The 72089-nt window shown below is 45.5% G+C and overlaps 1 protein-coding gene across 8 annotated transcripts; it reads right to left on the reverse strand.

Annotated features, from left to right (window-relative positions):
- Positions 1 to 21566: 21566 nt before the first annotated feature.
- Positions 21567 to 58387, reverse strand: LOC142786763 (uncharacterized). Of its 8 annotated transcripts, none has more exons than XR_012889153.1 (3): positions 57787 to 58387; positions 56735 to 56813; positions 21567 to 22865 (listed from the first exon to the last, which is right to left on the reverse strand). XR_012889153.1 is itself a non-coding variant. In XM_075884393.1 (3 exons), exons 1-3 carry the CDS (start codon positions 57908 to 57910, stop codon positions 22607 to 22609), a joined length of 432 nt encoding a protein of 143 aa, XP_075740508.1. In that variant the 5' UTR covers positions 57911 to 58387; the 3' UTR covers positions 21567 to 22606. The 8 variants fall into 8 exon arrangements, 3 of the variants coding, with proteins under 3 accessions (XP_075740508.1, XP_075740509.1, XP_075740510.1); XM_075884393.1 differs by having other exon boundaries at positions 56735 to 56783; XR_012889151.1 differs by lacking the exon at positions 21567 to 22865 and adding an exon at positions 54829 to 55123.
- Between the last annotated feature and the right edge of the window lie 13702 nt (positions 58388 to 72089).

The following is a 72089-nucleotide window of genomic DNA, read 5'->3' on the forward strand; positions in this document are numbered from 1 at the left end:
AGCAAGCACAATGACGACAGTAACGGCCAAGCACGGGCTCTCAGTGCGAGCGGCGTCCTTGTTGGGTAGCCCCACTAGAAGGTACTCAAGAGTTCGACCCATTTCATAGTTCGGAGGCTTCGCTACAATATATATATATATATATATATATATATATATTTATATACCTTCTAATCCTATCCTTTTAATTCCTCCTTACCCCATCCCTTGTGAGCTACTGTTGAGGTGTCGCACCATATGCAGACAGATACCGGGCTCACCTTTCTCTTCTTTTCCCTTGTATAACCACACAAGTAAAATTCGATCGGCCCAAAGAAAATGAACTTTTCTTTATTGCAGATTTTGTATAAAAATGCCGACATAAACGTAGTTCTCGCTCTCTGTTGCGCTTCCCTCCATGGTATCTTTTCCCAAAGACCACATCAAGAAGTACGGACAGTTGCTATTAGTCTAAGCGGAAGTCGTAGGCTCTTCTTGCTCGACCAATCGCAACGTAATTGTGGCTAGCGTGGACAATCGAACGGCGCGTCACGCGAAGGCCTTGAGAGAAAGAGGGATTGTTTCTTGAAAGAGGGAAAGAGGAATTGTAGCCCTACCACTTGTAGAATAGTTGATCGCTTCGGAATTCTGCGCACGATGCGCGTGTTTGCTTGAAATGTTTTGAAAGATATCGGAGGTGGTTTGCGGGCCCTTTAAGACGTATTTCATGAGTCAAAGCTCATTATTCCGGCAAAAGTGTGTTTTTAAAATCTTTTTTTTCTTCTATAATGAGATTGACAATCATTGTGATTTTCAGCATGTGCCTTTAGTGAACTTCTCATGCGAAATAAAATGGTAAGCAGCCGGGTGTCAGTTCCTAGGGAACTGCAGACAAAAGCTCTTTTAGTTTTAGTAAGAGTGACTTTAACCTAATTTGAGTTTAATTACAATATTCAGTTTCTTGTTGTGTAACTAAATTATACTTCTGAAAGCAAGTAAGCTGCGGCGGCTGCATTTCCGATGGAGGCGGTAATGTTGTAGGCCCGTGTGCTCAGATATGGGCGCACCATAAAGAACCCCAGGTGATGAAAATCTTCAACACCCTTCACTACGGCGTCTCTCATAATCAAATCGTGGTTTTGGGACGTTAAACATCGCAAATCAATCAGTAAAAAACAAAAAAATATGATTTTTCGAAAAACCCTGTTTTTCAACAATGTTACAAGCTGCCACTCTAGCGTCGCCAGCGCGAAGTCGGCGACGGGAATGACAGCAGGTTGGTTCGTTCCGTACGCAAGCAGAGACGTGAGAAAACAAAACAAACTTTACTCTGGTGATATTGCAGCACACGGGATCTAATACAACCCTTCAATACAACTAACAAAATACAAAAACACTTGATACAACTAAAAAGACATATAAAAACAATAAATCAGCTTACGCGAGAGAACTATTACAAACTACACAAACTAACACCAATAGACTACGGGGGAGAAAGTTCGAAGATATAAACAGGTGAACGCATACGTGTGATGACCGGCCGCGTTGCGTCCCCGACGATCGGATGCGAGAAGTCGAAGAGAGTTTTGGCACGACTGCGATGTCGGCGGTGTTGCAACGCTGGTGGCTCCGGGAGTCTAGTGCTTGCAGGTGACTTCGAGCAGGTTGAGCTAACTCGAGGTGAAGTCCCGATGTCTACGTTGCAGACGGTAATATCGCGTCACAACTAGACGAACGGCTAAGTTAAGGTGGCCAGCCGATACAGAGCCACACTAAAAATTTCTAGAAGAGATGCTTGTTGATCTGTTTCTACACCATGTTGGTCAGCGACTAGTCTGCCTAGCAGGGCAAAATCCTGCGCTTAAATCCCCCTCGTGTCTCCTCGCTCTCTTTCTTGGGGACAAGAGACCTCTACATGGGTCCAATCATGCGCGTTTAATTGATGGAAACTCCGCCCCAAAAATATTTTGACCCCTCCCCTTTTTAATTAGGAGAGGGCCCTCAACTATCGAGAGTGACAACCTGTTGGGTTGTTGTCATACGGCTTGGCCACCAGAGGTTTTCCTACGCTTTTCCCCGTGGGAACTGTCAAACCGTTTGGCTCTCAGCCGGTGCGTCTCGTAGTCTAATCCTTGTTCGGGGTACATCGCGGCCTTCTACGACCTTGCAGATGCCGCCGCAGTTACAAAAGGATCAACCGTCGGCGGCGACGTTCTAAGAAGAGCACCCCATTCTGCACTTCTCGGCTCCCTTTCATGCGCCCGCCGTTCTCACGGTCAGTGAGGGAGTACGGCGCCCGTTAATTGCCGTGACGCGGTGTCGCCAAAAAATGGCCGTCCGTGACAGACACATGTTCCCTTGAACCCCAATAGTTTTTATCACATACCATATTGAAAAAAAAAACAGAACAAATGAATGAATGGAAACTTTCTAGCAAGGCAAACAGCAGAACAAATGTTTGTGCTGGAACTTTTTGTTGCACCACACACAAAAAAGAAATTTACACAAAACATTTACAGCACACCACAGTTACGATTCCAGTTTTAGTCGCAGTGGTGGTTTGCATTTGTGGGCCTCAAGCGCAATCAACAGTTACACGTAGAAGTGCATACGTTTTTTTTTTTCAGCAAGATTCCTTTGCGTGAAAAAATACACAGTGTGTCTCTGGCTTCTCTTGGCTGTGATTACTCATGCGTGGTCTTTCTGTTAGCTTATTCTTTTCCATACCCGGAATCTCCTAAGGGTTAAGACAACACGTTCCTACCAGGCGAGTGTCTGCAAAGTGCAGAATAAGGTAAGCTTAATGCTCTTCACTATGTACACTACAATAGCGCAATGAAAAATAAGAAGCACAGAAAAAAGCAGGAAATTTGTTGTCCCTGTCAGAGGTACTACGTCGGAAGCAGCGCAAGGAGGCCATCAGGCATTTTAATTTTTTCCCTACCTTCTATGCAATTCTTTGCGTGTTTACCTGCAGAGAGAGAGAAAGAAATCATGAGCATTATAATAAGTTTTGGTTTCGTCACTTAAGCAGAAGTTGCAGTTCAATACTTTCAAGCAAAAATTCAAGTATACGGATAGGCGAACAGTAAGTTTGAGGTTTGAGGCAAATGTGAACCAAATACACTCAGACCTCATTATAACGAAGTTGCATCGTTCACGAAAATAAGTTTGTTTTATCTGAAAGTTTGTTATAAAGGTATATTCACAACACTATATCTATTGCAAGACTAGTCCTCATTACCTTTGTTATAACCGATATTTCATTATGTCAGGCTTCGTTATATTTTGTTTGACTCTCGCTATAACAAAGTCCACTACAACAAAATTTTTCCCTCAGTCATTACTTTTTAATTAGCTCGGGAGTTCATCGTGACAGACGCCACTGTGCGTGAACCTGTCTGCCGGAATGCTTTCAGCCCGATATCGGCGCTTAATCTGGAGCAGAGAGCACCGCGTTTCCATGCCGGTGTACTGGTGAGCTGCTGTCAGACATTTTTCAGGCGGTTCAGGCAGTTCGCTGTGGATGGGCTACTAGGACCCTTTTCTCTGTTGAGTGGGCTTCAATGGCATGAGACAACGTTACTGTAGTGGTTCTCACGGCGCCAGAACTTGAATGCAGACATTAACTCCGAACGATGTTCATCTCATCGGCCATCTTATCCTCAGAGCCTCAACTTCCCTCTTCTCCGGACTCTATCTTCTCGCCTTGCGTTACAGATCAGAGTCTTCGAGGCGTAGGCAGGGTACACCATCGTGTGGTACGCCCCATAGGACATTTCGCCAATGCCCCTCATCAACGAGTGACCCAATTTCTGCGCCCGCTCATGCGGGCAGGACACTGAGATAGCGAGTCACGTGACTCGCGGGAGCAGTGGTTACCGCCTTCCTCGGATTCTTCATGTTGGGAAACGAGCGGCCGTAAAAGCCCAACATAGAGTCACTGTATAAGCTACCTTATATGCTACTTATAGGTAGCATATACATTAACTCTAGCCGAAGAAATTTGCGCAAATTCCAGCTCTATCAGTCATTCCTCCATTATGTAAATACCCCTCCGTATATAGAAACGCCCCACGATTGAACTTGAATTTCCAGCGCAATAAATGCAATGCATTTAGAAACACGCTCGCGCTGACTTGGAACCACCTAAAGGCACGACCACACGTCTGCGTTTCAGCCAGTAACGTACCAACTCTTTCGCACGTTGGGGGGGCTGACCTACCTCGCTCGTTAGCCGGGATATATATATTATGAGGCCACGTCCGGTACGGCAGCAACCAGGTTATTCTTTAATCCAGACGCACGAGCTAGAGAGCCAGCCCGCGTGACATACTATGATGATGATCACTACAATGGTTTGGTCATACAGATGAAGATGAAGTACATAGTCAGCGCTCACACTATATATATAAATATATATATATATATATATATATATATATATATATATATATATATATATATATATATATATATATATATATATTTATATATATATATATATATATATATATATATATATATATATATATATATATATATATATATAACCCTACACAGAAAATTCACACAGTGGCAATGTTAGCAAACTTTCTCTATCTTGTAACATAGCCTTGTAACAACTTTGTTCTCTCGTAAGGACACATTGAGTGATTACACATGCGATAGGAACCTTCGCCTTACTTGTTGGTTTCTCCATCGTGCAGCCTAGAGTGACCGAGCACTGTAGAAAGTGGGGGGCCAACTTTTCACAGTAGGGGGGGGGGGGGGGGGCTCGCACCCTCTGCCCCTCCCCCCGGCTGATACGCCTATGGTTGCAGAAGCTCGTGGCTTTTTGGCGGGCTGCAACGCGTTCTTTAACACCCAAGGCGTCATGCAGGCTCGTATCCGCACGAGGTGTACATGATTACATATTAATCAATCAATCATGTTTCATCGTTTCCTTAACTCCCCCACAGCATATGCATCGCTCTTCTTCAATTTGTGCCCAATGTTACGTCGTTGAAGACATCATTGGTGTCCTCTGTGAGTGTACTAAATACGCATCAGAAAGACAATCTCTGAAGACGGCCTTAAAAAAATTACGGCATATTCACGGGGTGAATGATGATGAATGGGCGAAGCTCCGGAGGGATTCATCGGTAAACTGTGAATCTTCCGTGTAATTCGCCCAGTCGATCATCATGTAAAGACGTGGGAAGCGCTGTGTGTGTATATACACAAATCAACTTTTATTTGTTCTTAGACGATGGATGGCTTGCGATGTCTGCGAGCGCGCGCTGCTGCCGCCTTGCGCTCTCTCCGCTGTGCAGCCTTATCCATCCGGCAACTCCGAGCGCGCGCCAACAGCGAACGGATTTTATTACAACGCTCCCCCTAGCGTACGTCGCCGCACTGAATCGAACGATTGCCTTCAACCAATGACACGCGCCATATGTGACATCATTCCTATTTTATAAGATCTCGCGTCTTTCATCAACTACAAGTACCGCTTTCTAGTTTATAACATCTTGCATCTTTTCATCATCAGCTACAAGTACCACCATTTAGTAAACACTACAAGAACTAAACGAGAGGTGGCTACATGGATGGATGGATGGATGTGGCTGTACCCCTTAGATCGGGCGGCGGCTAACGCCACCTAGCCGTAATACTTAGTGAACTAACCATTACATTTATCTTTTTTCTCCCTTTAAATAATGAAGTTGAGGATTCGTACTTCGCAATGAAGGGTTTAATTTTCACTCGTGCCTTGACTTTAGCCACCAATCAGATAACCTCCTTCTAGTTAAGTGTACCCGCTTAAAGTCTATTTTGCCCTCGCTGTCCCTAAATCCCAGTGCTTTGAAAAACTCTGCGCCATCATCCTGAACTATAGGGTGAAGCTCTTTACAGAACATTATCAAGTGTTCGGCAGTTTCTTCTTCCTCTCCACACGCACTGCATACTGTGTCGACCCCTTCGTATTTGGCCCGATATGTCTTGGTTCGCAGTACTCCCGTCCTGGCATCAAACAGTAGAGAACTACCCCGAGTATTATCATAGATCCTTTCCTTGGCGATTTCCTGCTTAAAAGTTCGATAGATCTCTAGTGCGGACTTCTTAATCATGCCCATTCTCCACATGTCAGTCTCTGTTTCCTTCACTTTTTTCTTAACCGATAGTTCTTTTTGGTTTGGCCACCTGCTGTTTTCTAAGTATTTACCAGTCAACTTCCTGGTTCGCTTCCTCCATTTTGTATCGACATTCTTCATGTACAAGTAGCTGAAAACCTTCCTAGCCCAACGCTCTTCCCCCATTTCTCTCAATCGCTTCTCAAATTTTATCTTGCTGCTAGCTTCCCTGCCCTCAAATGATGTCCATCCCATATCACCTTGTACTCCCTGATTTGGTGTATTCCCTTGAGCTCCTAAAGCAAGCCTACCTATTCCACGTTGCTTAATTTCTAATCTTGCTTGAACTTCTGATCTCATGCACAAGACCGCATTGCTGAACGTCAGCCCAGGAACCATGACCCCTTTCCATATTCCTCTCACAACATCATACCTATTGTAATTCCACAGTGCCCTATTTTTCATGACTGCTGCATTCCTGTTACCTTTATTCGTCACGTATATTTCGTGTTCCCTCAGATACTCGGCCCCATTGCTTATCCATACGCCCAGATATTTGTATTTATCTGTTATCTCTAGCGTGACCTCCTGTATTCTAAGCTCACTACCTTCGTTGTCATTGAAAATCATGACTGCTGATTTTTCCCTACTGAATCAAAAATCTAACCTATCTCCCTCATTACCGCAGATGTCCATCAATCTCTGCAAATCTTCCTTGTTGTTGGCCATTAGCACTATATCATCTGCGTACATTAATGCTGGTAGTGCCTGATCAATAAGTTTTCGTTGTTTTACTAAAGAGAGGTTGAAGCCCAGTCCACTTCCCTCTAATTTTGCCTCTAATCTTTGTAGGTACATCATGAATAATAAGGGTGACAGGGGGCACCCCTGCCTAAGCCCCCGTTTTACCTCTGCCGGCTTGGATACCTGTTTTTCCCACTTTATAACTACCTTGTTACCTTTATAGACACCCTTTAAAAGATTAGTGACTACATGTTCCACGCCTAGTGTGTCCAGTATTCCCCACAATTCCTCTTGAACCACGCTATCGTACGCTCCCTTGATATCCGAAAATGCTAGCCACAGGGGCCTGTGTTCTTTTTCTGCTATTTCGATGCACTGCGTCAGTGAGAACAGATTGTCTTCCAACCTCCTGTGTTTCCGAAACCCATTCTGCAGTTCCCCCAGCACCCCCTCATCCTCTATCCACGCCTGCAGTCTTTCCTTTATAATCTGCATCGCCAGCCTGTAGACCACTGATGTCACTGTTATAGGACGGTAGTTGTTTATGTCAGCTTTGTCCCCCTTTCCTTTATAGATCATGCTCATCCTGCTAAGTTTCCATCCATCGGGAACTTCACCATCGATTATTATTGTACTCATTGCCTCTCTCAAAGCCTGGTTAGACTTCGGACCTAATGTTTTTATCAGCCTAATTGGAATGCCATCTGGGCCTGTTGATGTACTACTAGGAACCCTTTTCTCAGCCCTTTCCCACTCTTGTTGTGAAAATGGAGCCATTGCACCACTTGATTGGTCTTTGTCTATTGTGGTGCATAAAGTACTTCTTTGTTGAAATTTTTCTGTCACCCTTGTTCTTATATATTCAGCAGCTTCGTCCCCTTCTAGCCTAGCACCTTGGGCTGTAGTTATAAAGTTCTGCTCTAGGCTCGTCTCATTTCTTAGGGAGTTTAGATGGTTCCAAAATTTCGCAGCTGCCTTTCTATCTTTTTTATGTACTTCTGCCAGCCACTGAGCTCCCTTCCTTCTAATCTTTTCATTGATCAGAAGGGATGCATCCCTTCTACAGCTTAGAAAGGTTGCCCATTTTCTTTCCACATCATCTGCGGTTCACCCTGCTGCTTAGCATGTCTGTGTTCCCTAGAGGCTTCCTGACGTTTTGCTATGGCTCTCTTAACTTCCTCATCCCACCAACCTTTTGGTTTGTGTCTTCTTTTCCGGGGTGACTTGTCACGCGTCTTAGCAATCTCTATCTCAAAGAGTCTAATTAGATTCGTGTATGTCCACACTGTCTTATTATCCTCCGTGATTACTTTCTCAATTTGTTTAGTGGCTATTTGCCTTTCTGGATAAAAATTTTCCTGTAGTTGCTCATCTTGTCTCCTTCCCACTTTCACTGCTCTTCCAAACTTAGCTTGATACGTTTGTGATCGCTACCCAGACTTCTGTAGCCACCTTCATCTATGTGCATTTCCCTGAGCTTATCATACATCCTATGTGACATCAGTGCATAATCTATCGTCGACTGAAGCCTTCCTACCTCCCATGTTATTTGCCCTTCACACTTCTCGGTACTGTTGCAAATGATCAAATCAAGCCTTTCACACATATCCATGATCATTTTGCCTGTCGGGTCGGTATACCCATCTATATCTTCTATGTGCGCTTTCATGTCTCCTAGTATAATTATCTCGCACTCTCTTCCTAACTACTGAATGTCCTTTGATATACACTCTACCATTGCCTGGTTTTCCTCTCTGGCCTTTGCTCCCGTCCACAAGTACACGAAACCAAGGAGTGTCATTTGACCTGCCACTTTCCCTTTTAGCCATAAATGTTCCTTGCACTCCTGCTTGACCCTTTGCCAGTCTGTACTTTTATGAATGAATGCCCCAATACCACCCCCCTTTCTGCTGCCTTCTGTTCTATTACAACACTCCCACGCGTAGTCCGGATTGTTCGGAGGTTGTTCCATGTCCCGGAGATGTGTTTCTACAAAACCGTATACCATCGGCCTCTCTTCCCTTAGCTGTTCTTCTATCTCTTCCCACTTCAGCCTGTTCCTACCACCCTGCATGTTAATATACCCTATGTCTGAATTGGCTCGGCACTCGTGGCTACGTCTATTTATGCCCCGGACTCTACGCATCTTAGATATTGGTGCCACTTTGGAATCGTATCTGTCCATACCACCTGTCGAAGAGTCTCCCTGGTTGTTATCCTCGTTACTAGCTATCCTGCACCCCGAAGGGCTCGCTTGCCCCCCAAAAAAGCTACTGCGCGTCCTGCAAGTCGCCAACGCACCTCATGACCTAGCCGCCCATCGAAGTGAATTCTGTCTCGTTGAAAACCCCCCACCTATGCACCTCTCTGTTTATTTCCACCACCTCAAAGCCTTTCTCTCGACTCATCCGCCATATCTCTTGGTTTGCCTTGACCACCGCTCTTTGCAGGTTGCTATCTCGCACCGGTACCTCCGGTATCGTGCATATCACTACCTGCACCTTAGGAGAAGTGGCGCGCACGTCATCGACGCCTTTCGCCAGTGTGGCTGCTAGTCCTGCTGCATCTTCATTTAGGACATCGTTTAAACTGCCTGAAATTATCACGAGGTTGCGTCTATCAGCTGTCGTTTTGAGCTTTGCGCTCGCTTGCTTCATGACTGCTTCCAGCTTGCGTCCTGGGAACGCCCCTACTGCAACCCTCTTGTCACCTCTTACCCTCTCTTTGATGGCTTCTGTGCATCGATTTAAATTTGAGTCCCCGGCGATTATCACATGCTGTGACTTTTCCGCTGGAGCGTTCTGCACCTGGGGGATACTTGCACCTGTGACGCCGGCTCTTTTGTTCCCTTCCTGCCCCACCACTACCTCGCTGAAGCTGGGCCTTGCGACAGTTGAACCGGCTAAACCTGTTTTTTCGAAGCTTGCTTGCTTTTCCTTCTCCACCGTTCTGGTTGCCGGTTCCCTACTGTTCTCTCGGTAGGTCGCTTCTTTGTTCAGCTTCGCTAGCACTTCCTCGGCGGACTTCAGTCTTTCTCCCATTGCCCTTGTTTTTTCTTGCTCTGTCGCCAACGCAGTCTCGAGTTTGGCGATTCTCATCAGCAGTTCACTCTGGGCAACCATCATTTTCTCCATTTTTTCCTCGACCTCACATTGCCTACACTTCGCGTCAGCCTCTTCTCCATCCGCTTCTACGCTTGGGTCCACTTTCAAACCCACTCCACATCCTGAACACTTTACAGACTTTTTAACCATGCCTTTCTGACACCAATTGTCCCTATACTCGATAATTACTAAACTCGAGCCCTGCACTACGAAAAAAAAGAAAGTCCAAGCTCTACTACAAAAATTTGCGTGTTCAATGTACGCGCACCTCCCCAACGGGGTGGCAAAAGAAAAAAAAACAACAACAAAATTCAAACACACACACCCGCACTAACTAATAAATACCTGGTGACTGGTCCCGAAAAAGCCGTACCATAAAATAAGTGCTACGAAGATTTCAACCGCTGCCTTATAATTATAGAGACAAGCTCAAAACATGCAACAACACTTATCTGCGCAGTCGATCCGGAGCGCTAAAAAAACACGTCCATCCACCTTGACAGCCTGAACTGAACTACATACAGGAGACGGTACCGCCATCTAGTGAACACTGCAAGAACTAAACTAGAGGTGGCTACATACAGGCTACAGGGGACGCACAGCCCACGCCCTAAGGAGCTTCGCCCCTAAAATGCAACAGGACACAAACTTGGGAGTTAAAAAATATTCTATTCCCATTGGAGAACACCTCCAATGCGCTAGACTCTACAAAAGCTCTATTGACATTCTTACGGGCAACAGGCTTGAACGAAACGTTGTAAATAGCGCAATGTGTGTGAGTGAGTGTATGTGTTATGTGATTGTTATTGCGTGTATGTAACTGTACGTGTTGTGTGTTTATCAGTGTATATATCAATGTCATCACCTGGCAACTGGGCCCCACAGCGGTGGTGTAGTGGCTAAGGTACTCGGCTGCTGACCCGCAGGTCGCGGGCTTGAATCCCGGCTGCGGCGGCTGCATTTCCGATGGAGGCTGAAATGCTGTAGGCCCATGTGCTCAGATTAGGGTACACGTTAAAGAACCCCAGGTGGTCGAAATTGCCGGAGCCCTCCACTACGGCGTCTCTCATAATCATATGGTTGTTTTGGGACGTTAAACCCCACATATCAATCAATCACCCGGCAACTGGAGTAGCCTGTCAGGTGAAAAACCAGGCAAACCTCTCCAGCTTCCCATTGAATGATTATCTCTCTTTGAAGAACCTCGCTTTATAACTACGCGTCAAATACAACCTGGCCAAGCTGCTACCCGAAATTAAGTGTTCTCTTTCTCCATGGGGAGCGCGCGTGGCGCCGAGTCTTCCAATTCACTCGCTGGAACGCGTACGTGTGCTCGGACCTTTTAGTCCCCGTTCGAGTTGCACCATGACCCTTTCCGCGGGTGCTTACCAAGTGTCGGTCACGAGTCGCGGTTTAGGCGCCGTCAGCTAGCGCAACGATCTTTCGGTTATCTCGCAAGCGATCCTACAGGAAACGAACCGTCTCCGGCGAGGCGCGTTTCTTGCGACGGATCTCTGAATTCGATCGGCGGGTAGAAAAGAAAAAAGGTGCCGCCGCCGCCTGTTTAGGGGTATCAGGCAGCTTACATCCGGTTGTGCCAAACTCGGAGACAAGCTGTCCTCGACAACGAGGAGAATAATTTTCAGCTGAAGCAATCGCTAAAAAAAAAAAACAAAAACGCGTTAGCCACAAATGAGTTTTTTTTTTTTTCAAGCGAAGTTTGTACTGATTGACCTGCGTAGCTGGTGATGATCAAAAAAAAAAAAAAAACCTCCTCAACCACAGCTACCAAAGAAATAATGAATACAACTAAACAAATTTTCTTTTTAGGCATGGGGTCACCATGCCTGAAACCGGGTACCTCTCCCATTCGAAAACAGGTGTCGTGAACATAACCCCGAGCATCCATGCCCACCCTATGAGAACTAAACGGAAGCATACATAAGAATGTGATCTGTTGACGGTGCAGGAAAAGAAAAATGGGGACCCCAAGTTTTCGCCGTTGAACGCGATAGCGACATCGTGTTCATAGTGCGTATACTTCTGAACTTGCTATGCTCCCGCTACTGGGTCTTAGGAGAATAGGCGCAGTGACGTGTGCGCATTTCGTAGTGGGCGACTGGCTTTGAACGATGGAGCCACGAAAATCCTGACTTCTGACGCCCCATGGCCACGTGCGCTCGTGCCACGCGTTATTACTGCAACATTTCGCGTTGCATTGCGAAGCAAGTATTCAGTACACGTGTCTTTGGTATAGCAAGCGTGAAAGTTACTTTCACTGCGTTTCAAAGCGGAGGATGTTGGCACCGGCATGTATAACTGTAATCACAAGCAGATCCGTATAAATACCACGAAAAAAAAAAAGAGGCATGGCTTTGTGGTGAAACGCTCGGTTGAGAAGCAAACGACCCGAGTTCGACCCCTCCTTGCACTCTGGTTTTTTAAAATTTATGATTTTGCATCCTTCTCGATTTTTCGGTCGCGCTCAAGACGACCATTTTTCTGAAGCGTGGAAATTTGGGCAAGTTGGTAGGACATAACTGAATGTAGGAACAGCGCAACCTAGAGGTAGTTACTTCGTAACTACGGAAGCGAAAAAACATGGTTGAAATTCAGCGGTCTTTTCTGTCCTTTCACTTCCGTAGTTACGAAGTAACTACTTCTAGGTTGCGCTGTTCCTACATTCAGTTATGACCATTTTTCGCTCACAACCAACGACGCCGGAGCCGGAATTTCTGTGAAACAAGCCCCTTATTATCGGAAACGCGTTAAAAAGAAAGCAGCAGTGATGCGATTGCCTGGAACCATTCCAGAGAAGGGAGAAAATTGTGTGTGTGTGGGGGGGGGGGGGGCTGTTGGAGGAACCAAAATTATATTTTAGAGCAGGCAGGAATAAAGTATCTCGCATCCGCTGAATGCACATTTACGAGTGGAACAACTGACTTTTGACAATTAAAGCGGCTGAACAATGCAGAGCTATAATTCGCTAATATTATATATACGAGTACGTACAGCTTGGAATACTAATAGCGCAACCGCTTGCAATGCAGAACCAACTGTATAGTGCAGTGTTTGCTCGTTTTCTGTAACTTGTACGAGCCGCACTTCTATTTCATGCTTGCATTTCGTAATATTTGTAAATCATGTGTATATTCAAATATTGTATACTTGTCTGTTCTATACTGATTTGAACATTTCTTTGTGACTTCTGTATGCACATTTCGACCCTGATTGACAGTTATTTTTAACACCTTACATTGTGCACCTTTGTGTTCACAGTGTGCTGGATTCCTGCTAAATTTGTTCTGCTTTGTTTTTTTGTTTGGTGTTGTACCTGCTTGCCAAAACTTCTATGCCCACCTGTTAAGGTCTCGGAAAGAAAGTTGAAGTATTAGAAATAAATAAATTGTGAGGAGGTTTAGTAGCCTTTAAAGACAGCGACGAGACAGCGTGAAGAACCGTCCAGCGATCGGCACAGCAACGAACCGAAGCACGAGCCGAGAGAGCCGGGCGTTGGCGATGCTGCTCGCTCCAGGCACATCTTCTTCTTCACAATCGCCCCCGCTGAAAAAGGAGCCATCCTGGCGGCTTAAGAAGTTTCAGGCAAAGGCTCATGGTACGGTTTCAGTCGGGAAACCTGGACGATGTCACGTGCACGCCAGCGCATGTCGTCCGATCGGGAAACTGGTTCAATTAGGAAATTAACCGGAGAGGTTTTCTCCAAAACGGTGTAAGGCCCCTTGTACCGGAGGACAAGTTTCGAGGAGAGTCCCGGTGTTTGGTATGGGATGGCAAGCCACACAAGAGACCCTGGGGCATAGCTGGGATCCGGAAGAGAGGTGCTACGGGTTTCTTTCTGGCGTTGTTGCTCTTGCGAGGTGAACGCACGGGCGAGCTGGCGGCACTCTTCGGCTTGTCTAGCAGCATCGGAGATAGGTGGACACTCGGAGGCATCAGGACGGTAAGGAAGTAGGGTATCAATTGTATGGAAAGGCTCACGTCCGTAAAGAAGAAAGAAAGGTGAGAATCCCGTGGTGGTTTGTATTGCGGTGTTATATGCGAACGTGATGTATGGGAGAACACGGTCCCAGTTGCTATGATCAGATGCCACGTACATTGAGAGCATATCACCTAGCGTGCGGTTGAACCGTTCCGTTAGTCCGTTAGTCTGCGGGTGGTATGCTGTCGTTTTCCGATGAATGACGTGGCATTCCGAAAGCAGAGTTTCGACGACCTCGGAAAGGAAAGCGCGGCCTCTGTCACTAAGGAGCTCTCGAAGTGCACCATGTCGAAGGATAAAGCGTTGCAAAATGAAAGAGGCGACATCCTGAGCTGTAGCGCTCGGCAAAGCGGCTGTTTCGGCGTAGCATGTCAGGTGGTCAACCGCCACTATAACCCACCGATTACCATCTGGTGTCAATGGAAGGGGACCGTAGAGGTCAACGCCGACGCGATCAAATGGCTTGGCAGGGCATGGAAGTGGCTGCAATGCGCCAGTCGCACGTGGCAGTGTTGATTTACGTCGCTGGCAGTCAGGACAGCACTGCACGAATTTACGTGCAAAATTGTACATGCCGCGCCAGTAATAGCGATGGCGAAGGCGTTCATATGTTTTGAACACTCCGGCGTGGCCACATTGCGGATCGTCATGAAGGGAGGCGCATACTTGCGATCGTAAAGTGCGTGGAATGACCAGCAACCACCGGCGGCCATCGGGAGCGTAGTTGCGTCGATGAAGAAGTTGATCGCGGATGGCGAAATGGAAAGCTTGACGTCGGAGGGATCGAGATACTGGAAGTTTGAGCGTACCAGATAAATATTCGATAAGAGAGGCGATCCACGGGTCACGACGTTGTTCGGTGGCAATCGAGTCGAGATCTAGCGATGACAAGGTCTGGAGGCAAGTGTTTCCGCACGTCTGATCTGGTGGTAAAGGTGAGCGGGACAGAGCATCAGCGTCAGAGTGTTTGCGTCCGCAGCGGTATACGACGCGAATGTCGTACTCCTGGATGCGGAGTGCCCATCGCGCAAGGCGGCCTGAAGGGTCTTTCAACGTGGAGAGCCAGCAAAGCGCGTGGTGATCAGTTACTAGATCGAACGGGCGGCCGTATAAGTACGGCCGGAACTTTCCAAGTGCCCACACCAGGGCCAAACACTTTTTTTCTGTCACGCTGTAAATAGTTTCGGCTTTCGTCAGAGTTCGGCTAGCGTAGGCTACAACGTATTCTGAATAGCCGGGCTTTCGTTGAGCGAGGACCGCGCCTAGCGCGACGCCGCTGGCGTCGGTGTGCACTTCGGTAGGAGCCGTCGGGTCGAAGTGGCGAAGAATAGGTGGGGAAGTGAGCAGACGACGCAGAGTAGTGAAGGCAACGTCACATGCAGGGGACCAGGAGGTGAGGTTCACGTCACCGCGAAGAAGCTTGGTTAACGGTGACATGATAGATGCAAAATTGCGAACAAAGCGCCGGAAATAGGAGCATAGGCCTACAAAACTGCGAAGTTCTTTCATGGTCGTCGGCTTGGGAAATTCTGCGACTGCTCGAAGTTTTGCTGGGTCTGGTAATACGCCGTGCTTGGACACGATGTGGCCTAGGATGACGAGCTCGCGTGCAGTGAAGCGGCATTTTTGCAGGTTAAGCTGCAGGCCAGCGTTGGTCAGACAACTCAAAACGTGTTTGAGGCGAAGGAGGTGCGTAGGAAAGTCATGGGAGAAAACCACGACATCGTCGAGGTAACAGAGGCACTAGGGAAAGTTGGCGGGCGACTTCCTCACGGACGAAGGCTCGGGCTTGCTGAAGCAATGGTGAATTGTCGGGCATGGAGTCGAAACTGGACAGCGACTCACCACCAGGCTGAGGCTGCCTAGTCAGAGTGCGTTGCTTCTTCAACTCGTCGTAGCTCTGACACAAGCTGACGACTTCAGAAACTGTGCTTGGATTTCTTGCCAAGAGCATTTGAAATGCGCCGTCGTCGATGCCCTTCAGGATGTTTTTGACCTTGTCAGATTCGGGCATCGACGACGGAATAAATAAATAAATAAATAAATAAATAAATAAATAAATAAAAATACTGCGGTCTTCTCTTACTACCATTTGCCCTGCCACGAAACCGAACGTGTACAAGTATACCGCTTACTGCGCAGCACTCGAGGTGAAAGACCGGACATAATGCGACTCATCACGGGCGAGGTCTTGGCTGGCATATATCCCCCCGTTCAGGAGATATGCTAGCCGATGAGAGACGGCGACGAAGTCGTTACGAAGGAGGCGTAGCGAACTGACGAGGAACAGAGCGCGAAGAAACGCATCTTCGGTGGGGGCGACTTGCCAGAGTACAAGAACCGATTGGTGGTCGACATTTACGAAGCTCTCCATTACGGCGTCCCTCTTAACTAAATATATCGTGGGTTTTTGGACGTAAAACCACGACTAATATTAGAACATACCTCCGTCACACTCTTAAGCAAATCGGAGGGAGAAGGGAGGGGGCCATTACAAGGCGTGTCTATAACGGCTCGTCTGCGGTAGACTCTAAAGCCTGTTTCACATGCGAGCGACGGAGCGGCGGCGATAAGCGGCGGGAGGACGCGCGTTAGTTTCACATGCGCCGATGCTGTTGCGCGAAGCCCGCCGCTCTAGCGGGCAGTGTTGTCCGCGGAAGGCGCTGGTTAACCGCTGTTTTCAGTGGTATCTAAAAGCCGTGCTCTCCTCCAAGTGTTCATCCTTTCGCACCCGTGTGCTGCGAGGTTCATCATTAATAGCCGCTCGACGTTTACGCGTCTGTACACTGACTGAACTAAGTGTAACATGAATCTTATAACAAACAAGCAACATTTGCAGTTGCTTTTCTGCTTTGTCCTGGCTCTTTAACGTATGGTTTTCGTTGCGCGCTCATATGGAGAAGCAAATAAAAGAGTTTGCTGGCATGATTTTATTAGACAACTGTTCCAGCAAGGTGAATGCTTAAGAACTGCGAGCGTGATCTGCGCAGCACTTCCAATATTTCTCCGATTCATTGCTCTTGCTTTCAGCGATTCAACTTTGGGACACCGAACGAGGTTTCTGTCAGCCCAGTACCTGTCTGCTTGAGTCAAAATAAAATTTTATATAAAAACTCTCAGTGGTAAGCTTCGGTCTTGTTTGTGGTCACCCTGTGGCATATGCGAACACACTCTTCCTCGGTGTTTTTCGAATGGTCTACATTTATTCTGGCAACCGAATTCGCATGCTTCCACCATAAATAGTAAGCCTCTTAGGTTTTTAAGTGATTCAGTAAAGCACCCCAGGAAGAGTTTCACCAACGGCAGGTAGCATGGTATACGTGATACGCTCGTTGTCCTGGTTCTTTGGCGGCTGTATATACACTTGTGCGCGGCCCAGGTCAGGGACTACGCAGCGAGTTTTGCTTAAGCGGAAATTCGCGTCCACAAATGCTGCGGTGGTGAGCAGGAAAGCCGAGGTATCACATCATTTCACGCAACACACTTTTGCTTCGCGCCCTTTCTTTATTGAGTTACGCCACAAAATTCCTTTTCAGTTACCTGTGTGGAATGCTACTTCTCAAGTCGACTGCCATAGCACCCGCCTTTGCTCTCTCGTGCGTGTGAACCCTTTCATCTATGCACCGTCAACAAAATTCATCATTTGTTAAACCAGCAATATTTGCTGCGACACAGAAGCACGGCGTGTCATGCGGCTCCTATACGTGGGAGTAACATTCGATGAAACTGCAAAAAAGAAAGTAGTAATAATATTATTATAAAAAAAGTACCGCACACGATTGTCACTCCGCTGGAAGCATCTTCCAGAGCAATAAAAGGAAAACAGTTGCAGTTCGACTTCACCAGTGAACATGGCCAGTTCAAGCGACGACTTTTACTTCACAAAAGTATGCGACTTCTTGAGGAGCTCGGCTAATTTTCCCCAAAGAATTCTCGTGCTTCTTGCAGAAATCCTCCATCTTGACGTCCTAAAAAGAGGTCGTTTCGCAACTTCTGCAATGAGCAACTCATTGAAAGCAGCGCGAGACATTTGTGAGCCGGGGAGAGGACGGATGTCGTCTGCTACTCAGTCGGAGCGAGTTCTGCGAAGCGAGTTCCCCGCAGCGCGCGCGCTCACTCCTCGACTCGGCCCCTAGTGTCGCGAGAGCAAGGTTTCGCGGAGAATCCTGTTCTTTTACGGCTTACAAACGGAGCAGTCAAGGTCGCCCCCGTTCGGGATTAGAAGGGGAAAGCTTACTCGGAAAAACGTCTAGCAAGAGGCAGGTCCGGCGCCACCGTCTGAGTCTAAGCCATTGTTAACAGGCACGCGTGTCATTGAGAATGACATGGGGACGCGACCACTTAGCCTGACCGAGACGTAGTGGCGGCAGGTAACCGACCATATTCTCCCGCGCTGTTGTTAGGATGTCGGGGCGCCTCGCTGTCGCATGTACACCTGGTAAGCAATGGTGTACCCATCGCTCTTAAGGACGCTTCTAGGAAGCAACAGTTAATGAAAGAACTGATGGGGCCCGAGCGTGGGAACGGCCGCCGACAGTAGTCGGCCGAAGGAGGCAGCACGAGTAATGTTGGGCAGCACGGCCTGGTATGGGAGAGAGTGTCCCGTGCGGAGAACCTATCCCTTTGCGTGTTTCATTTGGTAAGGAGGTTTTTACAAATGTAGTGCCTTTTATGAAAGTGTTTCTGTGATTGGTTGTGATGCTGCGAGTCCCAACATGTGATTGGTTTTTGTGAAGACTCTTTGTTCGACCAAGGGTTAAAAAGAGGATGTTTGAACTTGAAAAGTGAGCGGAGTCGGGGTCAACAGCGGATCTCACCACCGGAGACCAGCTATGCAGGACGAGGGGTATGCCACCATTTTCTATGTTTTGTCTTTGTGACCCAGTGCATTTTGTGAATTGAAGTTGTGTTAGCTAAATAAACCCCCAATGAGTGCTCCCCGAAATCATCGTGTTGACGTCTCTTCGATTGCCTCCGCGGAGTTTCACCCACACTTATTCGTCTCCCTGGTCGTCCGATGCGCCTAACTTGAACAACCCCGACGTTTCGCTACACTAGCATCACGTGTCAAACGACGTCACTATTCGCTCTGCCGTTTCTGCCGCGAGTGAATTTTTCCAACTCTGGCGAATTTCACTAGAGCGAACAGTAGTCGTGGTAGAAACCTGTTTTGGCCTCGCGCGGTGGCTGCCGCTCCGCTCTTGGAGCAAAATCGCTCGCATGTGAAACAGGCTTAAGTTAACCAATGGCATTGGTTAACGGTGTAAAGTCCGATAAAGAGCCTACGCTACAACTGCCTTCCCGTCACCCCGCGATTTCCCCGAGAAGTTCGCTCCTGAATCGCATGATGACGCTGCCCGGAATTCAACGCGATAAAAAGGTCAGCCACACTACATGCTAACCACAGTCTCAGGCCCGTATTCACAAACCAACCTTATTTCGCGATTTTCATATCTCGTTTGAGCCTCTAGCGCGTTTGATAAGCAAAGCAGACCACGGTATCACAAACCAATCTTAGGCATAACTCTTACGATGTTCACGTTTTCATACCCTCATAACACATGTAGATTATTCAGAAGCTTAAAGGGACCCTGCGATACTTCCTCTGCGTGGTAAGAAAACTTCTCCTATCGCCGTGGAAGTGGGTTTCATCGCTGCCACAGCGGTAGCATTTCGATAGATGCGAATTTGCTAGAGGCCCAAGGATAGATGGCAGTGCACGTCAAAGCACATCAGATGGTTTAAATTTTGCGAGCTCTTCCATTCGGCGTTTCTCACAAATAAAGTGTGGCTTCAACTAATCATTTCGCCATTGGACATAACGGCCACGCCAATATACAGCCGCACTCTTTTCGCCGCAAACGCGACTCTTCTGTGGCCTCGACGCCTTTGCAACGTGCGGATCGCGGATTGTTGTAGCGCGGCTTAAGCCAGCATACGTGTAAACGTAGGATTTCAAGCTATATCGGTCAATATCACATTTCTCGGTTCCACATTCCGCTATATAGGAAAAAACTTGACAAGCGCAAACGAAGACGAAACACGCATAACAGGACCAGTGGTTCACTTGCAACTGGCGTCTATTTGAAACATAAATCACGACATACCTGCGCATCAAGCTCATACCTACGCACACATCGTATCGCAACAAACGGCGTATGGATAAGTGTCACAAACGACTCCAATTTTCGGAGCATCCGCGGGCCCCATCTTCCAAGGAAGGGCGTTTTTGTGTTGGGGGACGACATCCGGCGACTATAACGACCCAACGTGGCGCCGGCTCGTCTTCCCTGCACCGGTACCGGAAGGGGCACCGGCGATCTAAACAAGGAAAATTACTCCCAGATGAGACGGGAGCACGTGTACGCCCCTGAGGAGGTTTGAACTGCATCGGAAGAACAGTTGACGTACAGCCAGCAACAAGTGCGGTCGTTGGTGTCGCGAGTCTCGCGTAGGCGGCGAGCATGAAGTGACCCGTGCAACGTATTGAGACGGCTGCAATTCCGGGCACCCTCGTCGTCTACCAAGCCGGCGAGACCTTCAGCGGCACCCGTCAACTCCCCTACGTGCACCAAGAGCTGGCCTGGTCCGTATGGAACTTTTTATTGTGACCTTTTTTAAACTGTTAAATTATTTTAACCAGCTTTTTGTTTTAAATATTTGTAGTGTGCGCTGTGTCGCACGTTTAAATTCAAAAGCGCCACCATGATCATTGTGTAATTATTCCCTTGTATCGCTCTTTTCTGATTTCCATTTTGTTATTTTATTAATGTTCCGCATATTTGTCTTTAGCCTGTATCTTAGCCCATTTTGTTATGTAGCTGTTGTTTCTATCGCGCGTATCAGTTTTCCTCCTTTGCTATTTTTGTAATCTCCTGCCTTTGCCAGTGTTTCAATTAAATGCTTGTTTGTGTGTAATCAAACTCCGTGTCTGCTCTATGAGTGCGTCGGTCAGGCCCACACATCACCACACGTGCAACCCCGCACGGGTCGACCAACCCGCAAATAAATTCGAAATGTGCCACTTCGAGGCCTTTCAGGCGTCGTAGGCCGAAGCGTAAAGTGGAAGCCTGCGAGTCTGCCGCACGTCGATGTTGGATCGGCGGGGCCTCACCCGAAGTGTGTGACAATAAGTCTTCGACAAGGACGAGCGGGGCTACAAGAGGGAGGGGACCCCAAAATTTTCGTCTGCAACCACACCCCTCACCCCCGCCTAAAGCAAACATATTCCAACGAAAATGCATAAATTACCGATCTGCATGTGCCCCCCTGGACGAATGGATTGGTATTTGGGGTTTAACGTCCCAAAACCCCCATATGATTATGACAGACGCCGTAGTGGAGGGCTCCGGAAATTTCGACCACCTGGGGTTCTTTAACCTGCACCCAAATCTGAGCACACAGGCCTACAACATTTCCGCCTCTATCGGAAATGCAGCCGCCGCAGCCGGGATTCGAACCCGCGGCCTGCGGGTCAGCAGCCGAGTACCTTAGCCCCTAGACCACCGCGGCGGGGCGCCCCCCTAGACGAACTCACTTGCCATGCGTGATGCTCCCCCGCCCCCCCCCCCACCCCGTGAAAAAATCCTGGCCCCTATTCCTGGCCCCCATTCCTGGCCTTCGAACACCACATTTGAAAACAAATAATCGAGTATCAAAATGCGTCGAAAGATAAAGCCACTTCCTTTTATTTCAACACAAAAGATGGCCAGCTTACACACTTATCACATGCTTTCATTATCAGGTAAGCATCGACGATTTCAAGTTCTGTTTGTTGCTCTGCTCTTCTTTTTTTTTTCTTCAACTGGTTTTCTGAAATAAAGTGAAACACCAGTCTTGCTCGATGTGTCTTGTCTTCATCGTACACACTTTTCAAGTGTCCTCTGACGATGTACCACCTCGCCCAAAACCAAGGTATTGTTATTGTGTTACGCAATTTCGGCAGAAAATGTGATGGTATTAAACGCACAAAAATGCATTTCAGCCAGGGGATTTTGGCCAAGAACGTAAAGGAAAACGTATTAGGCCACCGAGCGCGTTACGCCAAGTCGCATCAACGTGATTTCACTGTGTAAGGGCGTACTTGGATTCTGGCTCCATGGCAAATGTGGTGACCGGGATCCGAACCCGAGCGCTCGAGCTGCAGCACAACTTCGGCGCCCAGCTCGCGCGGCAGGTGACAAAATAAAATGAAAGTACGGAATGATGGCGGACACGAAGATTCCATTCTTGAACGAAAACACGAATGAGAAAAGACAGCAAGGAGCAGAATTATTCTGGGTGCTTTGGCACAGACGATCGTCAGTCTATTGTCTCATTATTTCTCTGTGTGCGCGGACATGCGTCTATGTGCGTGTGTGCATATGTTGAACATGAAGCAAGCGCAATTACCGCGCCCGAGTGACGAGGTTTACCCAAGTCGAGGCATGGCAGTGCACATTTACCACTGCGACCCACTGTATACTTTACCTACAATAGATACAATTTAGCCAGGTTCTCAAGCATGGGCACAGCCGAGAGCGGCCGAGTCAATAATGAATACGGAGAGCGCAGGTGAGGGTGCTCGCTGGGCGTAAATTAGGTATAGCAAAACACACAAAAATTCTCTTATTCACTCTCTCTAGCACACGCACGCATATCACACGCACGCACACGCTATATGTTCATAGGGCAACACGCAACGTGAGCTGTGTCGAATGTAACAGGTGTATATGTCGCGTGGGAACCACATAGCAGTGCAGCGAGCTGTATGACTTTTCACATTTCACAGTTGGGACATTCAACCAACTGATGCCTTCATGGTTAGAGCGGCCAGAGAGAGAGAGCATGAACTTCGATCCTGTCCCGAATGTCGGCCTTCTATTGTGGGTACTGTCCAGGCTTCTCAACAGTGCAGGAGGAACGCAAGGGACGCGGCTGAACCTGTCAGAGAAAAAAAAAAACAAATTAGGAAGGACCCCCGTACCTTGGGAATCAATGTTATGCGAAGGATGTGCATGGGAAGTAACTGTGCTGTAGTTCTCTTTTTTTTTTTTTTTGAGCGATACGTTACGGCGTGAAGTTAAAGATCTGTACAATTGCACGTCGCAGACAAATGTTTGACAGCCGAATATGCGTTATATAACCAGTTGTTTACAGGTGTGCAACGATGACAACTAAAACAAGGATATTACAGCAACACCAGAAGGGGTAAGCTGATACGAAGCTCTGGTGATCACGAGGATGGTAGTCCCGGATACTGCGGCATAAATCAAGTTCAGCGGATGACGTTTAACTGCAATTGACGTTAACCTGGCGTGATGACAGCTGTACCGTAGCGGTGCATACGTATATAAAATAAAATAGCCAGCACTGCAGGTCTTCCCGCTCACTTTAATCCAAGTGCCAGCCTAAATAATCCACACGCCATTGAAATAATCTGAGCGTCACGCTATTCAATTCATGTGGTAAACATTTAGTCGAAGCGCCAACATATTTATTCCAAGCGCCAACTGAGTTAGGCCGCGTGCCAGTGAGTTTAATCCAAGTGTCACCATGTTTAATCCATTTGCGAACGGCTTTAATTCAGGTGCCAGCCAGTTTAACCCATGTACCTGAAACACATACTTTGTAACTTTACAAAGTCTAAATGTCTGAATAATGTAAACATGGAGCAACAGGAAGAACTTTTCGCTCGCCTATACATGCTATAGCGTTTATGAAACGAGCTGTACTGTTATTTCTACCTAACGTTTTGGTGTCATAGCTTCAAACTAAAAAAAAAGTGCGTATTGATTGCATTTAAGGGCAGTAAATGTATTTGCTCATAGAGTCCATATTAGTCTATGCTTCATCGCTAATGCCTTATTACGGCTAATCTTTTACACCTTCGGATAAGCAGAGATTCATTCCGCCTGCTCGGCATTTGGCGGCTTATTCGCCGAGGCGTTCCCAGTCGTCTGCTCAGCCCGGTGAGAATGATATAGTGACCTAGAGATAATACTTATCCGTTATTGATATCAGAAATAACCGCTTGAAAAACCTAATGTGCATTTATTTGAGTTCGTGTGGAATTAAGTTTTTTTTTTGTAAAAGCCTCAAAGGAGATACTCCTGTTTTTGTGTAACAAACCACGCTACAGTGTTGCTGAAGCGTGTTTGCTTGAAGCGCGCGTGCTTCCTCGGATACACACAATTTTGTTTGAATAAAAAGATAACAACTAGTATGAATGACAAATATGACTTCCGTGCTCCACATCAGGATTCTAAGTTAAAGTCTGATGTGCAAATGCCGCAATAAAACCACTTCGAATTATCTCTCACTCGCTCTGTCCTGTGAGGGCCTTCTAATTTTTTCGCTGCCCACGAGCAAGTTTTTTATATCTTGGTATGCACTCCGGCACTCCAATAACCGTATTCTGTCCTTCGCATTAGATGACCCGTCTCGGTCATGTAATGCTTTACAAATCCAATTATGTGTTTTGGCGACGAAGACAAAATATTTGTTAACATGTTTCTGCCTTTTCTTTCGTTGCAGTTAAAGTTACTTCACCCGGGCCAAGCACTCATCTACAAACTTGTACATAGAAAACTACAAACACGGCTCAAGAGAACAACGCCAGTAGTTTTTTTTTCCTTTCACAAATACTATCAGCGAATACCAATAATAATGATTTATTCTACCTTCCCACTATTTTTTTTTATACTGTAGGAACTGCATTTCAATAGCACTGCCGTTTTTTACGCTCCGTATTCTGCTTTTGTGCATGGATTAGTTAGTCGCATCGCCCCCCCCCCCCCCTCCCTATCATGTAAAGTATGGGGCTGACTTCGCGCCTCACTCCTGGGTTAGTGGGAGGGCACGGGGGGGGGGGGGGAAGCTGCTCCTTCCTTTACGCACACACCTATGCTTACGTGCAAAAAATCACGCATGATTGTGCGACACCCCGTAGCGTACGGGAATCTCAAAAATTGCGACCACCTGTTCTTTAACGTGCACTAACGTCACGCAGAGGACGGGCCCCTGTAAAATTTCGGCTGCATCGAAATGGGACTGCCGCGGCCGCTTAAAAGAGCCGCGACCTTCGGTTTGACAGCTGAGCTCTGCAATCGTCGAACCTCCGCGGCGCACATCACAGAGTACAAGCGATAATTATACTACAAGGAGTTAGCCGCGCCCTCTCTCACTACTCCACCCCGGTGGTTCCCGGCATTCTGATAACGAAACAGCAGTAGGTGAAAAATGTTTTGCCGGTGGTGGTGAAACATTTAATAACCATTATTCAGTTACAGAGAGGTGATTGGGTCGGGGCCTTGTCGGCCTCGCGTAGCTCTTTCAGGTGATCAAACCGGTGTCGCACGGCCACTTTTAATCGCGATCAGATCCGATCTGAATCAAATCTCTCGATCATGATTCGTTTCGCTCACGCAAGCTTAAAAAGGAAGTTCAACGCTGTTTATATAACCCCCACCCCCAATCGGCCTTCGTCGCGATCAGCAAAGCACAGTGGAGCAGCGCTGTTATGTAGCCTGCGTGTGCAATTCAGTTTTGCTTCTAACGCAATCGGTATAGCTGATTTAAGATGCCGTACAACCATCTTCCATCGGCCAAGCGTTGCTCGTAGGCGTAGTTCTTTGTAATAATTGTGTACGACTGCAACTAGAATAATGACGTTCGAACTCTCATTAGGTTCGCTCCACATAAGCCAATATGCATTCAAACTCGGAAGTATGTAGATAGGCGTACTCCTCCCATCCCTTCACACAGCTTCGTTTATCATATAGCCGCATGTTGTACAACCAACAGTTAGCCGTATCGAATACACCTAATTTGAGTAAACACGCATTCTTGTAAATGTGGTATTGCGCATTTCCAATTTCTACGAGCCTGGGCATCAGACAGCCGGCCACGTTCACAGTGCATCGATACTTGTCGAATCGTCCCTGAAGAGAACCAAAACTATTCCAATTTCCAATAAGGCGCGAACCGCCCGAAAGCAAACGAGAAATTCAACGCGCTCGACCAGCAAGCAGCCCGCAAAGCTGAGCGCGATCAAGGTCCAAACATGCCCAATTTCCCCAACCGCAAGATCATACGTACCGCTCGCGCCCCTGCAAGAAAAGCTCACTAGATCAGCTCAAAAGCTTTCTTAGCCCATCGCACAGTTCGATTTTTACTTTCCTTCCATCCCACGACTCAATTCGCATGCTATAGAGGTGGGAAAACGCACGAAAAGACGCCCCGTTGGTGAGCAAAGCTGACCATGTATCATGAGGACAACAGGGCGTCATAACGGTCGAACGAACAGCCAGCGAAGATTCAAATTTGAGTTGCAACGTACAAATTCCGGGAAATCGCGGACTCGACTCTTCCCTGCGTCTCATCTTATCCGTTTGAAATTTGTACCTAGGGAGTCGCTAGCTTGTCGGAAGGAGGCGGTTTGAACTGGTTGGAAGCGTTCAGCCAGCCGAAGAGCCTTGCCCGGGAGATACTTGTGAATCCGCGCGCGTGAGAGAGAGTCGGCCTTGGAGCGAAGGGTTGCGTTCGCTTTGCTCGAAGTCGAAGCGGTTCAACGGTAGACGTTGAGGCGACGAGTAATTTTGCAGCGATCACAGCTGGTTTGTCGTAGGATTTCGCTGGGATTAAACTTCGATTATTTTGACACCGCGCGGTCAATGGTGATCGAGAATGGAGCTCTCGTGAGGTCAACCGTGTCGCATGAAAGTTACACCGGAGATCGAGAAATGAAAAAAGAGAGTCGAACTCAACCTGTATACGCGTGGTGTGGTGTGCGGGAAGCTGAAGCGTTGGCGTTTTCTGACGTCCTCGGAATGAGAGACTGTCAAGCCAAGATTTTCTTTCTGGGAGAGAAATAAACATATGCCACTTGTATCTGAGATCGCGATCGTTAATTTTTTGTTTCCTTTTTTTAGTTGTTTTACTGCCTGCCGCATTCGCTGACTCTTTGAATAACACATTAAGGTACTGGTGTGCTTTACAAAGTACACTTCCTTATTCGGGAATAAAAAAAAAAAACACAGCCCAATATTTTGGTTTCGTTAGCTGGAATTTTAAATGCCAAGCTTATTGATTCTGTCACATATTTTTTTTTTCTGTTCTACGAGTTGTTAAACTTTAGAAAAACCAGAGCACGTCAAACACACCTGGTGAACTGGGGCGTAGCCAGGGGGTGGCACTTTGGGCCCCTGCCCCCCCCCCCCTCACGAATTTTTTTTCACCGTGGCATAGGGAACGAAAAAAGACCATTTCAATCCCCCCCCCCCCCCCTTCCTGAAAAAAAAACTGGGTACGGGCCTGCTGGTCAATACTGCGTTTTCTACGTTTGTTTCGTGTTTCACAATTTATACGTTTATAAGAGAAAAAAAAACGGATTTATTGTGCTTCAGCAAGAACATAATAATCTCTGCACTGCGTGAGGAGCGTGTAGAGTGCATAGTTTCGTAGTTTTTTCTCGTACGTGAAATGAAATCTGAATTTACTTCGTGGCAGCATACACGTACTTAATATGTTTTGTGGGGCCTCAGAAATAGAGCCAGTTATTTTCTTTTAAAAATATAGCCTTTTTTTTTTCTTTTTTCTGTTATTCGAGAGCCACGAGGCTGCGACATGTGCCGATGTGAACATGCGAGAGCCCATTGAGATTTTCATTGTCGCTTCTGACCCTAACATCCACACTTAGGAGAAGAAAGGAATGACGACGGTACGAAGCGCGCTCTCTGCCAACAATAAAATTATTTAGGAAAGAAAGGAACGTCGGGAGCACGATTTCTGTTTTGATACCGAAAACAACTGCGTTTCGTAGAGGCCAAAACATAGGCATAGTTGCTATGCTGCCAAACGAAAACACGGCAGTTTTTATGTTGTGTAACCAGGTGCCTATCCACTGAAAATAAAATTAAAAAAAAAAACGTAGTGCATTTGCCAACTCTTCTCAGCAGCTGTAACAATGGAATAGAACGGGCTGAGCTGTACTACAGTGCTGAGAATTACAGAGATTTGATATCCGAGACGAAGTGCTGCAGGCCCAGATGACATAAATAGCCGCAGACAACGAATGCGGGTTCTGCAACTGCACTGTATGTTTCGGCAGACCCCCTACGTGTTGACTATTGTCCTTCAGTCGCACAATGGCAAGACACTCACTAGGCACTGTTGTACCGAACAGAAGTGTCAGGAAGTCTCTAGCGACAACTGAGATTGCTATTATACTCTATCCATACCGAAGCTTTCACAAAATGCTTAGTAAAAAAAATGCAGGTATGCCACAATACAATAAAATAGTGTTGCAAGAAGCGTGGCGTTACGCTTTACATAAAGAGATGGTGCTTCAATAAGCTACATTGGGTCAAGATGACTTTGCTACTCGTTTGGCAAGGGCCTAGCGTACTCTTCATTCCTGCATGAAGCTTTCCTATCGCTATCTCGAGGGCCCATGGCACACTCTAAAGTACGGGGCCATAACTTGTGCAAAACCTCACGATAGTCTATGAAAATTTGCACATGTTCTTGTCTATTGCATTTATTTAAATGTGAAAAATCTCAATAGAATATATCCAGTACTTCTCTCGTAGTTTTTAATAAGTTGAACATGTACTCGACACACTGACGTGAAGTCGAGAGCACAAACGGCGACTTACTAACTTGCGCGTAAAAAAAAAAAGAAACGAGTGTTGCAATTTATTCTAGAACCAGAATCGACTTCAGTGACGCATTTACGAATTGTCCGAACAAACCCAAGGCCCCATAGCACGAGTCAGAACACCGGGAGCGATAGGAGGCTGCTCTGCGCAGCTCGCAACCGGGGTTACAGCTCCTGATAGTGAGCCGGGCCAGAGGGGTCGCCGAAGCGAAGCAGTGTCCGGCCATATAGAGTGGCCCGAGGGCCGGCCGTCATCATCCCGCTTAACAAGCAGCGTTGCCTAACATGCCTTAACGCTGCCGAACTAGCCGCGTTGATTCAGAGAGTTCACGCTGGCCGTAGTTATTAAATGAGCAGGTCGAGGTCGCCCTGTTTCTCTTCCAACGCTGTTTCTTGAACACGCGAGGACAATTTGAACGTATCTACGCGTGCTTCCCAGTTCTCAGCGTTCGCATCCGACACACAACACGAACTATGGGACTTAACGGTCCACGTACAGGTCGTCTATCGAGCTTTCTCCCCGATTACAACGCGTAGTTTTTGTTTGTTTTTTTATTTGCAGTCTGCTACGTCTGTTCGTAGCACCTGTGCATGTTACACCGTTCCCTAGCGTAAAAAAGCGCGTAATTTTTCCAAATGTGCGCGGAAAGAGTTCACCTACGATCACGGCACTGTCGAACGACGCTTATTGAAGACCGGAGACGATTTTTATACGCCTCCGGTTTTGAATTGAACGCTAACTTCAATGTCTCAGCGGCGAGGTAGCCGACAGGGAACCCCTCAAATTATTGCGATTTTCACGTCGAAGACCCTCCGTAACACAATCACTGGACGTCCGAGGGTATCCTAGTGCCTTTAAGTCGGTCAGAAATCGGCTTCATCGCTTTGTTGTGTCGAGAAATTGAGATTATGCAAGCCGTTCGGCCGTCTGGCGAACTCCCGCCGCCATTATCTCGGCGGCGAAAGCCCGCACCGAGACAAATGGGGAAAATTCAAAGAAATTCTTTCCCCTACTTTTTCGTCCCCGCGCCTCCACAGTGCTAAAGCTCGGGTAGCTATCAGTATTTCCATAGGGACAAATAGTGACGTCACACAGAAGGTATAAAAAAGGCGGGACGGGCGGGAAAACTTCTTTTCCCTGGAGACTCGGGAAATGAAGGACGTATAGTCGGTGAGTTCAGATTGCGCTGACCGTTATCCTTGGATCTCTTTGTTCTGAGGTTTGGGGTTACGGGTACTTGCGCAGGTTGTGGTTCTGACCTTGGAGGTCGCAGCGGCTAAAGGACGTTCTCTAGGTGAGTCCGCTTTTTGCCAAAATGCTGCGCTTCGATTGATTTCTTTGTTCCGAGATCTCGTCTGGAACTCCGCGCAGGGCTTGGTCGCGTTCGTCTGTTGGGAGGTCGTGGTCTTAAGAGGCCGTACGGGCTGGTCTTACGTCAACGTTATCGACGTTCTTCAAAAGGAAGCATCACGTCGATTTGCAACCAATGCAAGGTTTTTCATGCGCGATTTTTTTTTTTTTGCTTCCAGTGACGGGACACTTTTTGACGTTTTGCGCGTTTTGTGAATCTTTTCTCGCGGGTGTGTGCTTGTGAGTAGACATGACTCGTGTATCCTACGCCGCGGACGGGAGCTCTGCGATCATCCACGCATCGAAGGTGAGCAAGAGACATTTTCTCATTTACATAGCTGACTTAATTGCTAGTTGCACCTGTGTCGCGTGTTCATGAGTGCTTACTGTGTAGGCAATTTTTACTACTTAGCAGAGACGTCCACTAGTCGTTTTTTTTTTTTTTGCAGATTTTCTGGTTAGGTTTGGGAATGCGTTCAGGAGTAATGTGGGTGTGCTTCCGACGCCAATTCATGACCCTAGAGCTAAGCGCCGTTTCTAAGAGTTAGGACTAAAAAAATTCATTTTGACGGAGTGTATGACGAAGCGTCCGTCAATCCGTCTGCTCGTCTGTCTTTTCGTCTGTCTGTTGGGTGAGTCATATAGCTATAGGTGGTAACGTACCACGAGACATATACAAGGGACGGGCAAACCAACGGTTTTGGGAGCTTCACCCCCAAATAACTTTCTACTTTAAATGTAGTGTTGCTTCTTCGTGACTGCAGTTGGCCTTTTCATCGTTGTATTTTAATGTAACGAAAAAAATATGCATAAGCGAATATTTGAGCGTTTTGAAATTTTCGATAAACTATTACTGTATTAGAAATTAACGCTTCTGCACTATTGTAATGTTTGTTCCCGAAACTTCGGTAGTATTCGAAACCAACAAATAAGCAAATTTCAGCGCGTAACGTAGCTACGAAAAAGTGGCTTCGCTGCTGCAACGTTACGGTGCGTGCTGTAAGCCATTCTTTCAGAAAAAGAAATCTCGCTGTGGCGCAGCCACATTTTGCAGGTAATCTGCGCGTGAATTGATTAGTTTTTCAAAGCTGCTACTGTGTCGGAGGTGCCAGACGTGGCGCGCCTGAACGGTCACGGAACAGACGATTGTGTCCGACGCGGGTTGCGCGCTTCTGAGCAGACGACCAGGCTCTGCGGCATTTTTTTGTTTTTTGAATATAGCGATAAAAAAGGAAACATCAATTTGTGGAAAGAAATGCAGGGGTACAAGTTGCTTTTGCTCGTGTTTGCCATAATTCGAAAATTCTCTCGTGTTTTGCCATAATGCGAAAAACTGAAAGCAGACGTTGTACAATTGGCGTCCGCCATCTTGAATGCCGCGGTGACTCGCGCTAGCAGTTCTCGTGCTTCTAAATGTGAACCATTCGTAGATGTGCCTTGCGAAGGCTGTTCTGATCTTGCCTCCATTTTGCGTGTCCGAATGTAAGTCGAGTACTAAACTCCGCGAACCCCGAGTTAAGGCGAATGTTAGGGTTAACTCTGACCTCGAACTTGCTGCTCGGCTGTTTATCTTCACACTTACTAACTGCATTTGTTGCGCGTTGTCTTGACTCCTTACTGTGTAATTTTTACGAACTAGTAGTCATCTACTTGTGATGGGGTGGAGGAAGGATTTTTTTTTCTGGTTAGCTGGCTAGGTTGATAACCATATTTAACAGTATTTATTCCATGTGCTGTAGTCACTTTTTATGAATCCAGGCGGTTATAAATAGCGGCTAAGTTTTGTTATAGACTTTGATTTTATAGTTGAAATCGAGGCTCGTACAAACCTAAAATTTTAATTAATTACACGCAACTTTTTTGTCCCAAAGAGCATTGAGTCCAAAGAGCATTAAACCTCTACTATAGACTCGCAGCCAGCAATCTTTTTCAGGGAACGGGGTTGCTTGCTGAAGGCCTAGAATGTTGCAGAAAAATAGCTTTCTATAAATTTATTTTTTGGTAAAAAACATCAACCTTCATCGGGACTTGAAGGGAGGAGGGGAACTAAAACCCTCCTCCCACACTTCAGGCTGCGGGCCGGCTTTGATAGCTATAGTAGTCACTTTCCGCGTGCCCCGTTCGCAAAGAGTTTCGGAAAGACTTAAGTACCATTTGCAGTCTTTGCACTGTGTCATTCTGGTAGACTGTCTGTATGTGACTTTTCTGTGGGTAGGGCAGTTGGCATTCAAAGCATTTGCTGGCTGCGCATATATAGTTAGCATAAACTCGTCCTTTTGTTCTAAATAAGTGCACGTGCGTATGGCTTTGACGTGATATTTTAGCCTCATGGAGGAGCAGCGGCTGCTCGCGGCGACGTGATTACCATTTTTTAACGCATTTCTTTATTCAAAATCGTCCGTCTAAAAAAAAAATTATGAAAGGCGCCCACCCTTCAAGGGTGAGCAAAAAAAAAAAAAACGTTTCGGTCTTGTCGGGAGCCTTGTTCAGCGATGGTTCCAAATCTTCGCAGTGAACTCTGAACAGTGCTCCGGTCAGGATATAGCCGAAACGCTAAAATTGTTTTACTTGTTGCGTTGTCTGGGGTGACAATTTAGTTCTTGCTATATTATTGAGGAAGGTGGCTTCCATTAGGAAAACCTCGAGTTAACTCGTGTGTAACTCGTGCGTAGCTTGTGGTTGAGCGTAAAACTTCAAAATTTAGAACAAAAATGTCGTTTTACTTGAATAATAATAATAATAATAATAATAATAATAATAATAATAATAATAATAATAATAATAATAATAATAACAATAATAATGGTGATGATGATGACGATGATGATGATGATAATAATAATAAACGAAGAAAGAAAACTTTGCGGACTGATAGGAATGCGTTCACGAGTAATGTGTGTGTGCCACCACCAACAATTCGTGACTCCAGTTAAGCGAAGTTTCGATTAAGAAAATTACTACTTTTCATTTTGTGTTGCTTCTTGATTACAGCTGGCCTTTCAGCCTCTCATTGTAAGGAAAAAGGTAAAAAAAAGGCACGAGCGAGTATTGGAGCATTCCGAAATTTTCCATTGAAATACTACTGCATTCGAAGTTACTCTTCACTAATGCAATTCCCGTTCCCGAAACGTTGGGAGTATTCGAAACCAATGACTGTTGACGCATAACTTCAACGCGCGCAACGCCGCTTTTTGTAAAAGTGGCTTCGCTGCGGTATGAATCTACGTGCTGTGAAGCCATTCTTTCAGAAGAAAAAAAAAAAACTGCATTGCGGCACAGCCGAATTTTGTAGGTATTCTCCGCGTAAACCAATTTGTGTTTTTTAATGTTGTTGCTGCCTTATTACTGTCACTTGTTACTGTCTCGGAGGTGGTGTCAGCCAAGAATTGACAGAAATATTTAAATCATGAAAATGACAAAAACAATAAATCCTCTCTGTCTGGGCACGTTCCCGTGGCTGAGGTGGTGCTGAATGGTAGGAATTTTTCACTTTTTTTCTTTCAAACTAAAAGAAGTTTCGTGCAAGTTATAATAATTTTATTTTAATTGTATTAAGCCTGTTAGATGCTGTGACGAATCCAGAGGGGAGTGGCGGTACGGGCGATCGTTCCGACCCCAAGGCCAGCGTCACACGCCATTTCCCCTCCTCCTCCTCTTGAGTCTGCTGTCCAACATTTATCACCAATTAGGACTAATGAGTAGGAACACTGTGAACACATAATAAACAGTATTTATACCCCGTGAACATGAAGTATCGTTTCACGAAATTCCAGTGTACATCAATCTGCGCGAGAAATTGCTTAGGGTGATTGCTTGGGACAACTGGTCGAAGTGCTCGGTAGTCTTAGCTTGCACTTGCAAGTATTCGAATACTAATGAAGCTGCCTTTGTGCAGCGTAGCTTCAATATCGCTTCGCAAACATGAAATAATGTATGTTTCAAAAGTGCGAGTCAGCATTGTTAGAGGGATATCTTGTTCCCCTATGTTTGCGTATACTGTTTTTTTTTGTATATATGAATGTGCACAGGCATCACATACAGACAGTTCGTGGACACAGACAGCTTGTGTCCTCTCCTCTGTAAGGGGTCCTTGGGCTAGTAAAAACAGAGTAAAGACACCCCCCTCTCCGGTGTTACTTCAAGTGACTCCCCCTCCCCTCCCTGAATTGAGTGACTGGATCCGCCCCCGATTATGCGTTAGCGGTACGGGCAGATGCACTATATTATATGTTTCTTTAACAAAGCCTCACCATAACGTGTTTTTTTTTTTGTCTCAGAGGTGGCAGACGTGGCGCGCGGCGGCACTGTCACGGAGCAGACGATTTCGGCCGACGCGGTAGGCGCGTTGCGCACTTCGGAGCAGGCAACCAGGCTCCCCTGCATTTTTTGTGTTTAAATATTGCAAGGGAAGATGACACATCGATTTGTGGGACGAAATGTTGAGGTACCTTATTAAGCTCGTGCTATAATTCTCTCCGTGTTATGCCAATATAGCCCAAACTGAGAGACTTGTTACATTGGCGTCGTTCTCAGTTGGCAGACGTACTTCGCCGCCGGACTTGGCGTTTTGAATGACGCGGCGATTCAGGCCATCTGTTCTTGCGCTTCTAAATGCGAAGCATTTGCGGTTGTTTCTCTCGGAGACTGCCCTGATTATGCCTCACTGCTGCACGCCAAAATGCAAATCGAGCCCTATAGCCCCGTGAACCTTAAGTATCGTTTCACGAAATTCCAGTGTACATCACTCTGCGCGAGAAATTGCTTAGGGCGATTGCTTGGGACAACTGGTCGAAGTGCTCGGTAGTGTTAGCTTGCACTTGCAAGAATGCGAATACTAATGAAGCTGCCTTTGTGCAGCGTAGCTTCAATATCGCTTCGCAAACATGAAATAATGTATGTGTCAAAAGTGCGAGTCAGCATATTTAGAGGGATATTTTGTTCCCCTATGTTTGCTTATACTGTTTTTTTGTATATATGAACGTGCACAGGCACCACATACAGACAGCTTGTAAACACAGACAGCTTGTGTCCTCTCCTCTCCGTCCTGTTGCAGCAGTGTTTCTTCATTAAAAATCAGAAGCGCTATTTCTTCAAAGCACGAACCCTGTACACACTGTGATGTGCACTGTCTCGCGAGTTTCATCATGTGTACATTCAATGCTGCCCGCACAGAACTACATGTGCATAATGTTAACTACACCTGTAGTGACCTACGCATGTGGGCTTGGAGGCTAATTTTTGTTTGGTCTGAAATATTTCTGTTCTCGTTTTACTGGCGTTGGGGTGTTGTTCATTCACAGGACTGGATCAGGCAATGCCCCCTTTTTTTGCGTAAGCAGCACAGCCACACACTTTAGTGTAGAAAAGCAGAAACCATTTTGATCAGTGCATTGCGTCGATTGGTTCACTGGGATTTGAAGTTGCCTCTCGCAGGTTGATAGAATCGAAGAATCGAGGCACGACAGGCTGTTTGTAGGTCATCTAGATACGTGAAGTGCAAACTGTTGGCAGTATGACTTTGTTAAAGACTTTATTTTCAATATGACGAGAGTTGCGAAAAAGGATGCATCCTTGTGGCACTACATTTTCCTGGACAAATGACTGAGAGTATTGTACCAAGACATAGCTGAAACGTTTGGTTACTTACGAAATTGGCCCGACAGTCTGGCATTTTACGCCAAACTCCCAAGAAAGCAAGGTCTCTTTCAATTGAATATCTCCATGTGGTATCATAGGCCATCTCTAGAACAATGGAAACTGCAGACAGAGCTGCAAGACTGAGCTGGGTACCTTGATTCAAGTATAAAAAACAACCTCACGTTTACCATGATTTCGTACGATTTCGCCAAGTGATTTGGCAGAGCCGTTGGTCTTATAGCTACTGAGAGTCGTAGTGGCTTTACCAGACTTTAGGAATAAAACTATTAATGCATTTTCCCATTGTGACATCTCCCCGGATTTCCATATTCTGAAAAAAAAATCAAGGGCCTTTGTTGATGTAGTGATAAGTGTGCCAGCATTAAAAAATAAATACGGGGCCAGCGCTGTTTTTTTTTAAATCATTCAAGAGTGCTCCATAGTTTATGCAGTGAAAGCGGGCTATTGCAAGCTTCGTGAGAAAAACTTGGGGTGGGTAGCCTCTGTTTTTCGGCAGTCTTCGTTTCAGGAATGCATCAGAATGATGTGTTTACTCGCGTAATGAACCCACCTTTTTTTTTTTCAGAAAAGTGTACACCAATTTGGGGGGGGGGGGGGGTCATTACGCGGGAGAAAGATGTCACGGGAATTATAACAGCGAAAACTTCGCGCAACGGGTTTGCTTGTTCTGGCCCGCGAAATGCGCGACAAAACATTTTGTTTGTGTGTGTTTTCTCCCGTAACGAAAACGCAAGGATCGACGCCGAGTGTCGTCCAGCCGCTCGGTTCCAACGCTCCTGCGCAAGCTGTTGGTAACCTGTTAGCTTGCGTTATCGGCCGAACGCGCCTGGCGCGGCAGGTGTCTTAATTTCACAACGACAAACCAAACAACAGAACACAGAAACGCAGCTTTGGATGGCGGCGCACAATTGTTGCGGTAGACATTGCAGGTGCACAAGGCGCCATCCACGCAGTGTGGTGTGGTTGCCATGCGCCCGTCCTTTTGGTGGCCACGCCCTTTGTTTTCGTGCCACTGTGCTTTCGTGGCGCTATCAGCAAAAAAGGTTTTTCCTGCATTTGACAGATGGCGCTTTGCCATAAAAGGCGCGACTTTCAAACTTTTTTACTTACGTCGTCCGCGCTCGCGCTGATAGCGACTGTTTGGCATGATAGCGAAACTTTTTTACTTTTATTTCGCTGTTACTTTGCGATATATTGGTTTGACTTAACATTGTTTCAATCGCTAACGGCACTAGCTATCATACCAAAATATACAGATAGGTCAACGGTTTTTTTTCTTTTTTCTTTCTTCAAGGAACAAGGTGGGGGGGGGGGGGGGTTCAATATGCGAGCGGGTCCATTACGCGAGTAAATACGGTAGTTGGCTGAACTAGAAACGTTGTAAAAGTGTTCATTCTGTATGTCTCTTGCTCTTATATTGATGTCTGGATGTCAGCATTTGTACGTAAATGCATTGCGTAAGACCTCTGAACTTCCTTAGCTGCTCAAATTTTTTCGGATGGGACTGCGCTATTTATAGACGTCTCCACAATTTCTAGCTCATCATTTTCCATAAGCGTACTCCAGTTGGCACACTGTAGCAACTAGCGACAGGGTCTAGTGTTGATGAAGGGTAGTTATTTGGGAGATACCTTGGTGACAGCGATTGGGTGATTGCTTCCAATAGAAGTGTCGAGGACTTCACAGTTCAATTAGGTAAACACAGACGTTGAGCAAAAGGCTAAATCAAACAACTGAATTCAAGAGCTAGATGAAAAATACGTACCTTGGTTTGCCGAAGTTTTTCGATAAGATAAAATCTTCAATGACTTGTCGTTATTCCCTTGATTTCTCTCTTTCTCTTTCTAAAGCTATCTTCTTTTCTTTTTTGTTTCTCCTTATCGCTTTTCTTTCTTCCTGTCAATCTCTGCATCTCAATTTCTTCCCCTTTCTGTCATTTCTTTTCATTGTCTTTTTCTACCTTTTTCTCTTCCTATATTTCTTTATTTTTGCCATTATTCCCTTACAACTTTCTCATTTTCGCATTTATTTCTCAATTTTCTCATTTTATTTTCTTTTCCTTTCTTTTTTTCTCTATTTTCTCTTTCATATCTTCTCCCTCTCCTGTTTTCTGTATTCCCACTCTATTTTTTGTTTCTTGATCTCTTTATTTCTTTCAGTGACATTTCACGTGCTTCGCGGAACAATTTTTGTTTGAACCTTGTCACTTTGCTGATAAGTTTTCGTTTAAACAATGTTTAAGTACGGTGCTGTATTTGGTAGTGGGAGGGCTTGCCCGATTCCCGTAGTGAATACCTACCTGTTGCTGACAAAAGAACGATCACAGCTGGCTTAAAAACGGCTCCGCTCTTGAAAGCTATCGATCTGATCTGCAGAGAGTACTTCAATTCCTCAATGTAGCTTCCTCAGATGTCGATGCGCTGGGTACACAGGGTATAACGTGATTGCCATGCTGCAAAGGCTTAATTAACAAAAGCAGCGATTTAAGTTGGCACTTTACAACTTCAAAGTGACTATGCAATGTAAAAATAAATTATGCCATATCCACGGAATGAATGATAAGTGGGCGAAGCTCTAGAGGGGGGAGACCATCTGTAAACCACGCCTTTCCATCCATCTGTATGAATGGATATGGCTGTACCATTTAGATCGGGCGGTGGCTAGCGCCACCAAGCCGTAATACTTAATGAACCAAAAACTAGATTTCTTTTGTTTCCCCTAAATAGTGAGGTTGAGGATTCGTACTTTGCAGTGAAGGGTTTATTTTCACTCGTGCTAAGTTTCTATTCATCGGGAACTTCTCCATCGATTATTATTTTGCTCACTGCCTCTCTCAAAGCCTGCTTATACTTCGGACCTAATGTGTTTATCAGCATAATTGGAATCCCTTCTGGGCCTGTTGATGTACTACTAGGAACCCTTTTCTCAGCCCTTTCCCACTCTTGTTGTGAAAATGGAGCCATTGCGCCACTTGATTCATCCTTGTCTATTGTGGTACATAAAGCGCTTCTTTGTTGAAATTTTTCTGTCACCCTTGTTCTTATATATTCAGCAGCTTCGTCCCCTTCTAGCCTAGCACCCTGACTTTAGCCACCAATCAGATAACCTCCTTCTAGTTAATTCTACCCGATTAAAGTCTATTTTGCCCCCACTGTCCCTAAACTTCAGTGCTTTGAAAAACTGTGCCATTATCTTGAACTATAGGGCGATGCCCTTTACAAAACAGTATCAAGTGTTCAGCAGTTTCTTCTTCCTCTCCACACGCACTGCATACCTTGTCTACGCGATGGATGGATGGATGGATGGATGGATGGATGGATGGATGGATGGATGGATGGATGGATCGATGGATGGATGGATGGATGGATGGATGGATGGATGGATGGATGGATGGATGGATGGATGGATGTACGGACGGACGGACGGACGGACAAACAAACGGACCCACCCACCCACCCTTTAGATTTGGTGGCGGCTATCGCCACCTAGCCGTAATACTTAATGAACCAAAAACTATATTTTTTTTTCCTTTTAAAAAGTGAAGTTGAGGATTCGTACTTTGCAGTGAAGCGTTACATTTTCACTCGTGCCTTGACTTTAGCCACCAATCATATAACCTCCTTCTAGTTATTTCTACCCGCTTAAAGTCTATTTTGCCCTCCCTGAACCCCAGTGCTTTGAAAATGTCTGCGCCATCATCCTGAACTATAGTGCGAAGCCCTTTACAGAACGTTATCAAATGTTCGGCAGTTTCTTATTCCTCTCCACACGTGCTGCATACTGTGTCTACCCCTTCGTATTTGGCCCGATATGTCTTGGTTCGCAGTACTCCCGTCCTTGCCTCAAACAGTAGAGAACTACTCCGAGTATTATCACAGATCCTTTCCTTGGCAATTTCCTGCTTAAAAGCATTGGAGAAGAGGGCCGCGTTCAATGGTGCGCGCGCCGAACGGAACGGCCGGAGAAACGTAGTGTATAGGTGTTCCGTGGGCAAAAACACCGCCGCGCGTGCCGGATGCAGGCTGCCGTGCTCGAAGGCACACGTTGCATGGCGCGTTTTTTAGAGCATAGCTATGGACACGTTGTGGCGATATAGGTGTGAGCAGGATGACAGCGCTACTAGAGGACGTCCACGAGGGTTTAGAGCAACCACAACGAGCGAATCGCGTGGCATGTGTGAGGGGACAGTATGCCTACTACCACTACGGCTGCCACGGGCTCGATGACAGAGTATGGGCCCAATAGGATACGTAATCGTGCAGCTGATTGACGCAGTGACTGACTTTATCACTACCTTGTTACTTTTATAGATATACTTTAACAGAATACTGACTCCATCTTCCACCCGTAGTGTGTCCAGTATTCCCCACAGGTCCTTTCGAAGAACGCTATCATAAGCTCCCTTGATATTACAGGGGCCTGTGTTCCTTTTCTCCTATTTCTATGCACTGCATCGGTGAGAACAGATTGTCTTCCAACCTTCTGTGTTTTCGAAACACATTCTGCAGTTTCCCCAGCACTAGTCGGCTGCTGACCCGCAGGTCGCGGGATCGAATCTCGGCTGCGGCGGCTGCATTTCCAATTAAGACGGAAATGTTGTAGGCCCGTGTGCTCAGATTTGGGTGCACGTTGAGGAACCCTAGGTGGTCGAAATTTCCGGAGCCCTCCACTATGGCATCTCTCATAATCATATGGTGGTCTTAGGACGTTAAACCCCACACATCATCATCATAGTTCCCCCAGCACCTTCTCATCCTCCATTCATGCCTGCAGTCTTTCCTTTATACATAGTGTTCATGTGATGTACCTTCCACCGTTGTCGCCCTCCCCCGCAATACCTGGGTACCTACGGAAGTTCACGGGCTGCAGGGCGGTTTGTTGCGGGCTGGTCATCTGTTGCTGTGTATGATGTTGAAAGGGAATAATTGTGGTTTTTTTGTTGTCGTACTTCAACGAGCATCCGCTGGGGCGTCTGGGTAAGCAGGCGTTTGGTGTGTAACGACACCACGGACCCGAGCTAAGGGGTGGGTGGGGGGGGGGGTAGGTAGCAACAGAGAAGGATTGGTCACCCTGGTGCAGTATCTGGCCACTACCTCCCACATACATATTTATTTATTCAAAATACTTTACAGGCCCACTGAAGGGCATATAGTAAGGGGGCATCAGTATACAAACGAAATAACAATAAAGAAGAAAAGCAGACGAAGAAAAAAATATTCATAAAGGATTACAAAAATCAAGGTGCATCAACGTTATACAATATTAGAGTGCATCAAAATCAGGTTATTACGAAAAATTTCACGGTTACAAATGGATACAACATGATCCGGAAGACTGTTCCAATATGCAATGGTTCGAGGTAGTGATGATCAGTTAAATGCCTGCGTGTGACCATGAATGCGCATAAAACTACGTGCATTGTGAATGCACTGGGAAGTGCACGCAAGAGAACAAAGTGGCAAACAGTGAATATCGTTACCATAAATGTACCTATGAAACAGACATAAAAGAGGAATGTTGCGGCATATTTTTAGTGACTGAAACGCAAGGTCTTGTTTTATTAGGGTAATGCTTGAATGACAGTCGTCATTTCCGGAGATGAATCTTGCTGCCCTATTCTAGACGGCTTCCAATATACGTACCAGGTAATCTTGATATGGTGAACATGTGGATGATGCACACTCTAGCTGTGGGTGAACATAAGTAATATATGAGAATGTGCGTACGTTAGAAGGAGCGTTGCGCAAGTTTCTGCGGAGATATCCGAGAAATCGAGAGGCTTTCGATGAGACAGCTGCTATATGCGTAGTCCAGGATAGATCCGATGTAAGGTCAATGCCTAAATATTTGTAAGATGGAGTAGCTGACAGAACGGCGTTATTAATCCTGTAGTGAAATGCTGAATTGGTATGCGTTCGAGTGAACAAGATTAACTTGCATTTAGAGGTGTTAAGGGACAGTGGACTTGGCGGCACCACTGTGACAATGTCACCGACTTCCCGTTCCTTGTACAGGCTCTAGCTGGGTGCTTTTGGATCAGCGGTGCTGAAACTTTCACGGCAAACGGAAGCTGCCAGCCAGCATCACCTTCGCTTCTGCTAAACGGCGTCCTAGGCGCAATCTTGGATGACAATCTTCTGCGGTGGCTGCCACACGTGGAGTATAGCTACAGCGCATCTTCTTCACGCACCGTGTTGTCACCAGCCCATCCCGGACCCGCTGGCTTTCATGCTTTAAAAGAGATGCTCGCTTGCTCTAGCTGGGTGCTTTTGGATCAGCGCTGCTGAAACTTTCACGGCAAATGAAAGCTGCCAACCTGCATCACCTTCGCTTCTGCCAAACGACGTCCTAGGCGCAATCTTGGATGACAATCTTCTGCGGCGGCTGCCACACGTGGAGTATGGCTTCAGCGCATCTTCTTCACGCACCGTGAAGTTACCAGCACATCCCGGACCCGCTGGCTTTCATGCTTTAAAAGGGACGCTCGCTTCTGTGAGCATCAGTGGACTCTGCGGCACCGCAGTGACAATGTCACCGACTTTCCCGTTTCTTGTGCAGGTTGGTGATCGAAAATACTGTTTTCGTAGTGATTACCTGTGCTTAGTGGTGTTGCCGTGTCCACATACTCTTCTTTGTTGCTTATCTGAATGTTTTGCCGTTGCCAGCTTGCTAGTGTCACTTTCGGGTGATGTTTAAGAAAATCCCGGGCCTATCACTGAAGAAAAGCTTAACGAAATAATTAAGACACAAAAGATGGTCCAGGAGAAAGTAACCAAAATAGAAAAACCAAGCATCTTTTGAGGCTCGAGTAGAAGGCAGGTTTTCGAAAATAAAGGAAAGGCTAGAAACTCTGGGCAAAGCCCCACTCAGGCTTGCTAGCCTTGATAAGTTTGCCAGTGAAGCCGAAACCTCAATAGCAATAAAGGGAAGGCTAGAAATTCTGGGCGAAGCCCCACTCAGGCTTGTTAGCCTTGATAAGTTTGCCAGTGAAGCCGAAACCTCAATAGCAACTGCAAATTGTTTGTTTCAAGGATATGTACAAGTCGGCAGTTTATCATTTTTTCGAAGACTTTACACAAGCAGCTTGTAAGTGCAATAGGCCTATAACTTGAAGCTAAAGAAGGGTCCTTGCCCTCTTTCAAAACGGGAATAATAATAGCCTCTTTCCAGGAGATAGGGATAGTGTCAGAAAACCAGATAGCATTGTACAAACAGAGTAGGGTTTTTCTTGTTTCTCCTGGTAGGTTTTTTAACATTTCATACACCACACGGTCAGAACCTGGGGCAGAAGTACTGCAGGAGTTTAAAGATGTTCGGAGCTCAGCTACACTGAAAGCTTGGTTATATGCCTCGTATCTAGTGGTTTTGTGTTCGAGTTTCTGCTTTTCTATTTTTGTTCTGTATTTTTGGAAAGTGTCAGTATAGTGGGACGAGCTGGATACCCGTTCAAAGTGTGCACCGAGGAAGTTTGCCTGATCTTCCAAGGTATCACCCTGAGTGTTTACGAGTGGGAGTGAGCGTACTTTTCTTCCTGCTACCCTACGAACCATGTTCCAGACTTTGGCCTCTTGTGTATATGAATTTATCCCTAATAAAAACTTGTGCAACTTTCTCTTCTGGCCTGCCGACGCGTTCGCCTGCCTCGAGATTTTATTTTCTTAAAGCTCTCAAGGTTTTCCGCCGTCGGCGAGTTCCGCAGCGACCTCCATGCCCTGTTCTGTTCCTTTCGCGCATTCTGACACTCGGTGTTCCACCACGGGACATGTCGTTTGCCGGGCAGTCCAGACGTTTGTGGAATGCACTTGGCTGCTGTGTCAGTAAGAAAGGCCGTGAAGTACTGCACAGCTTCATCTATGCCTAATCCGCATATGTCAGTCCAATTTAAGTGAGTAAGCTTTTGAAATTGTTCCCAGTCGGCTTTGTTTACCAGCCACTTGGGAACATGTGGAGGACATTCGTATTTTATTTATTTATTTATTAGAATACCCTCAGGGCCCGTAGGGCATTACAGAGGGGGTATATTATTGGTGTACTCAAAACTAAAGGAAAATGGTCACTTCCGTATAGATTTTTTATGATTTTCCACTGAAGCAATGGTACAAGTAAAGGAGATGCGATACTCAGGTCTATGGAAGAGTAAGTTTTGTTGGCAAGGTTATAAATAAATAAAGTGCTTATCAGGAATACTCTTCTAACTCAAGCACACACCCTCCGAAACCCACGCACACACACACAAAAAAGCGTTAGCTGCGTCGCACTAAAAAGGAGAATGCACAGACTGTGCCAGCTGCCATCGGATTAATTTTCGGGAAGCTGTATCGCAAAAGAAAAGGAAAACACTATGAAGCGCGAGCACCAGAAGCTCTTATAATAATCAGAGGGCAGTCAAAGCATGCAAGTTTATTACAAATATCGAATAAATGCACGTTCCAACTTTTACGAGCGGCCATCGGTGAGCAGCTTCTGCAGGTGAAGCTTCCATTGAAGATGCCTGTGGCGCCATCTCTCTTATGTGACGCCAAAAGCGTCAAAGTAGCTGTGGAGTAAGCCCACTGGCCTCTTCAAGTACACTGCAATTCATCTGCTCAAAATAACAAAAACGCTATTTTCACCGAACTCGGCTTGCATCTAGGCGGATTTGTGGAACATTGTGGCTTTTCGTCAAAGTTTACAACGCCGATTCAGGCAACTTATGATTCAGGCAACTTATGGACGCTATTCTTTTGTCGTGTTTATGGTCTGCTCGGTGTTCACGCCGTTGGCGCACACTGTGATTGTGTTTGTCTTTGCAAAGTGCTTTGTCAACGTGAATAGTTAAGATTGTGTTCGCATTTAGAACCGCTGAATTTTGTGGTTCGCCTTAGCTTGCGTGAAGGCCACGATGTCAAGGGCTCTTCAACCTGTTTCAGTGCTCTTTCACATCCATTACTTCTGTTGTGTGTGTGCGGTGGAGACGGTGTGGTAGTCCGTACGTGTTGCCAGTTTTACTGGATGCGCTTGTAGTTTTGTGGTTTGCGCAGCCGCTCGGCTGCCTGCTCAGATTCTTGCGCCTGTTCGTTGAATACTTCATTTTACATGCGTAGTAGCATCAAACTTGTATTAGCTGAGCTGCTAAATGCGCGGTACTTTAACCACTACATCATTCAGAAAAGCTGCCGACCATATCTCATTTCTAAGTACAGGCATCGCACGATATAATTTCGATTTCTATCCATTTAAAGTTTCTTGATTGCGTTAGATGCGGAGATGAGTCAATCATGGTCTATAAATTAACTTTCTATAGAAAGTGTCCATGTGACACCCGCATGCTCAACCAAGCCTCGCTATTTGCTTCCATGGCTGCACGAGCGATGAAAAAACATTAGACTCCAAGCGTGCGGCGAGCACCCCAGGGTTTCTGCGCATGGAGCAACATATGTGGCTGCGGATTAGTTGGTATTTCATACCAACTGCTCAGCGGTAAACACAGCAGCACACGTAAGACGAGAATCAGCGTCGACATCCAATTGAAATTTATCTCAACTCCCAAATGTGTTGCCTACATCCGAGATAACATGCTTAGGCTGAAAAAAATAATCGAAGTGAAGCATAAAATCACAGAGACCACAAAAAAAAAAAGTGGTGACATTGAACATGCCAATAAATCCAGGTAAGCCTGTTCTTTGCAGTCAAAAGTATTGAAGGTTCTAGGTGCCATAATAAAGAAAAGTATTGAAGGTTCTAGGTGCCATCATAAGGATGAGTTACGAGAACTTGTGTTTTCTCAAACAGGCCCTGGCAGTCGTATGTCTGATTATGCGAACCCAAGGAAACGTCTCTGCGCACTAATTTTACTTCTTGCTAATTTCCCTGTAACCATATGTTTTAGTACTTTCCCGTTTTTCCAATGCACTGAATAAGCAATCTCATTCATGTAATGTAACTTGTCATGTTAAAAGAGCTTTGAACCATAGCCAATCTATGCACGGCAAAACTGTGTTGACCGTGCAGGAGGCATCGATTACAGCATATCTTGGTTCTGTGGACACAGTTATGTGGGTCAAAGAGACGGGTGCCTAAGTATATGGTTGCAAGAATACTGTCTGAAGGTAAAAACTATAGATAGAGATGGTTCTTTGGCTTCTGATTGTTGAGAATGTGGTTGCCAGACTCTGTTTGAGAAAACAAAAGTATTGCAGCTCATCCTTATGATAGCACCAGGATTATCATTGAGGCTGCACGAACAGCTAAAGGAAGCTGGTGCCTATCTGCTAAAGAACTGGCTTACCTGTATTCATCGTCATGTGCTATTTTGACTTAGTTTTTTTTTAGTTTCTTTCAGTGCAATTTCACTTAAGTCATTTCTTCTTACCCTGAGCATGTTGATATTTTAGATGTGGACTATAGATTCTATGTTCTATAAAATTTCAATTGGAAGCCTGTGCTTGTCCTCCTGTCACTAGTGTTGCTTTATCTGCAGTTGTGTTGACTATTTTCAAATCTCTGCACAGATTCATTGTATGCATGTTGAAATCGACATAGTCAGACTCGCTCGCTGGATTTCATGCCTACCGGTTGTGCCCTCGCGATCTCCGACAACAGCGCAGCTCTGGCCGACTGGATTAGCGTAGAGCTAGACAACGTCTAGCCCTACGCCATCTCCTGTCGCCGACAAGAGGACAAGAGCTTTCGCAAGCCCCGTCTTTGGACTCCTGTGACTGTGTTTCCATATTTCCTATCTGTCTTTTTTAGTTTAGCCCTGAAAAGTTTAGTCCTGAAAAGGCTAGCATGGTGCAGAAATTTGATGTGGAGGAGGGCATGAAGAACGTCAAGTAATGCAATTTAAAAAGCCTTTTACCGTATCTTATATATGGGACGTTTCCTAGAGAGATTTGCCGTTAAAATTCGAGAGAGATGATGATACCGACATTCACAATCACTAAAATATGGGTGCTGATTACAAAATAAAGAACATTTACTTCGTTGGTATGTTCTGGCTGCATGGGGTGCTTGTGGAACAAAAGCGTGAGATTAATTACATCTGTGTGATTTGCCTGAACACGTTATCAAGAGCAAGAGGCAAGAAATAAGTGCGAGTGCTATTTAGCAAAATGACCCAACTTTCTTCCTTGTAAAGTACAAAACAGCAGCAGAACTTCTGAACATGCTCGCTTGATGCCTTGCGAAATTTAGCAGCGACAAGAGAGAAATGTTTGTATTCTTCTGCAGAGACGATCCTCATGGTCGATCGCAGGGCCTCATCATTAGGGTAAGAATATCGGCTTCCGAGTGTTCTGTGCAAGCTTGGTCACTCAAGAAAGGTCGGTGGGACACGTTTTTCAGGCCTTTGATTTAATCTGCAACAAGTGCTGAGTGTTGTTCTCTCGTGATAGCAATGGGACAAAAAAATTGAGGCAGATTTGCAATAGTGGTGCCAAGTTTCAAAGAAATGATACCGAACAAACTTCTTTGTTTTTGTGTTATTAGTCTTCTTTCTTCCTCTTTTTCTTTTTATCTGTTATTTCTGTCTTCTTTCCTACAATTTATTTTTGTCTTTATTTTAGATTCTATTCTATTTCTCTTTTTCACCTTTCTCCCTCACTTTTTTTTATTTTGTTCCTTCCTCATTCTTGCTATGGGACACCTCCTCTCCAACTTTTTCCCTTTTCCTCACTCTCGCTTATCTTTCCAACCTCTCTGCACTCTATACTATAAAAAGCTATGATAAATGTTGCTAGCGTGCCTGGATAGCTGAGTGGTTGTTTTCAGATTTTCATTTCATTTCATTTCATTTATTTATACTGTTAGCCCAGAAGTGGGCCGTTACAGGGTGGAAGTAAAAACAATTTGCGAAAAAGAAGTACCGTACAGGTCTCGAGATAATTTCTCGGTATTATTGTGAGCAGCAACTCGAAGTTATACATAACAAGAAATGGAACACACATGCAATGCAATACATACGCGCAAAACAGCACATGACGCATTTGAGGCGGCACTTTTGCACTGCGCTGAAGATTTGAAAGACAACTACTACAGTCTCATGCAACCAACAAAAAGTACACACTCACACCACTGTTATTCAGAAAATAAACGTTTTAGATTCTGTTCAAATGATGTAAGCGAGGAGCAACCAATTATAGACTCTGGCAGCATATTCCAATCTTCAATAGCACGTGGAAAGTAACTAAATTTGAAGCAATCGTTACGTGGGACTAGGGGTGGTATGTACATATTATGGCGATGTCTGGAGTGTTCTTGTGTGTTGACCTGAAAGCAATCTGAATAATTTAGTTTAAAATGATTATGAATTAACTGGAAGAGGAATTTCAGACGCTCAATCGTCGTCCTAAGTTCAAGACTATCCAGTCCAGCTTTTTACTAAAGTTCAGTAGGAGAATGATATCGGCGATATTTATTAAAAATAAATCTCGCACGAAGTCGCTGTAATTTTGCTATTTTATTGCAGTTTGTCTTTGTGTAAGGGTCCCAGACAATTTTAGAATATTCGATAATAGGTCTGACAAGGGTTTTGTAAGCAAGACACTTTATATCAGATGGGGCGGTATAAAGGTTACGTCTAAGGCTATACAGTGCCTTGGTGTAGCCCTGGAGCATACATTATCAATATGAGTGTTCCACCGGAGGTCGGGCGTGAACTATAACCCAAGATATTTATAGTTTTGTACACGCTTAAGGAAAGCATTGCCAATCTGGTAGTTGTAATCTAGAAGTGCTTTCTTTCTAGTTATAGTCATAAAGACTGTTTTTTCTGTGTTCAAACTCATTTGCCATTCTTTGCACCAATCCTTTATTCTTTGAAGATTGTTGTTTAGATTAACTTGGTCATGTTCAGTCTCGATTCTGCTATAAACAACACAGTCGTCGGCAAACAACCTTATCGGGACCGTAACCTGGTTTGGTAGGTCATTTATATATAACAAAAATAAAAGGGGACCCAGCACGCTCCCCTGGGGAACTCCGGAAATAACTGCAACTGCTCTAGACTGTTTATTGTCAGGAAGTAGATTGTCAGTACATAGGTTTGAATGCCGTCTCGTTGAGATTTTTTTTATGCCAACATTTCGTTCTCTTTGCACTCATTCTCAAGTCCATCAGTCTTAATGCATCCCATGTCAGACGTATCGGCGCATGTGTTTTGGGAGCGAAGCACAGCAGTACAAAAATGAACAAGAGGCCAAAGAGAGCATGTGCCCAACAAAAATAAAAGGGGACCCAGCACGCTCCCCTGGGGAACTCCGGAAATAACTGCAACTGCTCTAGACTGTTTATTGTCAGTACGTAGATTGTCAGTACATAGGTTTGAATGCCGTCTCGTTGAGATTTTTTTTATGCCAACATTTCGTTCTCTTTGCACTCATTCTCAAGTCCATCAGTCTTAATGCATCCCATGCCAGACGTATCGGCGCATGTGTTTTGGGAGCGAAGCACAGCAGTACAAAAATGAACAAGAGGCCAAAGAGAGCATGTGCCCATTTATGGTGATAGTTACTTCTGTTCTCCCATTGCAAACCAATTCTCTGCTGAAATAGCTTCATTGTTAATATGTGAAAGAAGTTTCCACATGCCCAATCTTTTACTATGTTCCAAATGATCTTCCAATTTGTTTTAAGTGTGTGTGCACCATCTCAATATCAACGCATTTTTTAGCGAAATGAAAGTATTTTGACCGTTTCGATCTGTTCATCTATCTAGCTGCCTGTGTCAGGGTGCTCGGGTGATCACCTCCTTTACTAGTACATTCCAAAACTGGCATATAACAGTATGAGTGTAAGACAAACATGACTGACGCGTTGTGGCTTGAACGACGTGAAATACCTGTCGGGTAAACCATGAAACCTTTTCTTGTACACATCTCGTGCATACCCATGACCCATGAAATTAGGTCGTGTCCTGCAGGTTCTAAGCCCACAGTAAGGCTTTATTCTCAAGTATTGCTAAAACAGACATTGAAAATCTTACCATGATAACTTTTAAAAGATTATGTAAAAAAAACTGCTGTCTGTTTCAGTGGCAATGCCGGAGAGTAAAATATTTCTAGACCATACAGAATAAAAATCACAGTTGAAGCCAAAAGTGAACCCAGGCATTTTGTGAAGTAGCCAATTTTTCTACCCCAGAGTCACACGTATACTTAAAGTTGCGTCCCCCACGGCAAATCAGGGGCTACGGTGCTCACCTGCCGACCCAAAGTTCGGGAGTTTGATACCGGCCACGGCAGTTACATCTCTACAACTTGTTACAATGCAACAAGCAGGTACGCCTACGAAGAGTTATTATTATTCACAGTGTTAGCCACAGCGATCTGGTTCAGGCAGAAACTTTGCAAGTACGAACAACACGAACATCGTCTTCTTTCACACTGGCACATAGATGGTACTGCTTTGCTCCGGTACATACTATTTGCATTGCAAGAGGGTGCTTATTGTATGAAATCAGTGCCTAACAATGTCTCAATTTTGAAAGCTTTATTGTGTATTCAACTTTAAAGGAAAGATGTGCCTTATTTTTATCGTGCTTCACATTGCTACAGGGAGCAGGAGAAGGTGCATTCTCATTTATACAATGGTATACACTGTATTCTATTGCAGATAGATTTATTGCCCACTTGTGTATAAAGTGGTCTTCAATGCACCCAAAAAACACTCGTACATTTAAAGCCTCACTTGTTGGGTGCCTTGTCTGGAACTGCATTCTTGCTATGGCAAAGCGGCTAAGAAAACATGTGTTCCTGGTAAACAACCATGAAATGGCTTGTAACGAGCCTCTAATCAGTGTGTCTTATTTCATATGATTACCATGTTCCATCTCTTGTCAGTACCATAGAAGAATGTGACATTTTGCGTGCCTCAAAACAAATTGACGTTCTTGATTCTGTGTGCGGTTTTGTCGATGCTGCACATGCATGCACAGTCTATGTACAGTTCTATTCATGTTTTATGCAATGCAGCAAATAAAAACAAACTTTCTGCTGTATGGTAAATGTTCGATGAAGCAATCTCTGTGCGAATTATAACATAGGTGACAATTTGCTAGCGATGCTTTTTCCACGTTATACAGAATTACATAATTGCATCAATAAAGAAACGGATAAAAACCAGTTCCAAAGTAATATACAATACTGCATTTATGCCCTGCAGAGTATACTTATTTTCTATTGGTATAACTAAATTCTCCAGTCATTTTTTATTATGTGTCTATGCTGAGCATCTTCTGATACACACTGGGGCAAAAACATCCTGCATCTTCAGCTTCAATCAAGCTTTTTTTTTACAGCACTGCCTGTTCTACAAAAATTCTGTACAGTTGCCTGTTTCAAGATGGGACTGGGCTGCATTTGCCAAGACTGAATTCTGCCATGCAGTTTCTTTATGAGAAAGAAATCAAACAGCGCCATAATTAAAAGATAAGGTGAAAATGGCAGACTCATGTTGTGTGTGTTGCCTTCTCTCTAATTTATCCACAGTGCTGCAAGATTCTCCCCTAAAAAAGACATATTCACTAGTACACCCTCAGTATTTGCTATGAGGCACATAGTGAAAAAGTGCTCCACACAATAAATGAGAGAGTTATTCGTTTCAGAGTCTAGTATAGGAGCAGAAGCTCGACTTTGGTATGCATAGGTTCTATAACAAAAAAACAGGAAATGAGTATACCACTCTTGCAGGAAGTTGCAAACATGCCAGAAATTCTAAAGATCAAGAAAGGACAAATGATTCGGAAGGCCTAGTACTCATATGTAATAGGATATTATAATCTTGTGCGTTTAAAATAAAACAATATTGATACCCTGGTTTTTTCTGGCTTTGTTGATGCGAAGGGTGTATGCATTGCCCTTGTACTGCTGTAGCCACAGCAAAGAAAAACACTTTGTTCTCTACACTATAAGTTCGTCCCAGGAACGAGTATGGATTTAGTGACTAATTGCTATTTGGGTTATTTGGAGAAAGAACAGAGCATACATACTGAGTTTTTATAGCAGTGCTCCCAACGTGAGCCTCCGTGATAACGCTCGTTTCTTCTAGCTAGCTGATATGGCCACCTTTCTTATAAAACGGAGTGTCGTCATTAACACACATGACAATCGATACTGCACGAGTTAGATCGTCAGATGAGAAGCGGTTCTGAATTTCTGGCAAATGATGTACATCTACATCATACATGTGAGCTAGCTGAAGTGCGTAGGCGGGCTAGTTTGTTCATCATACTTGTACGCGCAATAGCTTGAGGTAATCACGTCATTTCGTTACGAATCTGGGCTCCAGAGATAATGTTGACTTTGATCTACTCGTTCGAGTCAAAATTGCGCCGTTGTGACTAGAGTTGAAAACGGTGGAAACTGAAAACATGTGCGTTACTTAGCCCTGAATTGTCAGGTTACAATCCGTGCATCTGTGTATTCAAACCTCTGAAAGCGCATGTAGATATCAATTTGATGCGCAAGAGATGTTAACTCTTATTAGTGTCCTTGCTATGAGCAACCCAAGAGGTCCAATGCCTTTCGCTACATATATAGCAAGACTTTCGACAGGCACACCTTCGATCAATGATCGTGCAGCAAGGATGTTTATTCTGTGTGGGTGTATGTGCTTGTTCTCTTCTGTCCGCATTCAATCATGCTGTTCAAACTTAGTGGGAGCTTGCTCAAGAAGCTCCTACAAGTTGTATACATCAGAGAGCGCCGCTTTCGGTATGCTCACAAATAATATGCTTTACCGCAAATCAAATATGCTTCACCGTGTGACAAATTCGTCCTGCAGTGAAGCCAAACAAATGCTACGTTGTCTTTGAACGCATGTACGATCGGCCCTTCCCCATGTGTGGATATGTATGTTTGTAATGACCACGGTGGTATTCTATGATTGTGACATCTGTCGCTCCAGCTTCGTTTTCTATCTCGATAAGGGAAGTTTATTTTGAATTAAGAGATATTTTACGTTTGCACCTTTCAGCGCCTAAATGATGACTGCTGTTTTATTAATTTATATGTACACCTATAACCAATCAGGGCTCGACAGTGAGTAGACAACGTTATAAAGAATTCAATTGACTAAGAAGAAAGAATTGACTTCAATGGTCTATCTCCCGAGCCGCCTACGTCTGGTTGCTCTCGTGATCACTCGGGACGGTAAGATGGTTTGACGAATATGATTGCCCGCCAGGTCGTGAATAATGCCGCAGTCTCATCGTGTATGTCATCAAGGCCTTTCTTACAGATGTGTGGCACACATTGCAGGTATGCGGTTATATGTGCCACAGGTGATTGACATGACAGTTCCTCTACCAAGGAATGGCAAGAAATAATATAGGTAATTTTAACATGACGACGTCGAGACAAAAGTCAGTGTTGATCCTTAGAGTATCAATTAGAACAACAAAGGTAACATGTGCAGGAGGATAAAAAGGTGCGCGGATATACGCAAAAAAAACTTGATAATTTCTATATGGAAATGAAAGAGTACTCTGATAAACCGAACTGATGCACACATATGTTGGGTTAACATGATATATAGATCATATATACCCATTAATTAAAATAATAAGTGCACAGCACCACTGTGCTAGTGAACAAAAATTATATATATGTGCACAATTACAAATTCTAATTATGCATGTATCTGTGCACATTCAAAATTAATTGTGAAACATTGTGACAATAAGTGAATTTTTTAATAAATTCGAGGAAAAATGATTGAGATTTTCATCAAAGTGATATTTTCATGTGCTTATTCAAGTGTGAATCCACATAAAGATAGTTGCATGTACAGCACTCCGTCGGATTGAAACAGGACAGTTTAAGGCTAAGTAACGCACATACTTTCGTATTCGCCGCTTTCACCTCGGGTCAAATTAGTGTAGTTTTGACTCCAGCCCCTAGATCAGTCAGCGTTATCTTTAGAAACCAAATTTGTGGTGATGTGACGTCGTTACCTCGATCTATTGCACATGTAAGTATGATAACGTCGTTACCTCGATCTATTGCACATATAAGTATGATAAACAAGCTAGCCTGCCAACGCGTCCACTCACAGTACAATGTTTCATACAATCCCTAGTCCACAAAGTTGACTGGTTGGGACCCTATGGAATACACGTCCTTATCGCGGAGGCTCATGCTTAGACTAGCCGTGCCGTGGGCGCAAATAGTCTAAAACAATTTAGTAGAAGTTTTTCAAAGATTCTGGTACGGCCATGGCGGTCAAAGGCCTAAAAATAAGGAGGGAGGCATTTTACGATAATTCAAGGGGAAGCGCTTTACTGTTTGAAGCGAGATCGGGTTGCCTTAGAACGCGTAGTTATAAAGCAAGATTCAGTAAAGAAGAAGAACAATGCACATGCTGCGGGAAAGATAAGGAAACGGCGGAGCATGTTCTGATTGAATGTGGAGATATCCACCCAGGTGTACGTTAGGGACAACAATGGAAACCTGAACACATCCGCGATTGAAATAAGTAAGAGACGGTTAGAGTATTGGTGGCAGAAAATTAGAGAGAAAGGACAAAAATAAATATTGGAAAAATAAAATATGGACAGTGTGCCGTAAATGGCAGATAACTTAAGCTGAAAATTTACCTTTTTTCCATTAAGATAGAATTTATCGAAGTAGAGGCATTAGGCCAACATAAAAAAAAGAAAAAAGGGTTTTTTTTTTTCGAGCCTGGTGGCATACTTGCCACCACCCCGTTATAAAGGGGACGCTCATAGCATCCATCCATCCATGAGCGCGCCCGGCTCTTGCAGCAAAAGCAATAATAAAAGTTATACAATTACCTTGGTTGTTATAAACTACAGTCGTGGCTCTCACACTCTAAGCCAAAACGGAGCAACAGGGGTATAGGGGTTGCTCCTTTCAGGGAGCAATTGCATTGCCACTCCCATTACTCTCCTAAAAGGAGTAACTGCAGAGGGAGGAACCGTTGCTCTCCTTTCAGTTCCTCCTTCGTGGGATGAACAGTTACTCCCTCCAGTTCCTCCCTGCAGACCAACAGTTACTCCCACCAGTTGCTCCCTGCCGACCAACCATTACTCCCACCAGTTGCTCTTCTAAGAGCAACAGTTACTCTTTACCGTTCCTCCCACGTGTTCGCAGTTACTCTCTGAAAACCAACTGCACATGCTTCCAGTTACTCCTTGGGGAAATGAGTATTTATCTCGAGTATGCTTGTCACACGCTTAACACATGGCGAGAGCTCCTTGGAAGAGCACTGCTTGGGTGCTTCTAACGCAAAAAGTGGACAATATTGAAAGGAAAATAAATGCTTTATTGTTCTTTTTATGAGGCGACGTGTGACCACACGTAAAAGTAGACTTCGCCACACCACAGCCAGCACTAAACAAACACCATAATACATCAAAGGTTTTCTGCGTCATTCGTGGAAAAACAATCTTGAATTTCTAGCATAGGGCAGTCTGTGTCATCATTGGTGAGAGAAGGGCAACTTCTCCAATTCTGAAGAACTCAAGTTTCGCAGCTGGTGTTTCCATCAGGCTAGCGCAGCAGAAAGTCACCGCAGGCATATGTGAAGCATCTCATTGCTTCACATATGCCTGCGGTTAAAAATAAAAAAATAGAAGTGTGAGGTTAAACATGCCAGAATCAATTCATAACAATGAGTCACACACACTGCAGCAGCGCTTACATTCTAGGATGTCTGCTGCAAAACGAAATGTGAAAAAAGGAAGGTTCGGCCAAACGTTACTTGGCAAGCCATATAAATGCTGATGTGGTAGACGCTCTTCACATGATGTCTCAGACAGCAATATTCTGGAAGAAAATGTGCAGCACCTCAACAAGGCATATTTGTAGCAGTTAAAGATACCCTTAGGTACAGTTAACTTGTTTCCTATACACAGCTGAGTGACATTTCTATGAGCCCATTCACCAATGGTCATTCTAAATGAGGTCTTGTGTGTGGCAAATAACACGTACTGTCCGCTCATGTTAAAATACTTATTTAGCTCGTGCACATAGTTGCTCTCGATTCTACTGTTCTATCATACGCTGCTGCGTCTTGAATTGTGCAATACCTGTAGGCACAAGCCAAGCATGCAAAGCCTGCTTGAAAACAACCATTTGCAGAGGCTACATGATAATCTTCAGTATATTTCTTTGTACCTGACGCAAACGGCTGGACAAAACTATAGACAAATAAATGTAGACCGTGCTACCTTCAAAAAATGCTTTAAATTTAGAAAACTAGGGTGCATTCGTTCACTCGGTTGACGAGTCACAGCCACGAGATATGTAAACGAAGCAATATATCTTAAGGCATGCACAGATATTCTGATTTTTTGTTTGACAGTGTCACAGATAGCTTGCCAATACATATATATTTGAGAGCAACAAGATGTGAAGCTTTCATTAGTTTAACGTCTTGTTGGTTCACAGCCAAACAGGTTACTGCTTGTTAGACAAATTGGAATAAGCACACCATCGTTTCCGAAAAAAAAAAAGCATTATTAGAAGTTAGCTCCTGGTGTGAATGTCTGCCTATTTATTTTGTACTGCCTTCTACATGTGCCACAAAGACATTTGTTGAGGATGTGCTACCAGTCAAGCCAAGATCGCATACTTGGTCAATGTGATGGAAATACAAACATTAGAAACACTGCCACCTCTAGTAAGAGCATAACACTTCAGTATCTTGGACTAGCAAAGAGGTGCACAAGAAAGTTAAGCCCACTCTTGCGGAACTTTGAACGCGAATATTTCAGAGTGTGGGAGGTCAACATGCTGTGGCACTTTTAAACCCACGAAACATCTGCAGAAAACAGGGTAAAGGCAAGTCAAGAAACGCTGTTATGAAGGCCTGCGCATGGACAGCTTTGTGAATCTAGGCCCAAGTGTTATGCTTTGTGCAAGCCAAAATCCATGTAAATAGGGAAAGCATACTTTTAGGAGTACCAGCATAAACAAATCTTGGCAGTTGGCTTTTTAGTACAAACAGCAATCCCTGCAATGAAAACATAAACATTTTATCTTAACGGTAACAGTGTGAGCACACACACGGGCCAGCGGAGCCATGTCGAATTGTCAGTGCCAGTGTAACCATGTGGCATAATGAACTATTCTCTGGCCCACACATGCACAGTTTGCCCCTAAAAAGCGATGCTTTCATATACGTAGTACAAAAAGTCTGCACTTACCAAAATTCACTTGCTTTCTGTACTTTAGCATCGTTGGGAACATCTTTATCTGCAGTATAACCAAATTTGTGTCATATCCCTGAAAAAAAAGTAAAAGACATGCATCAAATATTGTTTCATTTGGTAGCAGTGAAGTCAGGTTAAGAACAGCCAAGTGGGAATCAGCCTAATTATGTGCATGCGGCAAATCCCAAACGGCGTTATTGAGGTTGTCGAAATTTTCGTCGATTGGTATTAACGTCGATATGTGACTTCAACGGCATGCCAAGTTTTCACAGCGCACAAAGATTTCATGATGCAAAATAATGACAGCGCTAACGAGAACATACAGCATTTATGATTGTCTTTTACAATATTCAGTTTTGCTAAGGTTTTGTATCACTAAAGAAATCTGAAAGATTTGGGTCATTCCTCCTCCAATTGTTCTGTCAATATGTAAACTGCTCGCTTGATGGTGCGCTTATAAAATAGTACGTTCAGCGCAGAGGTGAAGCAAGTGACGCAGTGATGTGGGCAGATTTTTTTTTTTTTTAGGCGTGCGGGGAGGGGGGGGGGGGGGTCCGCTTATCTGAATAGGCCGGGCAAGCGAATATGGTCGTCAATTTGGGCTCCCTACGCCCGGCCTAAAAAAATTCAGTGCGCAACCGCCTGGCTATGCCAGTGAAGTGATGCGACAATGATTTGTTCACTTACTGATTTACATACACTTTACATCTCTAAAAAATGCGGCCCAAGGCCCCAACACTCAGCCGTTAACATTACATAAAGCCAATGGTAGAAAAGTGCCAGTATGAATGCAGCTACAACCCCGCCCCAATGTTTTTTTCAAGCGAGGTAGTGTTGCGGAAATGAACTTTTAACTGCAAAAGTACACTGGCACTGCAGTGGTGACAGGGGAAGCAAGAGGGTATGCAGGCGGTAATAGAGGTAATTTAGTCCGATACGGCTAGCAATGGATACGGTGAATAAGAGCAAATCATTTCTCTTTCAATAGCGCAACCACTCAACACTGTATTGTAAGAGCATTAAATGTTGCTGGAAATGCCACTCACCTGCACGCTGATGCATGCACAGTCCTTTGTCCGACGAGCGAACAGGCTTGCAGATAGCTGAAGACGTGTTTACGATGTGTTTGTTCCACCCAGCAGCAAAATCCACAACTACTTCGCGCTCCATAAAGATAAATATACACTAACCTTCATCACGAATAAGTAGAAACGCAAATCTGCGACACACACACACGATTAAAACATAGCTCACAAGCTAGCACGTCCATGTGCTCGCCAACCACAGACCATATGAAAATGAGTAAGTAGTGCGAACGCGAACCTAGTTGCGCCGAGAAAAAAAAAAAAAAAAACGTCGAGCAGTGGCAGCTCAGGCGTCAGCGCAATAATTTCAGTGTGTTTTCCTAATACAATTATAATAAAAAAACTGAGGTACACTAAAACTCATAAATAAATATAAAAAGTTGAGTGTAATTTTTATTTAGTGCTAGTCAACATAAACACTGAATAAAAATTAGTTTGTAATTTACATCGTTTGCTACGCTAGCGCCACACTTCTCGTGCGGGCGCAGATGGCACAGACTTGTCATTCTGCCCTCAAACTACACGGTGAAGCGTGCTACTAAGTGTATGGCTGATGAGAAGCGCGTCTGGGTCCGCTTTTTTTTTTTTTTTCTCCGATATATCTGGGTGGGGGGCTCCTTATGCACGTGTTTCGGTGCTTGATCGACTTTGACGCCCTTACTTCGCGGACGAACGGCGTGTCTAGGCTTTTTTTTATTGTTGTTTTGCACGTGTTTCGGCGTTCGGTCCGCTTTGACGTGCCAACTCTCCATTCTGCTGCTGCGTGTGTTAGGTATTTGCCGTACTGTATTCTCAGGCCTTTTGTGTTCAGCCAGCGCTGCTATCTTATTATCTACGGATGCTAAAATAAATCACTGTTTTGGTTTGGTGAAGCTTGGCACACAGAACAAACAATAATCTGGCCCATGAATATCAATGTGGGCGGCATGCATATTTGTGTGCGGTGTCCTGCCGGGGAGTAACCGTTGCGTGACGAGAGCATTTACAGCGGTTCCTCCTTCCGTTGCTCCCTTACCAACTTAAGATGAATACAGTTGCTCCCCCATTCTCGAACAAGTCGGCCATCTTGTTCCGCTTGGTCTTTTCGGAGAGTAACAGTCGGTCTGAAGGAGTAAAAACAGCCGTTGCTCCCATTTTGGCCATTTTTGGCTTAGAGTGCACGTGGGCCGGCTCTGGGATTTGGAATATATTATGCTGTGAGTTATCGCCTGTATGCCTTGGAAGCTATGGTTGTTCAGTCTTCGTTGACGCGTTCACGTGAACGCCAATAATGATTTGACACAACTTGTTTTACTTGCAGTGGGAGTCTACATCTTATGTAACTTATTTCTAGGCTCAAACAGGAAACCCGGCAAGCCGGGGTACTGAAGCTGCAACAATTATTAAAAAAAACTTCATTGGCTCAATTCATTGCAATAACTTCTGATGTGAAGTGCAGATGTGCATGCGCAATATAAAGACCGGCCGAGATATTTGTGACGTACCATACTTTCAGATCATCCGTAGTACAAATTGAAAAGTGCCTATAATCCTGCAGTTCCCGAAAATCCGTTTCTCTCAGAAAGGTGTGTTTAATGTTTCTCACCAATGCATATATAGCACGGGAACCTTTGTCCTTTCTTTCCAAGATTAGAATTGCTGACAATATTTTAACTTTCTCGCAAGTGTAGTATACTCATTTTCTTTTTCAATGAGATAACTCATACATGCCAGATGTGGTGCCTCAACTCCCGTAATTCCCTGCCGCGGTGTTCTAGTGGAAGGTACTCGGCTGCTGACCCGCGGGTCGCGGGATCGAATCCCGTCTGCGGCCGCTGCATTTCCAATGGAGGTGGAAATGTAGTAGGGCCTGTGTGCTCAGATTTTAGTGCAGGTTAAAGAACCGCATGTGGTCGAAATTTATGGAGCCCACCACTACGGCGACTCTCATAATCGTGTGGTGGTTTTGGGACGTTAAAGTCCACATATCAATCAATCTACCCCTCGTACTCTGAAATGAATAACTCTCCCATCCCAAATTTTGTGGAGCACTTGTTTAGACTGTGCATGGCAAGCCACACTGCAAGTGTACTACTGAATACAGATTTTAGGAAGTTATCAAACACAGTAGATGAAATAGAAGGCTAAAGAAACGTATGTTGTGTCTGTCATTTTCACCCACCTTTTCTTTATGGCGCTGTTAAATATCTTCTCCATCAAGTAATGCACAACTTAATCCAATCCAATGCAGCCTACACACTAGCTAAATGTGCTCAAAAAACACAGCGCTATCTTTACACAGAATATTTTGGCACTATTTTACATCATAAGATTGCCTCGCAAAGCCACATGCTGAAGAGTGACAGGAGAAATCAGTCACAAAAAGAAATGATTATTTTGAGAATGGTGAAGATGCAATATTGCTTCTCACCTTGGTATATGCTGCTTTTGTATGGTTCCATGCTAACACAAACGCATAACTCTGCTCATTCTCGAGTTAGTAAAAACTTGATAATTCAAAAGTGACAGAGGCTGAATGGGAACAGAGGTCCCGCTAGCTCAGCGAGGTAGCCTCATCCTTGCCAATCTTCAAGCGTTAGGGGTAAGAAAAAGAGTATACGATTATATAAAAGACTTTTTAACTGACCGGACTGCAAGAATAATAATAGGCGAATTAGAATCCCAAGAGTTTAGTCTGGGCAGCAGAGGTATGCCGCAAGGCTTAGTCCTATCCCCATTTCTTTTTAACGTGGCCATGATAGGTCTCCCTACCAGACTAAACGAAATTCCAGGACTCCACCATATCCTCTATGCATGTGACATTACCTTATGGGTAGTGATACCTTATGGGTAGTGACGATACATAGAGGAAACTCTACAAACCGCAATGAATGTTATAGAAGGATATGCCACCCATACAGGATTACAATGTTCACCAGAAAAATTGGAACTTCTCTTCTATAACGCGATATGTAGGTGTCGGAAAAGTATCCAGGGAAAACCTAACATTAAAGTCATTGTTGGAAGAATTCTGGGACTCTGAATCAGATCGAACGGGCATAATGGAGAGGCGATTAGATTACTAGAAACCAGTGCGCAGCAAATTGTGTCTACTTAAACGAATTGCAAACTGGCACTATGATATAAAGAAAAATAATATGATAAGACTGGTACAAGCTTTTGTCATCAGTTGTATATGTGACTCCGTATCTCAGACTGCAAGTGGCCGAGAGAGAAAAGATTGACAAAATCATTAGACGAGTTTTCTAACAAGCGATCGGACTTCTAATAACTTCCTCTAATGATAAATTACTTCAAATAGGGCTTCACAACACATCAGAACAGCTTATAGAAGCTCAAAAAAATCGCGCAATATGAAAGACTAACGAGGAGTAAAAGAGGTATAGCTATACTAGAGGAACTGGGTATAAACTACGCAAATAAATTTGGCGCCAAGAAGGATATCCCCCCGTATGAAATCAGGAAATGTTTAGTAATTTTACCGATTCCAAAAAACATGCACGCCGAATATCACAAAGCAAGGAGAGCTGAAAGAGCGAAAAATATACATAACGTAAAAGATTTACCGGAAACAACATACGTAGACGCGGCCAAACACAAAGGAAATGACAACATGACTATAGCAGTAGTAGACTACAAAGGAAATCATAAGGTCAGCGGCTCGGTGAGAACGAGCTTTGCAGAAGAGGCGGAGGAAGCAGCTATTGCAATGGCCATAGCATCCACCTCGACTTCACTAATTGTTATCGACTCGCAGACGGCTGTGAGAAATTTTGCACGAGGGCGAAATATCCCAAATAGCTTTAAAAATATTGGCTGGATGCAAAGACCAACGAACAATTGATATAGTATGGGCACCCACTCACTCCTCCTTGCCCGGCAATGAGGCTGCACACCAGACAGCTCGAGGACTTACAGACCGAGCTCCTGGATTGCCCTGGTTGAACCGGGAGGACTATGAGAGATTTGAATGGATGACCACTTACAGAGATATTATGCAGTATTACAGGCTAAGCTGGAAAATTTATCCTCCCGCACACTCGTCATTGAACGAAAGACAGGCGGTGGCGGTGGCGTGGCGCCTACTCAAGACTCACACGTTTCCTAGTCCGGTAACAATGAACCACTGCGTGCCAGAACTTCGTTCCGACAAGTGTAAATTTTGCCACAACAGGGCAGACTTACGCCACATTTTATGGGCATGCCCGCAGGACCCCATGAGAGGCGAATTTCCAGACGGGAGTGGATGGGATAACGCGCTCCTCAGCTCTGACTCTCAATTACAAGCCCGCTTAATAGGGCAGGCCGAAGACGCTGCCAGGGCCCATGGGATCATGGCCGTCAACTAGGTTTGGTCCTACCTTCTCCTCTCGCACATGAAAGGGGAGGACCTTTCTGCTAACTAAATAAAGTTTGTTGTCATCATCATCAGAAAAGCAAATAGAAATTGCTACTAAACAAATTGAGAAAGCAATCAGGATAATAAATATGTGTGGACATACACAAATCTAATTAGACTGTTTGCGCTAGAGCTTGCTAAGGCACGTGACAAGTCACTTTGGAAAAGAAGACACAAGCCCAAGAGTTCGTGGGATAAGGAAGTTACAATAGCCTTAGCAAAACGTCAGGAAGCCTCTAGGGAGCAAAAACATGCTAAGCAACGGGGTGAACCGACAGATGATGTTGAAAGAAAATGGGAAATCTTTTAAGCCCAAGAAGAGAAGCATCCCTCCTGATCAATGAAAAGATTGCTCAGTGCTCAGTGGCTGCTCAGTGACTAGCAGAAGTACATAAAAAGGACAGAAAGGCAGCTGCAAAATTTTGGAACTGAAAAAGGGTTTATTGGCGACTGTTGCGACGGTGGTCCTTCGATGAAACACGATCGGGCGAGAGCAACGGTCAAGCAGATGCCGGCGATGATCAGCATGAGCCGAGCGAGAGAAGCCCAGCACCCAGTACCCAAGCGGTGGCGATGTTGCTTGCCAACGATGCGTTTTCTTCTTCACAATTTGCCCCTGCCGAAAAAGAGCCATCCTGGCGACCTAAGAGTGTGGAGGCAGAGGGCTATATGGCTTAAGGCAGGCGACGTGGACGATGTCACGTCCACGCCGGCGCATGTCGTCAGATGGGGATACTGGCTCAATGAGAAAATTCACCGGCGAGGTTTGCTCCAAAACGCGGTGTGGGTCCTCGTACTTTGGAACGAGTTTTGAGGAAATGCCGGGGGTTTGGTAAGGAAGAGCCAGCCATACAAGTGATCCCGGGAAATAGCTGGGGCTTTGTGAAGAGTCGGCGTTGTTTTTTTTCTGGCGCTGTTGTTCTTGTGACGTAAACGGGCGTGCGAGTTCACGGCAGTCTTCCGCATTTCGGGCAGCTTCGGACACAGATGGGCATTCGGATGCGTCAGGACGGTATGGAAGGAGAGTGTCAATGGTGTGGGATGGTTCACGTCCATAAAGAAGAAAGAAAGGTGAAAATCCAGTGGTAGATTGTGCCACGGTGTTATATGCGAACGTGATGAACGGAAGAATGCGATCCCAGTTAGTATTATCGGATGTCACATACATGGCGAGCATATCGCCAAGGGTGCGGTTAAATTTTTCGGTGAGCCCGTTAGTCTGCGGGTGGTATGCCGTGGTCTTGCGATGAACAATATGGCATTCAGAAAGCAGAAACGTGACGACTTCTGATAGGAAGGCTCGACCTCGGTCGCTTAGTAGTTCTCGAGGTGCACCATGTCGTAGTATGAAGCGATAAAGAATGAAGGATGCTACGTCCCGCGCAGTGGCACTTGGAAGAGCGCCTGTCTCAGCGTAGCGTATGGTCTACAGCGACTATGATCCACCGATTTTCATCTGAGATCAATTCCGATCCGATCGAAAGGTTTGGCAGGGCAGGGGAGCGGTTGAAGCGCACCGGACGAGTGGAGAGATGGTGATTTGCGGCGTTGACAGTCAGGGCAGCCCATAACGAATTTCGAACGAAATTATACATTCCGCGCCAGTAGAGGCGAAGGCGAATGCGTTCGTAAGTTTTGAAAATTCCGGCATGACCACATTGGGGATCGTCGTGAAAGGAGGCGCAGATTTGTGATCGCAAGCTGCGCGGGACAACCAAGAGCCACTTACGACCTTCGGGGGCGTAGTTGCGTCGGTGTAGCAGACGATCACGAATGGCGAAATGAGCAGCTTGACGTCGGAGAGATCGTGGTACCGCAGTGGTTGACGATCCAGAGAGACAGTTAAAAAGGGAAGCGATCCACGGGTCTTTGTGTTGTTCACTGGAAAAGGAGTCGAGGTGGAGAGATGCGACGGAGTTGGTACCAGTGGTTCCGCAGGCCAAGTCGGGAGGTAAAGGCGAACGTGACAGGGCGTCGGCGTCAGAATGCTTGCGTCCGCTGCGATAGAAGACACGAATGTCGTACTCTGGATTCGCAGTACCCACCAAGCTAGGCGGCCAGAAGGATCTTTCAATGTGGCGAGCCAACAAAGTGCATGGTGGTCCGTTACCAGGTCGAATGGGCGACCGTACAAATAAGGGCGGAACTTGCGAAGCGCCCACACTAGCGCCAAGCACTCTTTTTCAGTGACACTGTAATTGGCCTCAGCTTTAGTAAGTGTGCGACTCGCATAAGCGACGACGTATTCGGAGTAGCCCGGCTTGCGTTGGGCGAGGACGGCGCCCCAACCAACCCCACTAGCGTCTGTGTGAACTTCCGTTGCAGCTGTTGGGTAGAAATGCCGAAGAATTGGAGGAGATGTTAACAGACTACGGAGCGTGGCAAACGCGACGTCGCAGTCAGAAGACCAGGATGAAAGGTCTGCGTCACCGCGTAGGAGGTTGGTCAGTGGTGACATGATCGACGCAAAATTTCGCACGAAGCGCCGGAAGTATTCTTTCAGTGTAGTAGGTTTCGGGAACTCAGCGACTGCTCGAAGTTTTGCAGGGTTGGGTCGAACATCATGCTTGGACACGATGTGCCCTAAGATGGACAGCTCTCGCGCCGCGAAGTGGCACTTTATAAGGTTCAGTTGAAGCCCAGCGTTGGTTAAACACGTCAGAACCAGTTGGAGCCGAAACAGATGTGTAGGAAAATCGGGAGAGAAAACGACAATGTCGTCGAGGTAGCATAGACAAACAGACCACTTTAGTTCACGCAGTGTGTTGTCCATGAGTCGTTCAAACGTGGCAGGAGCATTACAAAGCCCAAATGGCATTACGTTAAATTCGTACAGACCATCTGGTATAATGAACGTGGTTTTCTTGCGATCAGCTTCTGCCATAGGAACCTGCCAGTATCCAGATCGTAAGTCTAAGGAGGAGAAGAATTCGGCTCCTTGGAGGCTGTCAAGGGCGTCGTCAATGCGCGGTAATGGATAGACGTCTCTCTGCGTCACCTTGTTTAATCGCCGGTAGTCGATGCAAAATCGAATCGATCCATCCTTCTTTCGAACTAGAACGACAGGAGATGCCCAAGGACTGTGCGATGGTTGAATAACACGACGGCGTAGCGTCTCTTCGACCTGGTCATTGATGACGTGACGTTCTGCCGCAGAGACACGGTACGGTCTTTGACGCAATGGCTGGTGCGAACCGGTGTCAATGTAGTCGTGCACTGCGGTAGTCCGACCCAATTGCGGCTGAGAAACGTCGAATGAATTTGCGAAGTGCTGGAGAAGATTAAGAAGATCGGCACGTTCATGGGCACTTAAGGTGTCGGCGATGGAACTCGAGAAGGTGTCACTCGATGAGCATTCCAGTGGAGAAAGGGCATCAAGTTCGGTCGAGGCGCTACTGCACAATTCGTCTGGCATGTTAAGGAATAAAGAGGAATCGAGGTACTCCACTCGACCGAGACATTCGCCGGCAAGTAGCGTAAGCGGTGTAGAAAGGGGGTTGTGGACGAAAATATTGCTTCGGCCCGCAGCGACATCAAGTGTAGCGAAAGGCAAGGAAACGGCTCTGCGGCTCATGAAAATGTCGGAAGGTGTAAACATTACTGTAGCATCGTTATGGTCATCGCAGCAAACAGGGACAATGGCAAGAGAGGCTGGCGGAATTTCAGTGTCTTCGCGTACGATGAGTTTTGGGGACCGCTCATGAGTTTTGTGCAAAGGTTCGTCAGACAGGTGCGAAAATTGAACTTCAGCGCGTGCGCAGTCGATGACGGCATGATGATGTGACAAGAAGTCCCACCCGAGGATAACGTCATGCGAGCACACCGAAAGCACGATGAACTCGACAACGAACATTGAGCCTTGGATGGAAATGCGGGCTGCACAGGTGCCGAGAGGTCGAACTGGTTGTGCGCTAGCCGTACGAAGCGATAGTCCAGAGAGCGGCGTGGTCACTTTGCGTAGGGAGCGGCAGAGCTGGGCGGCTATAACAGAAACGGCAGTACCTGTGTCGATGAGGGCAAAGGTAGAAACACCATCGACAGATATGGCGACGACGTTAGCAGGTGAAGTGCGAGGACTTGGGCATATCGATGACAGCGCAGTTCTTGCCTCTGGAACTGCGGCGTTCAGTTTTCCTGGTTGGAGGAAGCGGGTTGGGGACGCAGTGGGGACAGAGATCGCCTGCGAGGAGACGGCGAGCGGAGAGAGCGAGTCGGAACTGGGGGCTGGGGTGACTGAGACTCAAGAAGATTAGTGTAGCCATACGGCGGTGAAGGATAGGGAGCAGGTAGGTGCGTGGGCTGCGGGTCGTACGGTAACGGCCAAGTAGCGTTGTGTTGCAATTGGAAGCGACGACGACAATATCGTGCCACGTGTCCTGGAGTACCGCAGGTGTAGCAGATCGGTCGATTGTCTGCAGTGCGCCAGGAATTGCTGACTCGCGGTGCGGCCCAAGGTGTCGAAAGAGGGATAGAGTGGGGAGCAACTGCAGGCATGGGTGGCAAAAGCTGTTGGCGGGGTCTCCTGCATACCACCTGGGCATAAGTAAGAGGCGCGGCCACAGGCTGCTGGTGGGCAGCGACGGGAACAGCCTGAGCTACCTCTTCGGCAATAACGTCGCGGAGTGGTGAGGGCCGACGAGAGGACGGCGGCTGCTGCGTGAAGGAAATCAACGACAGCTGCCGAGCTACTTCTTCACGCACGAAGTATTTAATCTCTTGCAGGCTTGGTGAGTGGTCGGGAACGGAAGTGAGACTGGAGAGCGAGTTGGCGTGTGAGGAAAATGGCCGAGTCAGGGCGTGCTGCTTGCTCAACTCGTCGAAACTTTGACACAAAGTGACAAGTTCCGCAACGGTGGCAGGATTACAGGATTACGGGCCAGGAGCAGCTGATATGCACCGTCATTTATTCCTTTGAGGATGTGTTGAATCTTCTCCGACTCGGGCATGGTGGTGTTCACACGGTTGCATAGACCAATAATGTCTTCGATGTAGCTGGTGAAAGATTCCGTTGGCTTTTGTGCGCGAGTCCGCAAGCGTTGTTCGGCTCTGGAATTGCGGACAGCGGGTCGGCCGAAAACGTCGGCAAACAACGTTTTAAAGATGGACCACGTCGTAATGTCGTTTTTGTGGTTGTTATACCACATTTCGGCCACGTCAGTGAGGTAAAAGATGACATTAGTCAATTTGTCCGCGTCATCCCACTTGTTGTTTGCGCTCACCAGTTCGTAGTTAGCGAACCAGTCTTCCACGTCGGTCTCATCAGCTCCGCTAAAGACCTTGGGCTCTCGCAAACGAAGAACGCCGGAGTTGCTGGGGGATGGAGTGGAAGAGCCAGGTTGCGCGTTCTTGGTAGCCATGATGGGAGGTAGCGTTCGGTTGCGCAGCTCCAGGTTTAGTCGACGGCGAATGGCAGCACCCAGGCTCAGGCGACGGGGAATGTCAGCACCCTCCACCAATTGAAAAAGGGTTTATTGGCGACTGTTGCGACGGTGGTCCTACGATGAAACCTGATCGGGCAAGAGCAACGGTCAAGCAGATGCCGGCGATGATCAGCACGAGCCGAGCGAGAGAAGCCCAGCACCCAGTACCCAAGCGGTGGCGATGTTGCTTGCCAACGATGCGTTTTCTTCTTCACAGAACCATCTAAACTCCCCAAGAAATGTAACAAACCTAGAGCAGAGGTTTATAACTACAGCTCAAGATGCTAGGCTAGAAGGGGACGAAGCTATGGAATATATAAAAACAAGGGTGACAGAAAAATTTCAACAAAGAAGTGCTTTAACCACCACAATAGACAGGGATGGATCAAATGGCACAATGGCTCCATTTTCACGAGAGTGAGAAAGGGCTGAGAAGAGCGTTCCAAGTAGTACATCAACAGGCCCAGATGTAATTCCAATTATGCTGATAAAGACATTGGATCCGAAGTCTAAACAGACTTTGAGAGAGGCAGTGAGCAGAACAATAATCGATGGTGTAGTCCCTGATGGACGGAAACTTAGCAGGATGAGCATGATCTATAAAGGAAAGGGGGACAAAGGTGACATAAACAACTACCATCATATAACAGTGACATCAGTGGTCTACAGGCTGGCGATGCAGATTATAAAGGAAAGACTGCAGGCATGGATAGAGGATGAGGGGGGTGTTGGGGGAACTGCAAAATGGGTTTCGGAAACACAGAAGGTTGGAAGACAATCTGTTCTCACTGACGCAGTGCATCCAAATAGCAGAAAAGGAACTCAGGCCCCTGTGGCTAGCATTTTCGGATATCAAGGGGGCGTATGATAGCGTGGTTCAAGAGGACTTGTGGGGAATACTAAACACACTGGGTGTGGAAGATGGAGCCACTGATATTTTGAAGGAAATCTATAAAAGTAACAAGGTAGTTATAAAGTGGGAAAACAGGTATCCAAGCCCACAGAGGTGAAACGGGGACTTAGGCAGGGGTGTCCATTGTCACCTTTGTTATTCATGATGTACCTACAATGATTACAGGCCAGGTTAGAGGGAAGTGGGCTGGGCTTCAATCTCTCTTTCATAAAACAAGGAAAACTCATTGAACAGGCGCTACCAACATTGATGTACGCAGATGATATAGTGCTAATAGCCGACCACAAGGAAGATTTGTAGAGATTGGTGGACATCTGCGGTAATGAGGGAGATAGGTTAGATTTTAGATTCAGTAAGGAAATATCAGCTGTCATGATTTTTAATGACAATGAAGGTAGTGAGCTTAGAATACAGGAGGTCACGCTAAAGATAAAATATTCATACAAATATCTGGGCATATAGATAAGCAATGGGACCAAGTACCTAATTACAATAGGTATGATGTTATGAGAGGAATATGGAAAGGGGTCATGATTCCTGGGCTGACGTTCGGCAATGCGGTCTTCTGCACGAGATCACAAGTTCAAGCAAGATTAGAAATTGAGCAACGTGGAATAGGCAGGCTTGCCTTAGGAGCTCACAGGAATACACCAAATCAGGGAGTACAAGGTGATATGGGATTTACATCATTTGAGGGCAGGGAAGCTAGCAGCAAGATAAAACTTGAGAAGCGATTGAGAGAAATGGGGGAAGAGCGTTGGGCTAGGAAGGTTTTCAGCTACTTGTACATGAAGAATGTCGATACGAAATGGAGAAAGCGAACCAGGGAGTTGACTGGTAAATACTTAGAAAACAGCAGGTGGCCAAACCAAAAAGAACTATCGGTTAAGAAAAAAGTGAAGGAGACTGAGACTGACATGTCGAGAATTGGCATGATGAAGAAGTCTGCATTTGAGATCTATCGAGCTTTTAAGCAGGAAATTGCCAAGGAAAGGATCTATGAGAATACTCAGGGTGGTTTTCTACTGTTTGAGGCTAGGATGGGAGTATTGTGAACCAAGACATATTGGGCCAAATATGAAGGGGTAGACACGGTATGCAGTGCATGTGGAGAGGAGGAGGAAACTACCGAACACTTGATAATGTTCAGTTAACTGCTTCACCCTATAGTTCAGGATGATGGCGCAGAGTTCTTTAAAGCACAGGGGTTTAGCGACAGGGAGGGCAAAATAGACTTTAAGCGAGTAGAATAAACTAAAGGAGGTTATCTGGTTGGTGGCTAAAGTCAAGGCATGAGCGAAACTTAAAGCCTTCCCTGCAAAGTACCAGTACTCAACTTCACTATTTAGAGGGAAAAAAAAGATAAATCTAGTTGTTGATTCACTAAGTTTTACGTTTAGGTGGCATTAGCCGCCACGCAATCTGAAGGGTACAGCCACATCAATCCATCCATCTATCGTGGGCCGCAGCAATATAATAATAATATATCTCTTCTAAACTTGCCTAGCTCTGTACGACTCGTTTTCGATGGGAGCTGCTGCGCTTCGCTCATCCACTCTTAAAATTGTGGCTCGAGGCTTTCAGTTGTTCTTAGGCCACGCAATTGGTAGTGTTTGTAGTGAAAGTGAGATAATGGGCTCTCGTAGGTCGTGGTGGGCAGCCAGTGTACGAAATGGCTGGTATACCCGTCGCACATCTTGATTTTCTGGTCTTGTATCGAGTGAACAAGTGAGGTATTCCCGATTCGATGAGCTTGTCGATGAACAGCCTCACTACGTCCACTGCAGGACAAAGACCTCTCCCATGCCAGTTAACTCGGTCTTGTGATTGCCACTGCCAATTTATACCCGCAAACTCGTTAACCTCATCTGCCCACCTAACCTGTCTCTCCCTATCTTGCCTTCTCTGGGAATCCTGTTAGTCACCCTTAATGGCCAGCATTTGCCCTGTCTACGTGCTACATGCCCGGCCCATGTCCATTTCCGCTTCTTAATTTCAACAATTATATGCTTAACCCCCCTTTGTTTCCTAATCCACTCTGCTCTTTTCTTTCTCTTAAGGTTACACCTACCATTTTTGTTTCCATTGCTTGCTGCGTCGTCCTCAATTTTTGTAAGTCTCCAGGTTTCTGCTCCGTAGCTAAGTACCGACAAAATAGAGCTGTTATATACCTTCCTCTTTAGGGATAGTGGCAATATACTTAACATTATTTGAGAGTGCTTGCGAAATGTACTCCACGCCATTCCTATTCTTCTAGTTACTTCAATTTCGTTGTTCGGCTCCGCGGTTATCACCTGCCCTAAGTGTACATAGTCTCTTATAACTTTAATTGGACTATTACCTTTCTGAAAGCGCTGCTGTTTTCTGAGGTTGTTGTACATTACTTTACTTTTTTGCTGATTAATTTTAAGACCCACCTTTCTGCTCTCCTTGTCTCACTCCATAATCATGACTTGCAATTTGTCTCCTGAGTTACTCAGCAATACAACTTCATCCGCGAAGCCCAGGTTACTAAGGTGCTCTCCATTAACTCTTATCCCTATAGCATTAGGGAGATTGTATTCCCCTGCCTCACACCCTTCTTAATTGGTATTCTGTTGCCTTCTTTATGAAGCATTGTGGTAGCAAATGATCCCCTTTACATTTCTTCCAGGATGTTTATATATGCTTCATTGACGCCCTGATTCCGCAGTGTCAGCATGACTGCTGATATTTCTACTGAATCAAATGCCTTCTCGTGAACTATGAAGCCCATGTATAGTGGATGGTTATATTGTGAGCATATCTCTATTACCTGATTGATAGTATGATTGTGGTCGATTGTTGAGTAGTTTGTTCGAAATCCTGCTTGTTCCTTTGGTTGATTGAATTCTAATGTTTTCTTAACTCTGTTAGCAATCGCATTTATAGATAGCTTGTATACTACAGAGAGCAAGCTGATCGGCCTGTAATTCTTTAGGCCCTTGTCATCTCCTTTCTTATGTATTAAGATGATGTTAACATTCTTCCAAGACTCTGGTACTCTTTCTGTGAAGAGACACCTCGTAAACAGGGTGGCTAGTTTTTCTAGCACAATCTCCATCTTTCAGCAGATCTGATGTTACCGGATCCTCACTAGCAGCTTTGCCTCTTTGCATGCTCTCTGAGGCTTTTCTGACTTTTTCTATCATTACTGGTGGGGTGCCATCTGGGTTACTGCTAGATCATATAGCATTGAGGTCTTGGTTGTCCCAGCTACTGTACTGACCTCTGTAAAACTCCTCTGCTATTTTAACTATCCTGTTCATATTGGTAGTTATTTTGCCTTCTTTCTTCCTTAGTGCATACATCCGATTTTTCCCTATCCCAAGTTTCTTCTTCACTGCTTGTACGCTTCCTCTGTTTTTCAGAGCGTGTTCAATTTTCTCCATGTTATTATACCTTCTTACATCAGATACCTTACGCTTATTAAACAACTTTGCAAGCTCTGACAGTTTCATTTACCGTGCCTCCAACTTGCATTGCACACTCTGTAATGATGCTCGTCAGATTA

This window comes from Rhipicephalus microplus, unplaced genomic scaffold (assembly GCF_043290135.1).
Source record: "Rhipicephalus microplus isolate Deutch F79 unplaced genomic scaffold, USDA_Rmic scaffold_31, whole genome shotgun sequence".
NCBI classification, from domain to species: Eukaryota; Metazoa; Arthropoda; class Arachnida; order Ixodida; family Ixodidae; genus Rhipicephalus; species Rhipicephalus microplus.

Excerpts from the sequence above, each read along its gene's own strand:
- LOC142786763 (XM_075884393.1), bottom strand. The coding sequence starts at position 57,910 with ATGGAGCGCGAAGTAGTTGTGGATTTTGCTGCTGGGTGGAACAAACAC. Across the intron at positions 56,784-57,786 it reads GTGCATGCATCAGCGTGCAG|ATAAAGATGTTCCCAACGAT; the intron begins GTGAGTGGCATT and ends GTTATACTGCAG. Across the intron at positions 22,866-56,734 it reads CAGAAAGCAAGTGAATTTTG|GTTCAGCCGCGTCCCTTGCG; the intron begins GTAAGTGCAGAC and ends TTTCTCTGACAG.